Here is a 72,089-nt window from a genome sequence, read left to right as displayed (position 1 = left end):
TCTGCTGAGGACCAAGGGCATGGCTGTGGCTGTTATTTTTCCCCACTATATCTTCAGCTTCACTGAGAGTCCTCTTGAGCATACGGTATTATAAACTGCAAAATGCCTAGTCTCCTCAGGCGATAGGGAAGAATGAGTACTAACACATTAGATAATAGGGAACGGGCTAATTATTTCTAACATAATTATCAGAAATTCTTTTACAGTTTATGCTGGTATCGATTTAGCTCTGAAAAGCAAATATGTAAATAGAATGCAAATCACAATAATCAGTAAGTTAAATTGTGATAAATGTAGATATTTTACATTTCCTCTTGGCTCATCAGAAATGATTGGAGAATGTAACTATCACATTGGAATTAATGCAGGTTCTCCACTGCCATTAGGATTTTCAAGTATTACCCTACTCCTTTACAAACTGAAATCATTAGGCATTAAAATGAAAACACACACACAACAGTGCTCTTTTAAGATGTAATCATCCACTGTAACCCATTAACATTTTCAAACTTCAGATTCATAATTAAAGACCAAGAAAACTATTTAAGGCTTCCACAACCACCTGCCAATCTGGTTTTATTGTTTAAGGATGTGAATAAATAGAGGCTTCATTTTATTTTGAATTCAGTGAAAAAATATCCCACATAATAAAAGCCTAATATGCAAATTGACCAAACGGCAGAATGACTAGCAGAACAACTGGTGGCTATGATGTGCACTGACCACCAGGGAGCAGATGCTCAATGCAGGAGCTGCCACCAGCCCACAGGCCCCAGGCCAGTGAAGGCAGGTGCCAGTGGGGGCCCCCGATTGCCCCACAGATAGGCCCTGATCGCCGGCCAGGCCTAGGGGCCCTACCTGTGCACAAATTTCATGCACTGGGCCTCTAGTTTCAGTATAATTGATTAACTTGCAGCTAGAGTGATGAAGAAAAACAGTGAGAAGACACAGATAACAAGTGTCTGAAATGAAAGTGACATCATCACTATGGATTTACTGACATTTAAGATATTATAGTGGAATATTACAAACTATTTTATACCCATAAATTTGACAGTTTGGATGAATTAGACAAATATTTTGAAATATTCAAACCATTAAATCTTAAAAAGGGATAACCTGAATAACCCTGTACCTATTAATGAAATTCCATTCAGAGTTAGAAATATTCAAGCATAGGAAACTCTAGATCCAAAAGGTTTTACAGGTAAGCTATACCAGAAACTTAAAGAAAAAAACAAACAAACAAATCTACACAAATAGTTCAATGATATAGAAAAATAGTGATTGCTTCCAAAATACCTACTGATGCCATCATACTAATACCAAAAGTAGAAAAAATATAAAAAATACATTGCCCTCATTAATAAAGATGCAGAACTCTTCAAAATCTTAATCAGATGGATCCAACAGTATATTAAACCAATAGCGAGTAGTGTTTATCCAAAAAATAGAAACCTGACTTGATTTTTTTAAAACCTTCAAACCTTCAAACCTTCAATGTAATTAAACACATTGACTAACTATAAAAGAGGGGAAAAACAATATTTGACAATGTTATTATATGCAGAAAAACACATTTAACAAAATTAAACATCCACTCATGCTAAAACCTCTCAGTGAATAGGAATGAATGGGAACTTCCTCAAACTGATTAGGAGCATGTATAGAAAAAACTATAGCTAACATTTGACTTATGATTTTAAAAAAAGAAAAGGAAGAATTCTTTCTCCATAAGATTTTGACCAAAGCAAAGATTTTCACTGTCACGACTCATTAAGTATCTGACTGGAATATCTAGCCACTATAATAATACAAGTAAAAAAATAAAAAAGAAAGAAAAAGAAAAAATAACAGACAAAAATATTGGAAACAAATAAATTTTATTATTAAGAAATATACCTCATTTCTACATAAAACTACCAATTAGAAAGAGTGCTTCAATATTTTAAATTGCTTTTCATTCTATATTATACTGAAATTTTTTCCACTTTCAGTTGATTGGATATAAATGTGATATTTCCTGTAGACTGATATAATAAAGTTAATTTTTACTCAATTATATTTATTTATCATCTATATTTTATTGCTATATTGCTAAATTTAAAATGTGTATTACATTTTATGTGGATTTTCTTTTTTTGTTTCTGTTAACCTATAATCATGATGTATTTTATATCCTTGTACATAGATCTAACATTGCAATTAAAAAAAATAAACCAGATTGAGATCTTCAAGAGGATTTTTTCTTTTTAAAATACATTTCAAAACAATATGAACTTTTTACAATTAAGTACAGAAAATATATTGGTTTGTTGAAATGAATAATTTAATAGAACACTTCATCATAAAGAATGCATACAACCTGGTTGTTATCTTGGAACAAAAAACAATGACATTAGCTAAAAACTAAAGAAAACTAAATAAAGTGTGAACTAGTAAAAAACAAAACAAAACAATAAAACAGAATAAATATCCTCCAAAGATAATGAGCATTCAGCATGGGTAACGTCTTAGAAAAGCTAATTTCCTGTAAGTGAAGGAAATCTTCAACCTGCAATCATCCCTGAGTCCTCTCTTGTCTTTCTTAACCTTGACATACTTCTTTTACACTGAAGCTGGGATATTTCTCGTTATTTACCTCTTTTTGCACAAAATGCCCTTCTGAGTTCAGTGAATTGTCTCATATTTAAATTGTTTTATACGATTTACTTTAAATTAAAAATAAGTGGATTTTCTAAACAAGCAATACTTTATAAAGTATACTATTTATTTATACATACACACTGGAATAGACATGCATGGCATTTAAAACTTTTAATTTAAGACTAATAAATGCAAAAGCGAATTTCAATATGTACCTTAATTCACTGGGAAAAGGTTGGTGTTGGTGAATGTGGTGAGAAGTGGTTGAATTTTGTATATCTGTATGCCATACTAACACACCTTCTGATGAGTGTGACTTATGAGAAAAGTAGAGAATAAAGAATGACTCAGTATATTTATTTAAGTAACTGGTGGATTTGCTCCTATGGAATAGATTAATAACTTTAGGATTTAGGTTTTAGAATTGCCATGTGTACAGACGGAGTACCAAATATTATGTGAGTTCCTTGCAGTTCTGCTGGGGTCATGTGATTAGGTCTGGCCAACAGGATGTTGTCAAAAGTTATGGTGTCACTTCTAGGCTCAACATAGTAAAGAGCACTTGGGTCATGACCCCTTCTGTAGTAATCACAAATTCCAGATGGCATGCCGAAAGATGGGAGGGTCCTCATCAGCTATGTTACCAGAATGACAATGGGCAGCAGAGACCCCTCCAACCATTCATTCACATGTACCATGAATATTACCTTTGTAATATTATTCCAAGGATATTGATATTTGTGGCAGTTGTCAATTGGAATAGTTAGCATTGATTCACCTGAATAAAATAAGTCTTAACAAAGTCTAATTTTAGTTTAGAGTAAAAGATTTTACTGTTTTGCAGTAATCTGATATTCTCATAAGAAATTAAACAAAAACTTTTTTTATTTAGAGAAAAAGTGGAAGGGAGGGGGAGAAATAGAGAGAGAAAGAGAAACATTAATGTGAGAGAGACACATCGATTGGTAGCTTCTCACATGTGCCCCAATCAGGGCTGTGGATCAAGCCTGCAACCTTGGAACATGCCCTTGACCGGAATCAAGCCCGGGACCCATCAGTCCAAGGGCCAACACTCTATCTAGCTAGAAGGCAAAAACTATTTGAAAAAGGATTAAAAACATTAAAACTCCCTAGCATCCTGAATACCTCATTAAACTTAACAGAATACTTACTTACTTTTTGCTAAGACTTTTGGAAGAGGAGAGCAGAACTGTGGTTTGGTGTGTAAATTATCAATATTTGCTGTATGAACAGAGACATATCAAGAACTAAGAGAAATGAAGTAAACTTTAAGAGAGAAAAACACATGCCGTGGTTGAGATGATTAAGGGGCCTGAGATGCATGGTACTGAGGACTGGCTATTTGATAGATGCCATTTTGAAGTCAGGTATAGGCTTTATAGTTGTGCAGTTCTTTGTAATCCTGAAGCCTGTCTATGCCAGAACAACAGAAAGAAGTGACCCCAGCTCCCTTGGTCTCTCTAGTGCAAGGATCCCATCACCAGAGTTGGCTTCAGACTGGTTTTTTCGAAGGTGACATCTCTAGCAGTCATCCTTGACCTGGGCAGGGTAGCCGCTCAGGAGTCTCTCACGTACGCTGGTGCTCCAATTAGTAGTGTATTGTTTGATATCTTGATGGAAAGAGCATCCTCTCAGTGTCTTGGGGGACATAATTAAAGAATATTTAAGCAAATCTTAAATAGTGGATCAAATTCAATATTTCTATTCCTCTGAGAGCTTGGATTCCTCACCCTACATTGTACTCAAGTCGCCTGTTACTTAAACTTCATCTAAGGTAGCATACTATTGAGAAGAGGTTTCAGTCAATCAAGCAAGCACTTTTGAACCCATTTTCAGACACCTGAGCTAAAAGGATAAATCTAGCCTTTTGTTTGGTGCACTTATATCAAAGCATTTGGTTCATTCCTATGTTTTGGCCCTTCTTCCTTAGTCTAGTACTCTTAAAATCCATTCCCACACATCCATTATTATACAACACAAAGTTACATTTTTCTCTGTGAGCCAAAGAAAACTTTAAAAGGAGGTAGTGCTAATGCCAAGTTGACAACAGATAATGCAGCATTAACCTTGCATTTTGTATGTATGAACATCCCACCAGGCTAGATATGTCTACCTGGAAGCAGCTTCAATGTGAGTTTTGCTGAATATCTCAAACCAAGGGGGCGGAGTCCATTTGCGTCTTGAGAAAAATGAGTATTCCCTGCCAAGTTTCAACTGACCTGGGGGATGTCATGGAAGGGTACGCAGGCAAGGTGGCCACCTTCAGAAGGAGACAGATTGTTTCTGCCAGCAATGATAGTTCATCCATATTTAGATTCACTACTCAGATTCACTGGAATATGCCCAAGTTATTCCCTTCCAATCCCCATAGTTCCACTCTTTCCTCAATAATAAATTAATGTTCACACAGACAACTAACAAAGCTGTGAGTGCATTATAATTCAGCCACCCATGGGTAGGACCTTCCTTCATTTTTTTATTTTATAAAGCTTTTATTTTATTTTTTATCACCATTTATCTCCTCTATGCTTTCTTCCACCTCCACCCGCACCCTGTACCCCCGACCATCACCACCACACTGTTGTCCATGTCCCTGCGTTCTCTCTTTTTTTTTTTTGCTCAATCCCTCCATCCCCCTAACACACCCTGCCCCAGGCCTCCCATCAGAGCTGTCTGCCTGCTCTCTATCTATGAGTCGGTCTCTATTTTGATTGGTAGTTCAATTTGTTCACTAAGTTCCACAAATGAGTGAAATCGTAGGGTACCTGTCTTTCTCTGATTGGCTTATTTCACTTAACATAATGTTCTCCAGGTCCATGCATGCTATCTGCCCCAAAGGATAAAAACTGGTTCAAAAGAATATATGTACCTCTATGTTCATTGCAGAGTTATTTACAATAGCCAAGATTTGGAAGCTGCCCAAGTGTTTATCAGCGGATGAGTGGCTAAAAAAGCTCTGGTACATTTGCACAATGAAATATTACTCTGCTGTAAAAAGGAAGAACATTTGACCCTTTATTTAAAAGTTGAGAAAGTCACAGTAAACAAAACTTTTTTTCTATCATAGAAATTCTCTAATTTCCTACTTGGAAGTGGAGAATTTAAAGCCCAGATTGTTTTCTCCCTTCAACTTCTGCTGTGTACCGAGGCTTAGTCAGCGCACCCCGCAGTCTTGTATGCTTTATGTTTGCTATTCTACTGCAGTAGCTACTTAACCTCCCAAATCCTTTCTTTATGCATTTGAGTTCCTGCAAATATAAGAGATCATTTAATTACTGTTTGCTACTGTGTTCTCTCAGCCCCCAGTGTCCTATTTTGTACAGGTTGTAACATCATGATTACCTTAAAATCTAATCATATCAGCAAACTAATTCCAGTTTACATTTTTAAATAACTTTTTCCCCCTAAATATTTGTCTTTTACCAAAGGCTAGGTCAGGAAAATAGAAGCCACTTGATATATTCTAGGTGTTTTATATATGAATCAGGGGCTTAAACAAATAATAGGAAAACAAAGGTCAGTAACAATTCCTTAGTTTGAAGCATCCGTGAAGATGGTCTCAGAGGTTTATCAGGAAGTTGCAGTGAATCTCTATCTCCAGAGAGCTCTCACTAGTTATTTTGATCTGAAGCAGTAAAGCAGGCAGTTTCCACAAATGTCGTAAGTGTTTCCCTCCTGTGTGGTTCAGGGTTCGGGTCTGGAAGAGGAGCCGCACAACAAATGAAAAAGAAAAGACACGAGATAATTTGGGAATATTGGGGGACCAGGCGAGCAAGTCCAACTCAAGAGGAAGGACTTCCACTGTGCTCAGGCCTCACCAAGCTTTTTATAGTGAGAGGTAAACAAGGCAGTGGTTACCATAGTTACACAGTTCTTGTGAGTTTCACTTGTTTTGACCATGGTTACACTTCCTGCACTTCCTCAGCCCATTAGCTTCCCAGATATGATCTAGGGAGGTTATAAGGTCAAGCCTAATTATGCTAAGAGGACTGTGCCCTCTAAGCTAGGACTTGTTTGTGACTTTGCCAGCAGGTCAGTCCGAGGCTTAACCCTATGTCAGTTTCCCACACACAAATATACTAGTTAATCTCTGAATCTCAAGTGTGTCCACACATCTAGCCACACCTGTCTCTAGATTAAAATCTCCTCCTTCTTCCATATATGTGTGGGTATGTTTCAATGGGAAAGTCCAACTTGGAGCCACATAGGAAAGATAATTATGCAAAACAAAGTTACTTTTTTCTCTCTTTAACCCACAGAAAACCTTAAAGGGAGGTGATATTGATGCCAAGTTGACAACAGATAATCCAGCATAATCAATGTTCTTTTAAGTAATTTTCTTAAAATTTAGCTGTATCTATTATATAAAGATATTTAAGGTAGACTTTAGCTTAAAAATACCATCATAAACATATGACAAAATAAAGTAAAATCTGCAAGTATGAGCCAAATGTAAAAGAGCAGTGGTCAATGAACTTTTTCTGTAAAAAAATAAAACATAAACATGTTCAGCTTTTCCAGACATGCAGTCTGTCTCAACCATTCTATTCTGCAATGGTATCACAAAAACAGCCAGTGACAGCACATAAAAGGATATTACTGTGTTTCAATAAAACTTTATTTATAAAAACAGAAGGCTAGATTTGACTTTAGAGCCATAGTTTCATCCCCTATGGTTAAGGAAAAATTCTACTTGGACACTTGGTGGTGGGGGAGTGGAGGGGGTTGAAGTTTCTATTATTACTTCCTAGAAGTCAAGAAAAATGAAAAATATTCCAGAAAATTTGTTAATTGCAAGATGAAAGTAGTTTGAAGGTTAATGCTTAATTCATTAAATTCTTCATGAACTTTTCATGTTGGTCTTTAAAATACACATATTGAATATAATTACTCTTTTCAAAAGTAGATTAGAGAATATATAAAATATTGACATGATTCTTTTTTATACAGGCCTTCAGTAAAATCAAGTTATAGTAATTAACCTTCAAACAGTTAAATTGACACTGAATTTTAAACTGAGTTATTAAATATAACTTTTCTGATAAAAAAGAAGTGTCTTTAAATTTTAGAAAATCTAAAGGAATTAATTTTGTATGCCCCTTAGGATATCCTGAACATTGATTTTTTCCCCCAAAAAAATACTTTTGTAGATAGCTGAATAACCATATTCATATTGAAAGTTAAGAATTACCTGCACAATTTGGTAAGATACCAGAAGATCATACTTTTAGTCTTGTTTCACTATTACCCAGCTTTATGAAAATAGTCATGTCATTTAACACTTCTTGGTGGTAACAATTCTTAGGAAATACTGGGAAAACACTTTTTAAAACGGTTTATATTTTACAAGTGACAGTATGTATTGATTTACTAAATGACACAGAAAGGAGCACTTGTAGAGTTTGAAAGGACCTTGAGGGATTGATCTTCAATCAGCTCTAAAATGTAAAGAGACCATTTATCAAAGTAGTATTGAAATTTAAAGTTGGAACGTCTAATTCTGTGTCTCTGTACCTCTGTTTTCCCAAAGTATTCCAATAAAAATGGAAAAACAATCAATAAGTAGAAATATTCGGAAACATTGGTATTTTCCCCATGTTTTATTTGAATATGCAATAGGCATGTTCTTAGGGAGTGAATTGAAAAGGGTGCAAACTAGAGCACTGGCTCTTCTGGAAGACTTCTGCTTTATCAGTCCTTTGTTTTCTTCATTTTGTTTCACCCACACAATAGATCTGAAATTAAGAGAAATAACATCTAGACCTGGAAACTTAATAAGGTAAAATATTATAAATTTTTTGGTCATTTTAACTATGGTTATTTTCATGACAATTTATGGAAAGTGGTAAAAGAGTAAAATTAACCTGATGCCAAGTCTGTGTAGTGATGTGCATCAACGCAGGTTCATGTTGGTGTTAAGTCAAGGCCTGACCGGACTAATATCTAACTAGCTTTCAGAGCTGAGGTTTGTGCCCACTTCCTACTGCTAAAAGAAAAAAAAAGCTGGCTTTATATACGTTGAGTTTCCATGAGAAATTTGGATTAAAATGTTCACAATGTATGCCATTTTTCTTTGACTGGACTTATCAACTTTATTACATTTTTATCTTCAAAGCACTCAAATATCAAAAGATCCTTCTTACCTGGAAGCTATATACAGGGATGGGCAAAAGTAGATTTACAGTTGCAAGGATACGAAATACAGTTTATTTTTGTATTATTATTTATTATATTATTATTACTAGCCTACTTTTACCCACACCTATATACAAAATAGACAGACGGTATTAGAAGTTGTAAAAATGTCTATTCTTTTTGCTCTAGTACTTCCACAACAAAAATGTTTATTTTAAAGAACTATATAAAATAAATACTTTATCAAAATGTTCATAATACTTATAGAAAAAAATTAAATTTCTAAGATTATTCAATTTAGTAAGTTATGGTTCATACAAACGATATAATAAGCAGACATCAAATACAATTTTGTAAAATTTCCCAAGAAAATTCTCCTGGCAGATTAAGTACAATCGTGTTGGAAAAATAGTATATGAAGTATACATAGTTGCAACATTGATAATCTATTGGTAATACAGATGTTTTGTTTTACTTTGAAAATATTTTTATACTTTGTTTTATAAGGAAACTCTGGGGCATCTCATGGTACTTTTTTCCCCTGGTGATAATGATGAATAGGTTAATTTCATTAACCATGAACTAATAAGAGCAAGGGTTCAGACACCTCAGGGTTGAAGGTCAAAACAACCTCAACTTGAAAAGTTACCTAGACCAGCAGAAATGCTAATGACGGGTAAGAAGTCTAAAATGGGTAGTAAAAGAGAAAGATGGTCAATATAATCAATAGCCTAGGTCAGTTGAAGAAGTATTGATTGTAGCTTGTTACAAATTGGCTTTCATTTTGGCTTTAATAGATATTAAGGCTGACTTCAAGCTTAACGACTCAGTGACAAAACAGACCAAAGTGAACACAAGTAGATCTGAGTAGAAGAGGAGGGATTTGTAGCAAGCATCTTTTGTACCCCATATCACATCCCCTCAACCCATTCTGGTATCAGTATTAGACAGTTTTATTCAAGCTCAGACCCATCTGCCACCTCCTTACTGACCAGCTTTTTGCTTTCTGACATGGGACTTTCACCAAGGCATTAAGTGCCTGTTGGATCCACTTACCAATGCAGTTTTGAAATATGTGGGACTTAAGCCTCAAGCCTCAATTCATCAGAAAGGGGATCTGGCAAACAGACACTCACCTGATCTTCCCACAGACAGATTTATAGAAGGCATTCCACTACACTCTCAAGGGGCCTAGAGCAGAATTTGGTCCCCATTTCCAACATCAGTAGCTTTGAAAGAAACCCGCTTTTTGCCTTCTCTTTCTTCCTTGTCTCTTTCTCCTCATTCTTGAGTAATTTCTCAAAAGGACTAACTAAACCCACTTTCTTATCTCAGGCTCTTCTTTTTGGGGAACCCAAGCTAAGCCACCATGACTTTAATTTTATATGATTTTTATGATCATGATTCTAGTACTAGATAAAAATGGTATAACAAAGTAAGTTTATAGTCTTATTAACTATTCTATATAATAAAAGCCTAATATGCTAAGTGTCTGGTCGCCCGGTCGTCTGTTCAACCAATCAAAGCATAATATGCTAATGATATGCTAAGGCCGCTCAACTGCTCACTATGACATGCACTGACCACCAGGGGCAGATGCTCTGACTGGTAGGTTTAGCTTGCTGCTGGGGTCCAGTTGATCAGGACTGGGTGAGATGGGCCAAACATGCCCTGGAGCCCTCTCAGAGTCCCTCCCCATTGGCCAACCACCCACGTCTCTCCCCAGCCCCGATCGTGCATCGGTAGGGTCCCTTGACCTGGCCTGCACCCTCTTGCAATGCAGGACCTCTTGGGGGATGTCAGAGAGCTGGTTTTGGCCTGATCCTGCAGGCCAGACCAAGGGACCCCACTGGTGCATGAATTCGTGCACTGGGACTCTAGTATCTTATATAATAAAACCCTAATATGCAAATAGACCGAGGGGTGGAACAACTGGTCGCTATGACATGTACTGACCACTAGGGGGCAGATGCTCAATGCAGGAGCTGCCCCCTGGCAGTCAGTGTGCTCCCACAGGGTGAGCACCTCTCAGCCAAAAGCCGGGCTCATGGCTGGCAAGCGCAGCAGTGGTGTTAGGAGCCTTTCCCACCTCTGCAGCAGTGCTAAGGACCCCTCAGGGAATGTCCACCTGCCGATGGAAATCGGGCCTAAGCTGGCAGGCAGACATCCCCCGAGGGGTCCCAGACTGTGAGAAGGCTCAGGCCAAGCTGAGGGACTCCCCCACCCAGTGCACAAATGTCATGCACCAGGCCTCTGGTATAGAAATGAAAATGCTGAAATACTAATTATCAAAGCATAGCAAAATTATATAATAACTAGAGGCCTGATGCATAAAAATTCGTGCAAGAGTAGGCCTTCCTTCCCCTGGCTGCCGCCACCGGCTTCCCTCCAGCACCTAGGATCTGGGCTTCTTCCCTCCTCCAGCTGCCCACAGGCACCCAGGACCCAAGCTGCTTCCCTCCTCTGGCCTCCTTCAGGCACCCAGGACCTGGGCTGGCTTCTCTCCAACCCCGGCTTCGTCAGGAAGTTCATCTGGAATGATGTCCGGAAGATGTCTGGTCTAATTAGCATATTACCCTTTTATTATTATAGATTATTATAGATAATTAAGTAATCCTGGAGTTATCCCTGGAACAGATATAAAACATAAAGACAGCATCATTTTCTTCAGTGACATAGTCACACTCCCACATAGAAAATCCAGTAGATTTAACACAAAAAATTATTTTAAACTAATAAGTCAGTTCAGTTCTAAGACTCAAGCCCAAGGCTGTCCTGGAATTGATACTGTATCATGTGAGGTGCCAGACTGAGGCTTGTCCTTCTGATTTCTTTATTTCATCACCATTGTACATAGGATTTTAATAATTGATCAACCTAGAGAGCTATAACTCTTAGAAGGATTTTCTGTTTCAATAAATGACAACATTATAAGCTCTATGATGGAACTAACATGTCCACTGTTATTTCCCCACATGCTTAACATTGTAAGTGCCAACAATAAGGTGCTTAATACTACTGAGAGGAATTATAAGTGTCTTGCCAAAATAATATACTACCAGAATTACTACTACCACTCCCACCACCAAAACAGCTACCACCACCAACACCACTGCCACTGCATATATATAGACACAGACAGAAGAAGGACTAGATAAAATATTCCCAAATACTATCACTGCAATGATTTTTTCATGTTCTACATTATAGCTCTCAATCTTTTGTAAAGACTTAATGAGTTCAAATTCTGATGTAAAAATATGGAAAAAGTGGTCTCTAAATTCTCTGAGCTCCACAAAACTTTCTATGTTGTCTGTGATAAGCATGACAACTGAGACATTTATTTTGGTGAATTTATGGTATGTGTGAGAGAGCTGGTTCAGCCTCTGCAAAAATACTTTCATTAGGAAGGGTGATGATATGTGGTTATCAAAGTTCTCAGAGTATATAATTTGTTAGCTTGACATTTTATCTCTATTGTTGGCAGTAGTTTATTTATAACATCTATTTAAGCAGATATTGAGCTAGTTGATTAAAAGCAGAGTTAATCTAGATTAATAAGGTATCCAGAAAAGAAAGCTGAAGTTCAAATCCTCCAACCAGACCCTCGTTTATCACTGGGGTGGGCAGGAACCAGAGTACAGATGTCCTGTTTTACTCCTGAGTAGCATTTAGAGACCTGACTTTTCCTCTGTCGGTATCTGATCGAGCTAATTATGGGGAAGTATTTTTAAATTGTGAAAACCTATTCTTATTTACATTTTTCCCATCTGAAAGTCAAGAAATGTTATTTTCTTTACCTTACCTCTCTGCAGTGAAAGGCAGAAATCCACTTGATAAGCAGTATCCAAGCAGCTAAGGTGGTTTGAAATTGGTTCTAATGAGGCCAGGGTCACAGAGCAAAGCAGCACACATGCCAATTAGTTTTATGCGTAGAAATATATTATCCCATGACTGCCCACTGGGTTTCTACCTGGGCCAAAATTCATAAGGTGGAATTAATTAGAGAATTCAATGACTCAGCAGAAACCTTCCACCATTAGCCGAGGGCAGGGGGAGGTTTCAGGTTCATATCTTCTCTCATACTGGCCAATTTTATCTTTTATTTAAGTAAAGAACGCATTTGAAGAGATCAGATGGTTTACTTGTGAGCTGGATAGGTATAAATTGGAAAATACAAGAGCTAAATTACTTTGCAAAATACAGTGCAATTATTTTTTTCTCCCCACCATAGAATCTCAGCTATACTTTGAGAAGTGGGTATGCTTACATAATGCATGCTGATGGCACCGAGCTCCAAAGTTTCAAAGGGTATGCATGAAAATGATTTCACCCCTTCTTTCCTGTCACCCAGACACTCTGTAAATTTAGAAACTATAACAGATTATTGTTTATTGTTCTGGAGAAATATATTGCATGTAATAATATCTTATTATAAGTTGTCTTTTTCCCTCCATTATTCACAACAAATGACTTATAAATAATATTTAAGGAGTTAAAACATTAGCATTTTGGATTGCCAAAAAATGCCACAATATTTTGGAATGTAAGTATCATGCACATGTTTAAGAAGAAATTCACAAACTTAGTAGTTATTATAGCAGTGAATTTATTAACATTAAGTGGTACAGCTTGTGGGTGTGAAAATACATTAGATTTTTGTTTTAATATTTTAAAACAATATCATTCTTCTCTTTTACTTTTTACCTGCATATAAAATATTAAAACCTCTAAGTACAAAAAGAAAGACAGCTTATTAGTAAGTTCTATAAATTATGTGTTTATAGCAGTTGTGAGTAATTTGATATTTGCTTATCTATAATTGTAAGTGTTATGGCTTTTAAATATATTTTAAATATTTGTTCACTGAGTAAAGATACTAAACAAAGGAAGTATTAATAAAATTTTGAAGAAGTTAAAGGTAAAGAATACCTAAAAGGAAATACAAAATATTTGTATAAAATAGAATGGTAACTCAAGAAAAAAATTAGGAGATAACCAAGATGGCCACATAGGAAAACACCTATACTTGCCGCCTTTCACAACCACACCAAAACTACAACTAAAAGACAAAACAAATATCATCCAGAACCACGGGAAAGCTGGCTGAGTGGAAGTTGTACAACTAGAAGGAAAGAAAAAAGCGCATTGAGACTGATAGGAGGTGCGGAGGTGCCGCGAAAAGGGCTGGCAACTGGGTTCATTGTTGCTTTTTTCAATCGGGAGAGAGCTACAAACTCCCGATTGCTCTGATTGCTCTGAACTCCAGTTTCAGGTGAGACTCTGGGGACCCAGACTCATACGGGGAGAAACTGGACTGTCTGGCATCGGGCCAGAATGCAAGGGCGGCTTTCTCTCAGAGGTGCTCTCAGCGATCATTGTTCCTGCACGGGGCCACGGGACACAGAGACCTGGGGACCTCTCTGGTGCAGGGTTGACTGGCAGCCATTGCTGTTTGCTCCGCCTTGGTGATTCCCTGAGACCCCACCCCACCTAATTTACAACCCAACCCAAGCTGTGCACAGCGGCTTTTCATATGAATGGCCTGTCCTTTTGCAGCCTAAAACCTAACAAACTGCAGCTCAGCGGATCAGAGAGCTCCAAAGCTTCCAAAAAAAGGCCAAGGCCCAGCAGCAGCCTGCCTTGCTTCACAGCTGGGCACTTCCAAACCCCAAACAAAGAGGAGGAATCTGCAGACCTCTCTGTAGCTCCTGCTGGGTGGCCTTAGGCAGCGGCTGACTTTGCACCTCCTTGGAGACCCAAGAGCCAGTGTACCCAGTGGTCAGTGTAAGACCATACCAGATTATAACTCTTCACATCCATAAGTGACACACTCAAGAGGCAGACTCAGTGAGCACCAAAGCCCCACTGAAGCAAGTCCTGCCCCATAAGGGTGTCTCCATTGTAGAGTTCTTCCATTGAACAACAGTTCTTCCATTGTAGACACAGCTGGTCCTCACAGCCAATTGGCCTGGAGGTCAATGCCTCCCAGTGATACCAACAGCAATCAAGGCTTAACTACAACAGGACTGTGCACACAGCCCACAAAGGGGTGCACCAAGAGTGTCCACCTCAGGTGACTGGGGAGGCTGAGCCACTGGGCCCTATAGGACACCTAGCACACAAGGACACTCTATCAACACAGGGAAGCAGCCAAAATGTAGAGACAAAGAAACATGTCACAAATGAAAGAAATGGAGGAAAGCAAACTACTGGATATAGAGTTCAAAACCACGGTTATAAGGTTACTCAAAAATCTTCTAGAAACCTCTGAGAAATTTAGTGAGACCCTCAAGGATATGGAAAAGGACCAAGCAGAAATTAAGCACACATTGACTTAAATAAAGAATAATATACAGAGATCCAACAGCAGACTAGAGGATCCCAAGAAACCAGTCAAAGATTTGAAATACGAAGAAGCAAAAAACACCCAACCGGAAAAACAAAAAGAAAAAGAATAAAAAAATATGAAGATAGTGTAAGGAGCCTCTGGGACAACTTCAAGCATACCAACATCTGAATTATGGGGGTGCCAGAAGAAGAGAGAGAGCAAGATATTGAAAACCTATTTGAAGAAATAATGACAGAAAACTTCCCCTACCTGGTGAAAGAAATAGACTTACAAGTCCAGGAAGCACAGAGAACCCCAAACAAGAGGAATCCAAAGGGGACCACACCAAGACACATCATAATTAAAATGCCAAGGGCAAAAGACAAAGAGAGAATCTTAAAAGCAGCAAGAGAAAAATAGTTAATTACCTACGAGGGAGTACCCATACAACTGTCAGCTGATTTCTCAACAGAAGCTATGCAGGCCAGAAGGGAGTGGCAAGAAATATTTAAAGTGATGAGTAGCAAAAACCTACAACCAAAATTACTCTACCCAGCAAAGCTATCATTTAGAATTGAAGGTCAGATAAAGAGCTTCACAGACAAGAAAAAGCTAAAGGAGTTCATCACCACCAAACCAGGATTATATAAAATGCTGAAGGGTATACTTTAAGAAGAGGAAGAAGAAGAAAAAGGTAAAGATAAAAATTATGAACAACAAAGTGACAACAAATACATATCTATTAACAAGTGAATCTAAAAATTAAGTGAAGAAAAAATCTGATAAACAGAATAAACTGGTGAATATAATAGAATCAGGGGCATAGAAAGGGAGTGGACTGACAATTCTCAGGGGGGAGGGGGTGTGGGGGTTCAGAAAGAGATTGCACAAAAATCGTGCACCTATGGATGAGGACAGTGGGGGGGAGGGTAAGGGCATGGGGTGGGGTGGGAACCGGGTAGAGGGGAGCTATGGGGGGGAAAAAGAGGAACAACTGTAATAATCTGAACAATAAAGGTTTATTAAAAAAGAAAAAGAATATTTAAAACTTTTTATAATTTTATTAAAAATTAAGTGAGCATATTTTACAGACCATAGCAAATTTTTACTTTAAAACTAATTTGGAATGCTGAACTATTTTTTTATTTTATTTTTTAAATATATTTTTATTGATTTCAGTGAGTAAGGGAGAGGGAGGGATAGAAACTAGAAATGTCAATGATGAGAATCATTGAATAGCTGCCTCCTGCATGCCCTCTACTGGTGAGGGGATATGGTCTGCAATCTGTGCATGTGCCTTGACCAGGAATCCAACTGAAACCTCCTAGTTCATAGGTTGACACTCAACCATGGAGCCACACCTGCCAGTCTATTTTCTTATTTTACATGACAACACATAAATATGAAATGAAAGGCTCTTGATAGATTTAGTTTCCTTTCTGAAAAAAAAAAAAGCTTATCACACTGATATAAGATTAAAAATATCTAGCTGATTTGGGGGTAATAAAGAATATATGGTTTTTCTAAAAAATAATACTGAATAAAGGTCCTTACCTAGTTTGTACTTGTGTCTTTTGTATTAACTTTGTCTGAAAATAATGCTCAGAATCACATTTTTTTAAAAAGGAAAAAGTTAATATCCATCTCAACAATAAAAGCATCGTAAAAGGCCCATCCTCATGCTGCGATGAGAGACTTTCTGTGCTGTTTGAAAATAGTTTTATACTTGATTTTACATAGTATACTCAAGGAATTTAAGTCAGAAAGTAACCAACAAAACAAACTCTACTGATCCTTTTGATACAATCAACAAGCCTCTACCTAAAAACAGTTATATGTTGTTGGGTTTTTTATTTGTTTGTTTGTTTGGTTGGTTGTTTTTTTTGTTGTTTGTTTGTTTGTTTTTGTCATTTTCCCCTGAAGGCAGCATGATTTAATATACAGAAAGGTATTGCAAATGATTATTTTCTTGAGATATAATTGCTATATTAGTTTTAGATGTACAACGATTCAATATTGTTATACTATATGATAAATGATCACCATAATAACTCTAGTTAACATTCATTACTACTCCTTTCTGTCCTGCAAAGTTTCTGCTGAAAAATCTGGTGATAGATTTAAGGGAATTTCCTTTATGTAACAAGTTGTTTTTGTCTTGCTGCTTTCAAAATTCTCTCCTTGTCTTTAAATTCTGACCATAGTTCCCTAGATGTGTGTTCAATTAGATCTCTGCCCCTCAGGCCAAAGTTTTAAGATAAGCAAAAAAAAAGTGTCTTTTATAGACTGGGCACTTTTTAGTTGGTTGCCTTTTTGCTAAGCCCTTTTGTGGGTGAACCCAAACAAGCCCTTTAAAAATTTTTCTCAGTCCTTGTGGCCCTTATGGACATAAGCTTTATTTTCTTTTTAAAGCTCAATGTTTGGAGTCTTGTTTCTGTGGCATAGGTTATAAAGATTGTATTGCCAGATGTGAGGTTCAAAGTGGTATACAACGTAATGATTCAATGTTTGTACATGTTATAAATGAATAGTTTATATATCAGGATAAGTATAAGGAGGAATGAAGAGAAATGTAATTCCCCTACACTTTGTATGCAGGCAAGTCTCACTATGTCTCAAAATCTCAGGGACTGGAGTTAGAGGCAGGTGTGCCTAGTTGAGACACGAGACAATGCATTATTAACGTCTGCTTGCAGGCAACTGGCTGGTGTCAATGCAGTGGTAGTGAATGCAGAAGTTGTTGGATCAAGGAGACAGGCAAACTCCCTGAAAATTCATTACCTCTGATATTAACTGCTACATACCACTTCAAATAATTTGTATTATCTTAAACTACCCTAGTCACACTTTGAAACTAAGGAAACGAAGCCTGAAAGCATTTCCCCAGGACAACTATAAAGTAATAGAGCTGGGATGTGTATCCAGGTCTCTTTGATTTTAATGTGCATGTTCACCCCCTTGCTCTTTATATAGGAAATGCATGCTCATAATACCTAATATGTGTATGTACTACTGATTTCTACTCTGGATTATAAACTCATATCCTACAGACTGGTTAACATTTCAATAGATATCTATCTACTGTATCAAAACTTTACATTCTTTGAATTTCACTGATGACATTTCTCCCAAAATATCCCTTCTCTAGTATTTCCCATTCCAATATATAACAATCTTCCATACAGTGCCTGAACCAAAAAACAAAGTCCTATATATGGCTCTTCCCTCATCTTCCAAAATCTAATCAATGACACGCTGAAAATGCTAATATTTCAAAGCACTTGCTATATGGCTGATACTGCCCTAAATTCTTTACACCAATCAGCTTTAAGGGTTATAGAAAACTAATAAATTAGGCACTATTTTTATCTCTAGTATTCAAATAATGAATCAAGGCAACTTGCCTATCTCCTCATAGCTAGAAAATGGTAAAGCTCACAGAGAAACAAAAGCAGGAGAATTCTGTCTCTTAGAGGCTAATCACTGTTACTCAAAAAATCATTTAATTCTACTGAATAATTCTTGAATCCATCCTCTTTAATCTATGCCCACTGTCAATAGCTCAGTCAAGTCACTATCTTCTTGAGCTTTTATGAATGCCCCATTACTCAAATCTTGCTCCTTTCCAGTCCATTCTCTACATCACAATTAACATTGTTTAAAATGTAAGTGTGATTATATTTCTTCTTACACAAAATCATTCAAAGGTCTTTCTAATAGCCTTAAAACAAGACTGAACTTACCCTGGCCAGGTGGCTCAGTTGGTTATAAAAACATCCTATACACCAAAAGGTTGAGGGCTTGATTCCTGATCATGGCACACACCTGGGTTGTGGGTTTGATCCGAAGTTGAGGTACATAAGGGAGGGCACTAATTAATGTTTCTCTCTCACATCGATGTCTCTCTCTCTCTCTCTCTCTCTCTCTCTCTCTCTACCGCCTTTCTCTCTCTCTACAAATCAATAAAAACATATCTTTGGGAGAGGATTAAAAAAATAATAATAACAAGACTAAACTCTATTTCTATGGCTCACAATGGATTTAGCATTCTGAATCTGGCTTATGCCTACTTTTTCATATCATCTCTCCAGAGTCATCTTTAATCTATATGATAGCCACATTCAAAGAGTTTGTTTCTCAAAGATCCCAGGCTGTTTCTCATGAAAATATTATTCCTTCTACATGCAACCTTTCAATCCATCTCCAACATTCTCATACATATTTTTCTGGTTTGTTTCACTAATCCTTACATTTTAAATTTCATCAAAATAGACATATCCCAGAAAAATGTATCCTCCTGATTTATGACTTTTAGCTCCATATATCCCATCATTATATTATTATTAGAGGCCCGGTGCATGGATTCATGCACCAGTGGGGTCCCTCGGCCTGGCCTGCAGGGATTGGGCTGAAAATGGCTCTCGGATATCCCCTGAGGAGTCTCAGATTGTGAGACCCCTCCTGCAGGCGCAGCCCCCAGGACCTGGACACCCACTGGATCCCTCCTCCCTCCTTTCTGGGTATGGGGTGCAGGAGAACCAGATTTGGGGTGAACAGTGCCCAGCAGCAACGTAACCCATGGCCAATTCCACAAGTCATTGGGTCCCCTCCTCTACTGGTTGGAGCGTCTGCCCCCTGGTGGTCATTGCATGTCATAGCTACTGGGGGGAATGGTCAAACAGGCAGATGGTCTCTTAGGCTTTTATATATATGTACTAGAGAGCTGGGGCACAAAAATTTGTGCACTCGGGAGGGTCCCACAGCCCAGCCTGTGCCCTCTCGCAGTCTGGGACCCCTCAGAGAATGTCCACTTGCTGGCTTAGGCCCGCTCCCTGGGGGATTGAGCCTAAGCTGGCAGTCAGACATCCCTCTGGCAGCCCAGGAGCCCTTGGGGGATGTCCACTTGCCAGGCGGGGGAGCAGGCCTAAGCTGCAGTCAGACATACTTAGCACTGGTGAGGAGGCAGAAGAGGCTCCCTCCACCACCGCTTTGCTGGCAGCCGTCAGCCTGGCTTGTGGCTGAGCAGAGCTCCCCCTGTGGAGCGCACTGACCACTAGGGGGGATCTCCTGCATTGAGCGTCTGCCCCCTGGTGGTCAGTGTGTGTCATAGTGACCAGTCATTCCCAGTCATTCTGCTGTTAGGGTCAATTTGCATATTACCTTTTTATTATATAGGATAGAGGCCTGGGGCACAAGTGGGGGCCGGCTGGTTTGCCCTAAAGGGTATCCCGGATCAGGGTGGGGGTCCCGCTGGGATGCCTGGCCAGCCTAGGTGAGGGGCTGAGGGCTGTTTGCAGGCTGGCCAAGCCCCCCAGCAGGGACCCTCACCCCATGGGGGTGTGGCCAGCCTTAGTGAGGGGCTGAGGGACGTTTTCAGGCTGCCCACAGCCCCTTCAGGGTGGGGGGGTCCCGCTGGGGTGCCTGGACAACCTGGGTGAGGGGCTGATGGCCGTTTTCAGGCTGGCCAGGCCCCCCGGCGACCCAAGATCCCAGCCTCTCCATTTTTTCTTTTTTTTCTTTTTTTTTCAGCACCTCCTTGAGCAGAGGCCAGGGCAGGCTGGAAGCAGGTATCTGGGATTTATTTATCTTCTATAATTGAAACTTTGTAGCTTTGAGCGAAGCCCAGAGCTGGCCAGTGCAGGCAGGAAGCTTGGCTTCCTCCATCGCCAGGACAACCCAAGCCTCCTGCTCGCTCCAGCCCGTGGCCGCTGCCATCTTAGTTGGGTTAATTTGCATACTCGCTCCTGATTGGCTGGTGGGTGTGGCTTGTGGGTGTAGCAGAGTGGTGGAGTGATGGTTAATTTCCATGTTTCTCTTTTATTAGTGTAGATAGATAACTCTAATTTTATTAGTGTTTAGTATCAGTATTCCCTGTTAGTTTCTAAGTTCTCTGAGGGCTAGAGCTATGTCTACCTTGTTCACCTGTTTACCACTCAGTGCTAGCAAAGCACTGAGTAAAGGTCTCTCTCCCTCTCTTTCTCTCTCTTTTTCTCTCTCACACATACACACACACAGTCACACACATAAACACAAACGCATGCACCTGCAACCACATGAACACACAAACAGGAGTCCTTACACCACCCAATGAATGGATTAATTCATATGGTTCTTTCAGTGTGGTTTGATTGTATTTCAAGTAAAATATCTGTCTCATGGTACTATCTAGCTTGGGACAAATGAATCCCATTGCCCAGAGATCACTGTCTTTTGTTGCTTGATGTCCAGTATTTTGAAAGTCATTGCTTTAGATATTTTTTTCTAATTTCTGGTTGTTCCAGGAAAAAGAGTAAATCTGTTCCCTTTATACCAACTTGGCCAAAGTGGAAGTCTGCGCAAAAAGATTTCATTTCTCAAAATGAAATAGTAGAGTAATATACACTGAATATTAAAATAGTGATTTGGTAAAATATTTTTTTGAACAGCAGACTCTACGAACTTTAGTTATCTTTTAATAAAAAAAGAGAACCTGTCCCATCATGAAAAGATTGGCAATTGCTCACCAATTATGAGACTATCCCCAACCTCAGAACTGAACGAAATGGCACATGCAACAGTACACATGATGGAGAGACATGCAATGCACTCCTGCCGGAGGGAAAGAAAGGGGCTTACGAGTTATAAGAATTTCTCTATGCTAATTTCTCCCATCATGCTGGGAAAAGAAGGGGTCAGAATCCTATGCTACATTTGGAATATTCCTTTATTTTATTAAACAATGGTTTAATAAACAATGGTTTGAAAAAATACTCAACTGGGAGACACATGGGGGCAAACCTTATTTGGATGTCACCAGTTAGTGAGGCGTTTCTTATGCTGACATGAAAAAATCAGCGTAATAAAAGTTGCTCCTAATTTATGAAACTGTTTTCAATGCCTGGTTGCCTCAAGGTTGTTTCTGTATTTATCTTTATTCAGGATCCTTCTGATTGCAAATACAGCATTGGGCTTGTTCTCTTCACCTCCTGTAAAGTCCCCTGTGTTGGTATGTTCCACTAAACTTCTGATGCTATATTTAAAATAACTTAAAACAGCTTTACTTAAATGGGCTTTATTTACTTAATTTTAAACATTAATAACTAAAATATGTATACTAGATTAGACATCCAAGATAGTTCCAACCATCTAAGTTATCATGGAAAAGTACTATTTTCTCTCATAATATATACATGAAAGGAAGTGTTTACTGTAAAAATAAAGTTTAGTTTTCACATATTAAAATGAGAACACTTTGAAGTAAACAAAATTATCTTGATATTGCTGTCACTGAATATTTTAATGGGATACCATTAGTATAAATTATAAACATTGTAATCAAAGTAAAAATCCAGGTGTTTTATCTAAGAGAAAGTCAATATTTAAGAATTCTACTCCAATGCATGTAATTTCAAGAAAGTAACTTCCTCTTAATCAACATATAACAACAAAATAAAAAAATGCATTTCACAAACTTTTAATTTGGCTTGCTCTATAAATTCAATATAGCATGGTGTGGTTTCTTGATAAAAACAAATCTTAAAACAGTAAGTTTTGAATTTTGGCAACTTGAATAATATATATTTTTATATATATCTTAGATAAAAATTAGTGATAGTGACTTTTTTTAAGACATGGTAACCTCCCTAAGTAATTCTTGAAAATAATTCAAAGTTTTTATTCTGAAAATATCTCCAATTGTAAGAGAAAAACAAAAAGTGTTGAATGCAACTATTAAAATATTCTATAAAATTTATTTTCCCTCTCCTATCCCATCTCTTACTATGTCCTATACTTGACAACTTCTTTGTTATGTTTACTGACACAAATATTGTCTTCCTCTAATCCCTTCCAGTCACCTTTGTCCTGTCTAGGACAACCCTGACATATCACTTTGCATATATGAACTAGTTGATGATCTCCATTTGTTTACAGTAGAAAGTTCAAAACTTCTTAATATGGCATCAAAGGTATTCTTTAAACTTGCTTCTTACTAGTCTTCAATATAAGCTGTTAGGAACCTTTGTAGAAGTGGGATAGCCTCACATTGGTAAATCCTGAGTCTCCATTTACCCAGGCTCATGTCCCATCTCTAGGTACCAAGATCTTTCATGACACCATCCAAAGGTAGACCCTATAGTTGACATGGTTCATCTTTGTGTGTCACCCCTTACTAGAAGGAAACCTTTTCACAGAATGCACATCCCCTATCTCCCCAGCAGAATTGATATTAAGTTCCATTGGTCAGAACAGGGTTATATGTTCATTCCTAAACTAATTACTAGTAGACTAACCACTGACATTTTGGTCAGTTTGACTGTGATTCATTCTCTAGAACAGCAATTTTCAACCCATGTGTCTGTATTTATGTCACTATCATACTGTTTTGATTACTATCTATAATAATAAAAGCATAATATGCAAATCGACTGAATGACCAAATAGCAGAATGACCATCCGAAGACCATGCTATGACACGCACTGGCGCCAGGGCAGCCAAGTGGGGTGCAATGTAATTTGTCGGGGGGCCCCGCCATCACCCCACAATCGCCCCTGCAGAGGGAGGCCCCAGCCACCCTCTGCAGGGGTGATCAATAAGGGGGGGGGCTCTGTGATCGATTGCCCCAAAGAGGGAGGCCCAGGCTACCTGGCAAGTGGCACTACAGCAGGTGGGCGGGGCCTTCCTCTGCCAGGCAATCAACCATGGAGCCCTGGCTGGGTGGGCAATTGATAGCTGGACTCCTGGACTGCTAGGGGGCGCAAGCTGGGCTGAGGGACTCCCCCACCCCCCGAGTGCATGAATTTCGTGCAGCAGGCAGGCCTCTAGTATCTTTATAATATAGCTTCAAATGAAGAAATGTGATGCCTCCCACTTTATTGTTCTTCTCAGGACTGCTTCGGCTATTTAGGGTCTTTTGTGGTTCCATACAAATTTTAGGATTGTTTTTAATACTTCTGTAAGAAATGCCATTAGAATTTTCATAGAGATTGCATTGAATCTATAGATGTCTTTGGATATTATGGACATTTTAACAGTATTAAGTCTTTCAGTCCATGAACATGGGATACCTTTTCATTTACTTGTGTCTTCTGCAAGTTCTTTCATCAATTCTTGTAGTTTTCAATGTGGAAATCTTTCACCTACTTGGTTAAATTTATTCCTAAGTAAATTTACTGTTCTTGATGTTATTGTAAGTGAGATGTTTTTCCTTATTTCTTTGTTAAATAAGTTTTTGTTACTGTATAGAAAAATACTGACTTTTGTATGTTAATTATATATCCTGCAACTTTACTGAATTTTTCTGGTTGGATCTAATGTGTTGTTTTTTCCTTTGGTGGCATCTTTAGGATTTCCTATGTAATTTTCTATATATAAAATTATGTTTTCTAAAAATACAGTTAATTATACTTCTTCCTTTCCAATTCTGAAGCCTTTTATTACTTTTTTTCTTTTGGCCTGATTGCTCTGGCTAGGACTTCTAGTACTATGTTGAATAGGAGTGATGAGAGGTGAGAGTGCGCACCTTGTCTTATTCTAAATCTTAGAGGAAAAGCTTTCAACCTTTCACTAATAAACACAATATCAGTGTTTCTCATGTTTCAATGTCTGTATAAATTATTTAAAGGTTTTGAAAGACCCAGGTTAGGGGTGGCACCTCAGATTCCTCATTTTATATCTCCCAAGTGATGGAGCTGTGGCTGGTCATGGACCACACTTGTAGTAGAAAGGCTCTAAGTCACTGCATCAGACTAAATTCAGGCTTTAGGACAGGTCAGTGGGTGAATGGGTGTGTGTTCCATAAAAGTTATTTGTAATAAATTCAATTAAAAATATAAATATTTCAAGAAAACTTTATCCTGGTTGATTTTGCTTAAATTTGAATATCATCAATAAGCAGACTCTTCAGTGATGCCATTGAAGTTGGGCAATATCCCTATCACATATCTTCAGCATTGATGTCAATGTCATAAGGTGTTCATGTGCGCGCGCGCACACACACACACACACACACACACACACATCCTCTCAATGTCAGAAACAACCTGTTAAATTTCTGTGATCTTTGCATAGGAGTTTTTTATATTTCTAAGTATTTTCAAAACTTGACATGTTTGTTTGCTATCAGTAAAAGAAATGCAACTTTAAAACAGAGCATAAAATAATATCTTTTTTATTTTGCCCTCATCTGCTTTCTTCCTTGAGCACATTATTTATATTTTTGTTCATCTGTATACATAACAGATAATCAGTTATTAGGAGAATTTATATTGTGAACATAACAGCAAATTATTTTTTCTGAAATATTTGTATTTTAAAGTTTTTTGTTCCCATCTAACAGTTTCCTGATGTATTTAGGGACATACTTTTCTTGACAGTTACAAATTTTATTGGTGTGTGAAAGAAAACTGTTTCTGCACTAAAAAAAAACAAGAATCAGTCAACTTGCATAACGAGGGAAACATTGTTTTAAAATTATCTAACAGTTAAAATTGGCTAAATAAAATTTTAATTAGCTCTGTCTTCTCTCTCATAATAAAAATAAATAGGAATAAAATCCTCAGTGGCATTGTTTTTCATTTTTATAAACTCAAAAACAAATAGATTATTAAGAAATGAGAACCTGGCTGAAGAACCTACAGACAGAACCTAGGGACAGAACCTAGAGACAGAACCTAGTGAGAGAACATGGCAAAAGATCCTGGACAGAACCTGGCTACAGATCTTGGCTGGAGAACCTAGACAGAACATGGCAGGAGAACCTAGAGAACCTAGAACCTGGCTGGAGAACCTGTACACAGAACTTGGCTGGAGATCCTGGAGGGAGAACCTCGCTATGCTGATGAACTGAAAAAAAAAAAAAAGAAATGAGGTAGCATCATTACAGTGAAGAAATAATAAAATAGAATGCTAATCTGAAATCAAAGCAATGTGGCATTTCTGATTTTATAAAGGACATTTTGCTTTACTTCCTTAAATTATATTATTATTCTATTTAAATAACAAATATAAAATTTTAAACATATTCTTAATTTAATTTTTTTGTACAAGAATTTTGCATGCTATTACTATAACTCATAACACTGCTGACCACCAGGATAAACTTTTTTTTTTTCCTGGAGAATATAGTATGTCTGTATGCCCAAGTTAAGATTGATAGTAAATATTAAAACAGCAAATTCGCATTATGTTAAAAGTCGGATTTATTTATATTTTCTCCATTGAGACATCACAAACTATTTTCATATTATCTAAAAGATCATTTTTTTAACTATTGAAATAAACAAAAGAAGGATTCTGGATTTAAAATATTTAAAATTCAAAGTAAAAGAATCCTATATAATAAAAGCCTAAAATACTAAGTGTCCAGTTGCCCAGTCGTCCATTCAACCAATCAAAGCGTAATATGCCAAGGCCACTCAATCACTCACTATGATGTGCACTGACCACCAGGGGGCAGATGCTCTGACCAGTAGGTTAGCTTGCTGCTGCTGGGGTCCCGCCAGTCAGGACTGAACGAGACAGGCCAGACAAACCCTGGAGTCCTCCTGTAGTTCCTCCTTGGCTGGCCAACCTCCCATGTCCCTCCCCTGCCCTGATCATGCACCGGTGGGGTCCCTCGGCCTGGCCTGCACCGTCTTGCAATCAGGGTCTCCTTTGGGGATATCGGAGAGCTGGTTTGGGCCTGATCCCGCAGGCCAGGCCAAGGGACTCCACTGGTGCAAAAATCTGTGCACTGGGCCTCTAGTAATGAATAATATCCATAAAAAAATGAAGAGATGAAGCAATTTCTTTTATTATAATTAAAGAATTTCTTAAATAAGAGCTTACCATCCCCTTCTTAAGAAAAATCAAAGACAAATATGAAGAATACGTGTCAAACCTGCTAAAATAACAACCTGTAGTGCAGGCAGCAGAGATGGGAGTGGGAGGTCTAAGTCATCAATATTTCTGAGAGGTAAAATGTGCTCAATATCCTGGAATCATGCTCAAGCGTACATTCTTTTTTAATACTTCTGAATAGCAGACCAACGCTAATACATATATATCAATTTTTTGTCTTTTTTCACGCACTGTTCTAAAAATGTTCAACTGTTAAAAATAGAAGGTTCATGCAGGTTAGAATCAGACAGATATGGCTTTTCTCTGCAATTTTATCTAACTTAGTCTTTGTAGTTTTTATTGCTAAAAAAAAGAGAATGGTACCAATCTCAAAAAGCCACTGAGAATTAAGTAAATGCATGTTAATATTAATTTTAAAGCAACCCCTCTGGAAGAACTGGTATTCTAAATAATTAAACAAGTTTGTATTTTTAGAATATATTTTAATTGATTTTAAATAGAGAGAAGAAGGGAGAGAGAGAAGAAAAGAGAGAGAGAAACATCTATGTGAGAACTGTGTGAGAGAGAAACAGGGATCGGCTGCCTCCTGCACTTCCTTATTGGGGATCAAGCCCACAACCTGGGCATGTGCCCTGACCGGGAATAGAACTAGCGACCTTTCGGTGCACGAGATGATGCTCAACCAACTAAGCCACATCAGCCAGGGCAAACAGTTTAAATTTTATTACACTTAATATTTATTGTTATAAAAAATTGGACTAGGCAATGGTCCTAATCTTTGCTCAGGGTGAGCTGATTACAATTCAAGAGGCCACCAGGGGACCACAAAGTAAGCACAGCTGTTAATATACCTTCTCTTTGTGATTTTTAGTCTCTTGCCTTTCTGCCTCAGTTGCTTACTGTTTTGTTTTGTTTTATTTTTAGCTCCTTAATTAGGTAGAGACCTATCCCCTGACTTATGAATGTTGGTGTATGAGTAAAAAAGAAGTGGGTCTTGGGTCAATCTTATTCTGGCTCTCTGACATCCTCAAGATCCCAAGATGCATTATCCAAAAAGGGCTAAACACTCCATTGTTATCCTCAGAGATGCTGTTCTGAATCCCACTATTTTGAATATTGGCAAACAGGACCACAAAACTTAGAAGAAAATTTCAAGAACCCCATGTTTACCTACTTTTATATTTAGTAGATTTAATATGTTAATTATGAATATGTTAATGGATCCTTTTCAACCTAAAATAAATGGCAGTTTCTTCAGAAGACTCTTCTACTACATTGCATCATATGTCTTTTCCTTGGAACCTTTGAAACCCCAAAAAGCTGTAGCTGTTCATAAGCTAAAGCATCTTACCAACAGAAAGCACCACGCATTTTATTTTATTATTTAATTTTATTATTTTTTCTGTCTTAAACAGTTTATATTTTGTTATAGATTTTTTTCTATCACCATTTCTCCCCACTATACACTCTTCCACCTCCATTCACCTCTCCCCTCTCTTTCTGCAATAACCACAATGTTGTCCATATCCATGAATTCTCTCTTTCTCTCTTTTTTTGCTTAATTCCTCCATTACCACCCCAGTTTCCCCTCCATAAGAGATGTCTGCCTGCTCTCTATCTATGATTCTGTCTCTATTTTGCTTGTTAGTTCAGTTTGTTTGTTAAAACAGCTATGGTACATTTACACAAAGGAATACTACTCTGCCATAAAAAGGAAGGAAAATCTTACCTCTGTGTCAGCATGGATGACCTGGAGAGCATTATGCTAAGTGAAATAAACCAGTCAGAGAAAGACAACTGTCATATGATTTTACTCACATGTGGAATTTAATGAACAAAGTACCACACGTTTTATTTTTTTAATTTATTTATAATGTTGAAAGTATTACAGATGCCCCCCCCCTTACCCCCTCCATCCTGTTCCTGGCCCCTCCTGGATACTTCACCAAATTATTGTCTGTGTCCAAAGGTTATGCATATCCTATATAATAAAGAGCTAACATGCAAATGGTTGTCACAGCCTCGCTCCCTTGTGTCCTCGCACCCTCGTGCCAGGGCGGGGGACCTGAGGCTGTGCCAGGGGACCTGAGGCCACAGCCCCCACCCTGGCGCTGGGGCCCGGGGACCTGAGGCCGGGCCGGGGGACCTGAGGCTGAGCCCCCTGCCCAGTGGGGCTTGACAGGGCACCTGAGGCTGCGCCCTCCACCCGGCGGGGCTTGATGGGGGACCTGAGGCCGTACTTCCAGCCCCAGCACCACCAGTACCAGGGCTGGGGAACCTGAGGATGGGCTGGGGGACCTGAGTCCATGCCCCCCGCCCTATGCTGTGCTGGGGGACTTGAGGTGGTCACCCCCACCCTGGCATTGGGCCAGGGGACCTGAGGTTGTGCTGAGGGACCTGAGGCTGCTCCCCCCACCTTGCGGGACTTGACAGGAGTGAAGCTGGCCTGGTCTGGGTCTCGTGCAATTTTGAAGCACATGCCGGTGGGTGGGGACTTGCCTCTGGGTCCTGCAGAGCGCCCCAAACTCTGACAGGAGGAAGATTTTCATATACATTTTACCAATTTTCTTTAATCTCTGACACTTCCATTATAGAGAAAGGGCAAATAGCAATATTAAAAATAATTCCTCTAATTAATTTCCTTTTAATATGCACAAATTTTATGCACTGGGCCACTAGTCTGCATATAAATTCTTTGGCTAATCTCTTCCCAAAATAGAGGATTACAGTTAGCTGGCAAAATCTATAGAACAAAAAGGATCGATCACATTCTCAAAGCCTCTCTCACCAGACCTCTCAAAAGTCTCCTGAAATACTCAAAATCCAGTCTTTTTGTATTAAAGGAATCACAAACAGCAAAGTTCCATCTGCAAACACTGTACAGTTTTGTCAGCAAGAAATACTGGCTAGAGAGGAGCAGAGCAAGTAATGGTACAAAAGATACTGTGTCCCCTCTACTTGGCACCAGTTTCCAAATGAACTGGTTCATGCAATCTCTGGAGAATTCACAGAACTTTGTGTCAATTCTACATATGTTTGTTTGTTAGTTTGTTTGTTTTTCTAGATGTTTGATTCCTTTCTATTTAATAATTTAGAAAGCAAAATTTATTTGTATCATCAAAAATATTTTTTTCAAAAATGGCTTAATTCTCCTCTCTCCTTTCCTCCCTATGTAGATAAAGAAGGTATATGCATATATATATATTAGAGGCCCGATGCACAAAATTCGTGCAAGGGGCTCAGCCCTCACAGTCACGGCTTCGGCCGGAAGGTCGTCTGGAAGGACATCCATTTGGCTGTCTGGCCTAATTAGCATATTAGCATATTACGCTTTTATTATATATATATGTGTGTGTGTGTGTGCACGCGTGCATGTTAGCGTGTGTGTGTGTGTGATAGCAAGAAATCTTTAGATAACTTTTATTTTAAAATTATAGTACTTGATTTTCAAATTATTCTTTCATATTTTGTACATCAATGAGTTAAAGGAGATACCATATTAAGGAGACACGTGATTGCATGCCTTACTTTAGGTAATTATAAGATATCAAGAATTTTCTGTAGAATGTTCCTCTGTAAATAAGGAAGGAATAGTGTCTTCTGTCACAAGATCTGGAGGAGACTGAGAATATCTAGGATATGACTATGTGACCCAAAGTAATGCAGGGTTGCCCCAGTCAGCTGGTAGAGGATAAACTTTAGGGGGAGAACTTAATATTTTAATAGAAAATGGCATTTTTGAAGGATAAATGGCAGTGATTAAAACCAAGCAATTAAGTAGATGGCTATTGCTGGAAAAAAAAGGGATTTTGCATAAATAGAAAAAAATTTAAGACTAAAACTAGAAGAGACAAGTCCATACAAAGGCTGTCTGATACCAGCCCTCTACCATTTGCCATGCAGCCCTTCAAGCTGCTCCTAAGCTGTTTTAACTCCTCTCTTTTTTCTGGGATTCATTGTGATATCTTTTCCGTGCTCCCAAGAAAGGGGAATCAGTAAAAGGCCTCTGTCAGGAGGACTATTCCACAAGGAAAACTGAGCAAGCTCAATTGGGATTGCATCTACTCTAGTGTGCAGAAGGACAAAACCTCATCTTCTTTATCCAATAATCCATTGAAGGATGTTTAGTTATTTTCCATGTCTTGGCCACCATGAATATTGCAGTAATGAACAAAGAGATACATATGTCTTTATTAATAATTTTTTTTCATATTTTTCAGGGAGATATCCAGAAGAGGGATTGCTGGGTCATATAGTAACTCTATTATTAAAATTTTAGGAAACTATACTTGTTTCCATAGTGGCTGTATCAATTTACAGTCCTAGCAGCAGTGTGCAAGAATTCCTTTTTCTCCACATCCTCTTTAACACTTGTTATTTCTTGTTTTATTGGTAATGGAATACCATTCAGCCATAAAAAGATGAAATATTGCCAATGTGACAACATGGATGGGTCTTGAGAATATTATGCTAAGTGAAATAAGTCAGAGGGAAAAGGTCAAGAACCATATGGTTTCACTCATATCTATAATAATAATAGAGGAATATGCAAATTGTCCAGGACACCATCACATAAAAACTAATCAGGACAGGGCGGGGACGGGGCTGCAGCAGAGAGCTCTCAGCATGCCTGCCCTGGGGGTCCAAAGGGCGTGGAGAGGAAGGGAGAGCAGATAGCCAGTTAGGGGGATCAGGCTGGCAGAGGAGAGCAATTAGGGCCATCAGGCTGGCAGGGGAGCAGTTAGGGGCATCAGGCAGGCAGGCAGGTGAGTGGTTAGGAACCAGTGGTTCTGGGTCGCTAGAGGGATCCCAGATTAGAGAGGGTGCAGGCCGGGCTTAGCCCCTCCTCCTCCCCCAGCATGAGTTTTGTGCACCGGGCCTCTAGTGTGGGATATAAAACAACAAAAAAACAGACAAAACAAACAAACTCATAGATACAGACAACATTATGGTGGTTACCAGAGGAATAGGGTTTGTGGGGATGAATAAGAGGGTAAAGAGAGTCAAATATATGGTGACAAACACTAGACTTTAGGTGGTGAGCAATATACAATGCAATATACAGATGAAATACTATAGAGCTGTATACCTGAAACTTATATAATGTTATTAACCAATGTTACCTCAATAAACTTATTTTTTAAAGGACAAAAATATATCCACAGAGTTTATAGAAGGCAGAGAATTATTTAAATGTATCAGGAGAGAGACACTAAAGTTGATCTTCACCTCATTGAGAACCCACTATATGCCAGAGATTGTACCAGCCACCATGAATACTTACTTACCCATACTCACTTCATATGACTTGATAACTCATATGTTACTCTGATACCAATGCCCTGGTCTGTCGATGGAACACACAAATGTATATACATCCGCATGTTCCTCTCTTCCAGAAATGTTCACAAGAGTGACTTCATCCTACTAAATTCTGATCATTATTTTGGCATTAGCTTAATTGATGCTTCTCCAGGGAAATCTCTTTTGCATCTACCCCAAACCTATTATAATCTCTTGGTACACTTTTTTTCTATCTTTCATAATTCATATCAAATTCTGTAGCTATGTGATTTTCCTGTGATTATATCTTATTGTCTGCTTTACCAGTAGACTAGAAGCTAGTTGTTCTCAACCTCGGCTGCACATGAAGTTATCAGGCAACTTTCAAAAAAATTATTAATGCCAAGAGCTCACTCTTAGAGATTCAGATTTAATTATTTTGAGGTTTAGTCTGAGCCTCAGCAATATTTAAGAGCTTCCCAGATGATTCCGATATGTGGTGAGTAAAGCTGAGAATGTGAGGTACAGTCTTTAATACAAGGACCTATGAGGGCAATGACTATATCTCTTTAGTTTACTACCACAGTCCTATGCTTAACACATATCAGAGACCCCTCAGTAGAGAGCCTGCCACAAACCTGAGCCCCGCCCCCCAACAAAGAAAACAAAGGCTCTAATATTGAGTAGCTCAAGAATGACATCCAAAATGGATGTGTTTTTCCATTATGACTAAAAGGCTCCAGGGTATGTTGTAAAGTAAAGGCAGGATAGATATGCAGAGACAAGTGAGGTTTATTTAGGTCTATGGGAGTTCAAGATACAGGAACAGATTGATTAAATATTCAACCACTCACTAGCTATATGACCTTTGGCAAACTTTTTACCTTGTTTGTGCCTCAGTTCCTTCGTATGAAAAATAGCAATAACAATACCTAGTTCATAGAGTTGTAAAGACTTAATGAATGAATACATATATGAGTACATAGTATGTGCTAAGTAATTATCTAGTGTTATGTAGTACACTCAGCAGCTTAGTATCATATTCTGATAACACAACTACATATAAACCTAAAAGGAGTGAATATTATAAGGGAAGTCTTCCCTTAGCACTACAAAAAATGAGAAATGTGTATCAATATGACAAAAATGATGATCGAAACACTGCCCCAGTCTGATGAGATCATGGCTGTATATCAGACACTATTAGAATAAAGCCCAGCCATGTAATTTATGAAAGCACTAAGAATTTCTCTCTCCCAAAGAAAACCATACATTTATTCTTTTCCTTTGCTTTCTGTGTTCTTTATGACACAGAAAAATTTTTCCAAGATGTAAATTATTTGGGTTAATACATACATATGAAAATTATTGACACTAAAAAGAAATAATAGTATGTTGATATAACAAAAAAAAATTTTGGATTAATAGACATTTTAAAAGAAGGTAAGGTTTTAAAAAAATTAAGCATAGAGAATTAAAAAAAGACTCCAAAATTCCATGGGCCAGTATTGAGAATTTGTAAATATCAAAATGCCAAAAGTCAGTTCTTGTAGTATTATTCTGGTTATTAATATTCCTCTCCTTTCAAGGATATGCTGCTGAGGACTGTCAATTTATAAAATAAAATAGATAGATATAAATAATTAATTCAACAAGGGTGTCTTTCCTTTTCCTTTTAGAAAGAGCAAGATAGAATAAGCCATACAGAAGCTTGAAATTTATTAAACATATCCTCTTGTTCTTTAGATGACTTTTGAGCACTCATTGTCCTGATACTAAGGAGAAAATAACCAAGGCCAGAAGTCCTGATGGTGATTTGTTTTCTGAACTTGCCTGAGAGTGGTCCATAGTTACTGCCACCAGGGGAATTGGTGCATTCAAAAGGTTGCCTTTTCCAATCGCATAAGCTCTAACTACAATGAATGCGCACCTTGCCATAGAACTGACTAGTGTAAGTCACAATGATGATTCTGGTCTTCAGAATGTATTAGTTCTAATTTGGAAGTACAATTAGAAGTTCTGCTGTGAAAGGTCATATTTCAGGAACAATGATGCTAAATCTCTTCTGCCGGAAAGGTCTTTGAACCAGACTTCCTTCCAGTAATTCTTAACTGACCAGTAATTCTTCACCATCCTTATGAACACATGCACCCTGCCAGGGACAACAAGAAAAGTTTCAGAGCTGCTGGCACCAAGCATTTCAAGTAATTCCTTTTTAATGTAACACATGAAGGTGATGAATGTCAGCTCTTTAATTTTTAGGGTTTTAACAAAACTAGAAAATGCACGATAAAACCTTAGTGTCAAAAGTTTATTATAAAGTGTCTAATCTGTCCTGGAATCAAATGTAATAGAAAGCCAATCTTTAGACAAATCACTAGAGCTTTTAATGGACAAGTAACATTCAACAGAGACTTGATGTATGAGTTTCATTTTTATGTCTCTTTTTTTTCTCATCTTCTATAATTCTTCACCTCAAAACTGTGTTTTAAATGAAACATAGTCAATATTACTTTCCAAAGCTGTTATTTAAAAGTGGGCTTTTTTGTTGTCTCAAAAAAGTTCTCTGATTGTAAGATTGCTGAAGATTTACTTTACATCCTATCTTCCTTTATATTTTACCAGTAAATACAGGAAATGTTTTCTCTTTGAACATTCAAAACCTATGGATTGGCTTAATTTGGAATCTTTTATACTTTTTCATTTATATATCTCACACTAGCTTAACTGTAGCAACACTTACTGTGTGGGGTTCATCTGTCTGTGTGTCCTGCCTTGTAAATAGGTGGTAGCTGATCAGTTTGATCTAAAATGAGATCTCCTGGCCTGGCCAGTGTGATTCAGCAGATGAGCATCAACCTATGAACCAGGAGGTCACGGTTTGATTCCTGGTCCATGCACATGCCCAGGTTTCAGGCTCAGTCCCTGGTGGGCGGCATGCACTAGGAGGCCAATTGATGATTCTCTCTCATCATTGATGTTTCTATGTCTCTCTCCCTTTCCCTTCCTCTCTGAAATCAATAAAAATATTTTTAAGAATAAGGCACAACAGCGTCTTTTCTATGCACTAGATTATATAAAAAATTTAAAAATAATAAAATGAGAGCTCCTATTTCTGCTAGTTTAGTAACTAGTAACTTAAGTTAGCTATCTAGACATTGATTGTCTCAGAAGGAGAACTTGTCAGCATGACCATTGTCAGAGAACTATCCAAGTATTACCACAGTAGTACTGCAACTTTGAAAGGCAAGTTAAAGGACCTTACACTTTTAGCTATTTGTACTTGCATACTGCATGATATAAAACTTTAAAAAATAATACTTAGCTTTGAAGTATATAATAAATTAAATGGTAACATTTATAATTCCTGTAATAAAATAATAACACTAGTTTTAAAAATATTTATTAACATGATGGACAGTGAAAGAATAGAATGAGCAAATGCAAACAATAAAACAGTCATTATCCTCCAACAGACATACCCTGGTGGCTTTTTAAAAAAATGCCATTTAATATCATCCCATGACTTACTTTAAGTGTATCTCAGGCAAATAAAATCAACTCCAGTTTTAAAAGTGTTGCATTGTGTCATTACTTATTCAGGATACAGAAGCCCCTAATAATTACCTGAAGGAAATCATCATATTAGGTTTAATCTGAGTTAGCTAGCCTGGTGTGTAGTTTTGGAAATGAGAATGTCCCCAAGGGCTTTTCTCTATACCTGAAGGCATGCAAAAATAGTAACATTTTGGCAGTTGCATCTTCGGTAGATTGAAGACTCTGAGATAGTATTGCGTAATGTGTTTTACTAGAAGGACATAACGGTTTAGCTTTAGAATGACCCAGTACCTGACACTTTGTGGAAACCCAATGAGTGGACAGAAAAAATAGGGGTCTTATTTTCCTCTTTTAAAAAATAAGTACCATTTTAAAGTTTGTTGGGTCAATCTATATCACTGATAAACTGTATCCCAGTGAGAGGTCATCAGTTTAGTTATGGGGCTAACCATCTTCTGACCAACCAGTTTGGAAACCACAAAGACACTGATGACACATAAATGTGATAACTTTACTTGGTTAAAGACAAGCTGTCACCAATTACAATTGTTTCTTCTTTGAAACATCACCAAGACTTGCACTATCTCCTCTGGTTCCAAGGTCAACACCTGAGTAGAGACCTTTGAACTTGTCTATGAAAAATGACTTTGGCATTTCCACAATATTCTATAACCTACATAATTAATCTTTATGAAACACCACTTTCATTATATTGCTCTCCAGCTGCTCTCTATGGTACACAGTTCTTCATGCAATCTTTACAGCACCCAATAAATCATCCCATCATTTGTTCAAATATACTTTTCCACAACATACACCTTTTATCTAATGACTGTTTCTGAAACTTCTACATCCATTCCCAGACTCAAACCCACAACAGAGAGATTGTCCTTCTCCCATTGTGTTTGTTCATGTCTGGGTCATCCTTTAAAGCCCAAACCACTCTTTCTTCCCTATAGAGCAGCGGTTCTCAACCTGTGGGTCGCGACCCCTTTGGCGGTCGAACGACCCTTTCACAGGGGTCGCCTAAGACCATCCTGCATATCAGATATTTACATTACAATTCATAACAGTAGCAACATTACAGTTATAAAGTAGCAACGAAAATAATTTTATGGTTGGGTCACAACATGAGGAACTGTATTTAAAGGGCCAGAAGGTTGAGAACCACTGCATAGAGGCTCTGAAGTGAAATTATTTCATCTTCTTACTATTCTCCTTTTTGAGTTGGTTGTTGTTATTGTTGTTTTGCACTATATTTAGAGTGATTATTGCATGGTCGGGCACTTTTGACTTTTATAGTAAATAATTCGTTAGCTTAGTCAAAGTTCAAACTTCGTAAGAAAAAAGTCAGGCCTTGGGCTCCCTTTTATCATCACAGTATTAGCAGTTTTAGGCACTCCAAAGGGGCTCAATACATGCTTGTTTATTGATTTGTTTGATATAGATAAGTAATCATAACTGAACTCTTATAGTCCCTTTTTCCTCATTGATCTATAGTGCTACCCATATCATATCAAATTCTTTATTTTCATGAGTCTGATCTTAGGTTCTCAATAAAGTTATATTGTTCATTTCGATGTATTCATAATTATCACAACTTGGTAATAAGTGTCAAATAATTTTAATTGTGTATTTAATTAGAGATATTTTAGGATGGTAGGTCTTAGTTTAGCTAAAACTCATGGGCCTTGGAAAAACATTTTTTTTAATTTGTCTTCTACTTAGTCTTCTTTAGTAGTTCTTTAACTATTCTCACAGCTTTACACTTATGTATTCATTTTAAGTATTTTCATTGAATACAAAGAATATACAGAAAATAAAAATAAAGCTCATTACTTTTTCATACAAAGAATCTATCTTTAGTAATCAAAATTCTAAAATGGCTTTGAGATTCTTATCCTTGCTTTGCATGTCCTATATAATCTTCAGGACTGTAAACATGATAAGTTGCACTTCTGTGATTAGGATGTATGTCGCAATTCACTTTAAGAAAGTTATACCTCGCCCTGACCGGTTTGGCTCAGTGGATAGAACGTCAGGCCACGGACTGAAAGGTCCTGGGTTCGATTCCAATCGAGGGCATGTACCTTGGTTGCAGGCTTGATCCCCAGTAGAGGGCGTGCAGGAGGCAGCTGATCGATGTTTCTCTCTCATCGATGTTTCTAACTTTATCCCTCTCCCTTTCTCTCTGTAAAAAAATCAATTAAAATATATTTTAAAAAAAGAAAGTAATATCTTGGTTGGGCCTGACCTTAAAAGGGGCTGGGTTCTTTTTGAAGACAAATTCTAAACATGTGAGGGATTTTGGCTAAGCATAAGAAGGATGCAAGGGAGATCTTGATTGCTGTCTTAAAAAATGGACAGAGGCACAGGGCAAGGAATGCAACTTTAGTCCTACTTACTTGAGGAATGGAATTTCTTCACAGCCATGTGAGCTTGGAAGAGGAAAGGTTGTTCTAGAAGAGGATGTAGTCCACACCTTGATTTTAGTTTTGGGAAACCCTGGGGAGAGAACCACACACACACACATCATACCTGGGCTTATGACCTACAGAATTATGAGCCAATAAACAGGTGCTGTTTTAAACTGCTAAGTCTGTGACAATGGAAAACTAATACATCACTCATTATGATCACCAATAACCCCTGCCCCATAAACATACATTTTCAACAACCCATAAGTCCCCTTAATTATCTTAATCCATTAAGATGAGATAATTTTTAAAGTTCTGCCATGCTATGCCTTCCACCTCTTGATTCTACCTCTTGAATTTCCCGTCTTATGCGTCCCAGTTCCATGTAGCTTACTTTAACCTTTAGGAGTACATTTATCATTTTTAGACACAGAGGAATGCCAATAATAAGGGAAGCAAACTGTATCCCCTCGTACACTCAGTTTCCTATCAGTATCTCCTGACAATGAGAAATGCTCTTAAAGAGATAACACCTCCTGAAAGACCATCTTGATAAGAGTTGATACTCGCAGGTGCCTCTGTGAATGATTAAATCTCAGGATGCCATCAGAGTTCAATCTGAGCCCCATGAGTAATTGTATGCTTTCAACTTACTTTGCCCAGAATGGAAAATGCTGTGACAGTAAAAACTCTTTAATCAGAGATGAACTCTACTTCAGCTTCTGTTGTTCACCATTTAAATAGTCTGTTTCTTGTCTTTGTGACACATATATCATCAGAACCATCCAAATCCAACCCCCTTTTTCTGCACTGGTTATACAACCTGCCTCTCAATCCCGTTAAATCATAGAAAAGAATATCTTTCTTAAGTACAGTATATCTACATATGAGTCTCTACTTTTCCCTTGCTTATAATGTTAATACAATGTCTTCACATGGAACAATTCACTCTGGCTAATCTTGTGTTGTATATGTTTTCTAAATTCTTACTGGCAATAGTCACCCATGTATTGAAGCTTTGGGTTAAGTGGTAAAACATGTAAAAGACAGTGGGTTTTATACAATTTAGATGCTATTTTAAACTTTCCTGAACTGTCAAGTGAGCAAATGTTGAGGTACTAAATAAGTTTCAAGGATAATTAAAAGAGAAAAGAAAGCCAATAAACCTGTCAACTTATTTTCCATAGGAAAGTAAAAGGTTCTAATCCTTTTATAATGAATAGCTACACAATTAAATTCTATTCAGCTCAATCTACTTAAAAATAAAATATTAGTTAGAAAAAATGTTTTGTCAAGGCCCATGAGCCTCAGCTAATCTAAACAATACTTCTCCAGCATATTTCTAATTAAATATGCAATTAAAATGTTCACTGCACCCTAAGGCCTCCCATACTATTTAAATAGTTTCTTGTCCTACTTTTAAAGGCAAGTTATAATTTTCTAGGTTTTTCTTTTAAAATCTTTTAGATTTTCTATGTGATTTCTCTGACAAGCTTATTTCTTATTAAAATGCACTACTTTAGACATATGAAAAATTCCTTAAATGTTTAATAAGCATAAATTGGACATCTCTAAGAAGCTAATATAAGTCAAAGAACACAAAAATTATGTGAAAAATGAGTGCTTTAAAGAAAATTATGATTTGATTTAAATAACCACATACACTATGTATATTTTTTACTTAGGTACCAATCGACTTTATAATAAAGTCAAATGTTCCAATCTACTGTATAGAAATTATATATTATCTAATAAAATGAAGCTCTACATATTTCTATGATTTCAAATAATGCTTCTCTGTACCATGCATTTGAATTGTATATGTATATGTATATGTATATGTATATGTATATATGCTTACTTTTAGTAAGAACATCACATCTTAGTGGGCTAAAATTACCAAATTACAGGTAATATCTATGGAAACTATTTATTTGAGATTATTTTTTCACAAATTACTTATGATGTAAAACAGGTTCAACATATAGCATAGGATAACTGAATGATTAAGTCTATAAGCTTTCCATTTTATTATATTCAACTGAGGAAGTGAAAAACAAAATGACCAAGGCTTTTTTTACTAGAGCTTTATAGCAAATTTTATTATTTGGACCTATCGCTTAAATGCTTGTTTCTTTCACCATGTATTAAAAAATACACGAATGGTGGTTCCTAGGAAAATCCAAACTATTGGTGGATTTTTGTCTCTCTCTACAAGGCAACTCTGGTGATTACATCTGGCAAGTCTAAGTTTGTGGATTTCAGATAAAAAATCAGGGAGAAATACTTGGGGGAAAGCAAAGATGCTTTTCTTTTACTATGTTCTCCCCCCTGCCCCCACCCAACACACACATTTCCTTGGCAGATCATTAACCAATGGGTCACATTTGTGGGATTTTTTTTTTAAGGACTATTAATGTGATTCTTGAAGGAGCCTGGGAGTTAATGTCAAACAATGCTGAAATATGTCTACAGAGGAAAGCAGATAACAACAGAAGATAAAGTCAACCATGATAACCCTTTTTTTTCACATACCACCCTACACCAGAAAAATTCGTAGGTATGATAAGAAAAGTAGGAATCACTGGTTTGATAAAAACACCTTGACATATTTATAAGGTGTGTGGAAATATGTAATACTCAGTAATATTTAATACCCTGAATATACATAAAGAATTACTGTACATCTAAAAGAAGAGAACAGAAAATCCAAAATAAAAATGAAAGAAGTTATTAATAGACCATATGCACATGAGCCAATCCAAAAAGCTAAAAATCAGAAAAATGCAGTCAGACAACAAAAGCTGCCACATAACACTTGTCAACTGACAAAATTCAAAATTGGATAACACCAAATGATGGCAAAAATATGGAGAATTATTAGATGTGTGCCTTCAGTGGAGGTTTACATTGTAACACCTTTTCTGCAGAGCCATCTGTCACCATTTAGTCAAATTATGAATGTACAGACCATTTGACACAGCTAACCCTGTCAGGTGCAACTGCTGAGATGATCTCTCATAAGGAGTGAAGGATCACAAATAAGGATCTTCATTGTAGCAGTAGTTGTGGTTGAAGAAGTCTGGGGCCACTTAAATTTCTAGAAATTGGGTAGGGTTGATGCATATTTCCGTATATTATGAAGTAATTAGAAGGAACATACCAGATGTGCATAAAGAAATAGGGCTACATCTTAAAACATATTATTGAATGAAAATAGAAAAGAGATATATGGTGAAGGAAGATGATTTGACTTTGGGTAGTGGGCACGCAATGCAACGTAGAGATCCTTTATCATAGAAATGTACACTTGAAACCTACATAATCTTATTAAACAATGCCACCCCGATAAATTTAATTAAAAAGAGAGAAGAAAAAGAAAACAAGAGATTTATATTCTAAATGGATCTATGTAAATCAAACCTAAGACGAACTATATGTACATGTGAATTTTATTTAAAAACTGAGGAGTAGATGTCTGAGGTGTAATGGAGTAGGATTTGGGTACAAGAGAAGTCATTAAAGGATTAGTGATCATAATAGATAATTTGACATGAACTGAAGGTTATAATTAACTAAATTCTCTCCACCAAAAATTCAAAATAAAATCTAATAATGTGACTTACAAATAATACTAACACACCAATTTAAGAGAAAAACACAGAATTAAGCACTTTATGATATATTCACATATAAACAATGATATGCTCATTATAAATTTTTATTTTCTTAAGTTAGTCTTTCCTTCCAGATATTTTTCAACCTTTTTGTTAGTTTAGCTTAAGTTACTGTGGAGAAACCAAAAGCATTCACACTTATTTTTTTATAATTAAATATTTTCACTAATCAAATGTGACCTCTTCAATGTTATGCTTTTATTTTTCAAAGTTTGCCTTTATTTGGCTCTAGCAGGATATAAAACTGGTTAGGATGTGAGGTTTTTCTAGAAACTCAAAGCTATATCTGTTCAGAAAAATAAATAGCAGCAATTCATTAGTGATATGAATAACTAGAAAGACATACCACAAACAAAATGACTATTGTTATGTAGAGACAATAGCCTAGTAAATATTGAAATGTGACCAATTTAATATCATTAAAATCTTTATTAAAAATCTTGTTTTAGTAAAAATAATTTAATGATTTTCCTCTTATTAAAAAATAGCATTTCTGGTCTCAACTACTGTACCATATATGATATAGTAACACAATAGAACAAATAGTATTCCTGGTCTCAGCTACTGTACTGTATATGACATAATAAATTCAAATACAACAAAATATTGTTTTTTCCTATTAAGAATTCAAAATTGTCTGAGTTTCCATAATATATACTATTAACTATTAATATTAATTATTAATAATGATAGTCTTAGACATAGAATCAACAAAAAAAGGAGCAAAATTGTGTCATTAAATATATTTTATTTCCTAAGTATTTCCAGCTTAAAAAGAGCAGTAGAGAGCTAATCTAACTTAATTCTAAGGCCAGAACACCTGAAAACAATGGTTTGCTCATAAACCCATACTATATCCTTAGTTTTACTTTTGACTTCAACACCATAAATCTCTACTAGATTTGTTATGATTATGAAGACTTACACTGAATGAAGACATGCTCAATAAAATGTACAGGTTGTATGAGAAAATGGAAGCCCACTAGGAACTATATCACCTCTTTTTATCTGTCACTGTGTAAACATAACCAATATTATTTATACAATCACCAAATACTTACCAAGTTCCTACAAAAATTAAAGTATTAGGAATACCGTTTAAGACATACTAGCATTATACTATTGATACATTATGATATGCAAGAAAACAAACACCAAGTTCTTAGATAATAAGATGCTGGAAGTGACTGGCAAGATAAGGTAAGGAAAATAAGGCAGCAGTTGGGAGATCCTGGGTAGATTCAGAGACTATACTTAGGGCTCCTTGATGGAGGGGCCATTTGCTTCATGCAAAGGGTAAAAAAAACTTTTCTCACCTCTCATAGATCTTATATTTTGAAAGTAGAAACCTTCTCTTCTTATCCCCAAGAGAGGAAAAGTTAAAGTCCTGAGCTTCTGAAGGTAAGAGGGGTGGATGTTTTTCTTTATATTTAGGTGTTGAAGTTAGTAATGTGGGGGTTGGGGTTAGTTTCCTAAGGCTTCCATAAAAAAGTACTAATAACTGGATAGCTTGAAAAAGAGAAGCTTAATGTCTTGTTGTTCCGGAGGCTAGAAGTCTGATATCAAGGTGTTCATATGGCTATGCTTCTTTTGAAGCGTAATTCCAAACTCAGTCTTTGCACACACCTGTCTTCCCTCTGTCTATGGCTTTGCATGGTGTTCTCTCTCTGTCCTTCCTTTATAAAATGATACCAGTCATTTTAGATGTAGGGCCTACCTTATTTTAGTATAATTTCATTTAAACTAACTATATCTGTAAGAAAGGTGCTGGGTGGGAGCTGTTTGGAGGAATACCCTTCAAGCCATAAAGGGGTCCTGCCTTTGTGGTATGCACCAACTGTATGGAAGAATCCATCTGCTCTCAAGTGGTCCTATGGGGGTTCTAAGACTGGGGAATCAATGCTGCACTGTTACTCTGGTGACTGCAATATTGTGATAAATAACGGTCTGGTATTTGATTCAGTAGCATGGTATTTCTCCTAAGACCTATCTGGCTTATCAGCCTGGCTATCTAACTGTTTAAGTAGAGTAACACCAGAGATCCGTTATAGTTCCTGACTTAACATCAACTTATTAGAGGAGGGAGAACTCCATTTCACCTAGACATAATTGTACTGAGCCAGTATCTGGATGAGATTGAAGAGCTGATACTTAGTTGCTGAAAAATGTGTGATATGAATGTTTAAATACTAATAGGACTCTATTAATTTGGTAGTTTTAAAATCAAGAAAATAAATTTTTCTTTAGGAATATGATTTATATTGTATTTTTAAATGTATCTTTATTGTTTAAAGTATTACAGATGTCCCCCCTTTCCCCCCAGTGATACCACTTCTGGGAATATATCCTAAGAAACCCGAAACACCAATTAGAAAGAATATATGTACTCCTATGTTCATAGCAGCGCTATTTACAATAGCTAAGATCTGGAAACAGCCCAAGTGCCCACCAGTATATGAGTGGATAAAAAAAACATGGTACATATACACCATGGAATACTATGCAGCTGTAAGGAAGAAAGATATCTTACTCTTTGAAACAACATGAAGGGATCTGGAGAGTGTTATGAGTGTCATGCTAAGTGAAATAAGCCAGTCAGAGAAAGACAAGCATCACATGATCTCACTCATATGTGGAATCTAATGAACAAAATAAACTGATTAACAAAATAGATCCAGAGACATAGAAGCATGGAACAGATTGATGGATTTCAGAAGGAAGGTGGGGAATCATGAGGGAGAGATTAACCAAAGAATTTATATGCATATATGCATAACCCATGGACATAGACAATAGTGTGGAGAAAGCCAGCAAAGGCGCCCAGGGGGCCGGGGGGTAAAGGAAAGGGGCAGAGAGTACATAGGAGAAAAAAAGAGCATATCTAATCTATTTTTGACAAAGCTTTCTCTAAGTTTGATAATACAATAGTAATGTGCATTTGATACTAGTCAGGCCTGCCATTCTCCGTCCTTTCTAGGCCCTGAAGGCAAGTGCTGCTGCTAGAACTCCCCTATAATTTTTGCAGTGTGAGAACCAATGCAGTATGCCTTATTATGATATAATTATTAGACAATCATCCATTGGTGATAGGTAAGAAACTGAATCCAGAATTCAGTGTTAGGTCTAGTTGATGTGCCTTCATAAGTCATATTTCAGAAATGCATAAAAAAGTCTTTGTTTGTGTCCTGTCTGGTGTGGCTCAGTTGTTTTTGCATTGTCCATGGATTGAAAGGTTAGTGGTTCAATTCCAGGTAAGGGCATATGCATAGGTTGTGGAATCAGCCCCTAGTGGGGAATACACAGGAGGCAGCTGATCAAAGTTCTGCTCCCGCATTTCTCATCTCTCTCTCTCTCTCTCTCTCTCTCTTCCTCTCCCTCCCTCCCTACCTTCCTAAAATTATTTTTTAATTTTAAAAAAGTTCTTTTTTGGTGCTCACTCACATTATTCAAATTGACAGGAGTTCATCTGGGAGAGGCAAAATTCCATGGTGAAAAAACTAAGCATATGTCTAGCAAGGAACCAGGGAGAGTCAAGAAGCTGCACACAGTAAACTTCCCTTGCCAGCCATTCTCCAGTACCTATCTTTACAGTCAATTCCTTTGACTAATCACAGTGAAGTGTAACTTGCAGTGGATTTTTGTGCTAAAATGTTTATTTTTACCACGGTTCTCTGAGGCTATTTCTACTTCCTCAGAGGAATTACATATGGTTTGAGGTAAGCTTTGAAAAATGGATTGAAAAAAAAATTGGCAGGAAAGGATGAAAGTAAAGGCGATCCAAGTCCAGGGAACAGCTTTAGCAAAATCACAAAAGTTTTGGAGTGTGGCAGGTGTTCAGAGACACAGGGAATTTATTCAGGAGAGTACTGAATAGACTTGGGGTTACTTCATGAATAATTTGAATTTAAACTGAAGTGTTTGGATCTGAATATTTATATTAGCATTCCCAAGATTACTATCATTTCCCGTTGTGCATACTCCTATATATGTATATTAACTTATGCATTACAGGGGCACTTATGTATGAATATGTATTTATGTTTATAATAAAACAAATCTCAAGTTTTAAAGAATGATATAAAAAATACATGGAAATAGAAATTCTGAGATTAAAAACCTAAATGGATTGTTCCATACTCTCCTAGTGTACACATATTCCAATTCTGAGATCAAGGTTAGAATAAGGATTATAAAGATTATTGAACATGGAATTAATATTGTAACCCCCCAAAAACATATAGTATTGTCCGATTTATGCAAGAATTGTCTTCTGATAGAAAAATTTTACAACATTTTGATGTAACAATTATATTAGTTCAAGAAAGAAAGAAATATAAGGTGAATATAAGGACTAGATCATACAAAAAACTCCTCTAGGTAGACTTTAATAGCTCTGTATTTGTTTTGTCTCAAAAACTCTTATAATGACAATTACATTTGCACCAATTCTCTGAAACTGGTGTAGAAGGGTGATATTCAAGCCATCCTCAGATGCTCTGATTGGTGGAAAGAAGGGTTGAGGAAGACTGATATGGCAGGTCTTTGGGACACTATTTTTACCATAGCATCTCTGATCAACCAGTTTATACACTGAGACTTCAGGATGATTTCATTTGATTAAAGCATTACCCTGCTTTCAAAATTAAAAAAAATAAAGTAAAACTAAGCAGATTATAGTGCCAAGAGGAAGCAACATTTCTTTACAATTAGATTTAATTTCAAACTTAGCTTTGATACACATTCAGATAATTTTCTGTCAACTACCATGGTTGTAGCATTAATTCTTTTTTTAAAAATATATTTTATTGATTTTTTTACAGAGAGGAAGGGAGAGGGATAGACAGTTAGAAACATCTATGAGAGAGAAACATCGATCAGCTGCCTCTTGCACACTCCCTACTGGGGATGTGCCTGCAACCAAGGTACATGCTCTTGACCGGAATCGAACCCGGGACCCTTCAGTCCGCAGGCCAATGCTCTATCCACTGAGCCAAACCAGTCAGGGCTGTAGCATTAATTCTTAATAGAAATTTACATTTTTCAATTATGTTACTTTAACAAATAGTATTAAAATAGCACTCACTCATCTAAGTGTGGTCCAGTGAGAGATATACAAATTGACTATTACAGTGTAGTGCAAAGTTCTTACTTTTTCCCTGTTGTTACACTAAGCAAAAATAAAAAAATAAAGGGAATAAAATATCCTATTCTGATTTAGAGGTAATTGCAAAGTAATCTTCCTTTGAAGAAAGCATATTAATTCAGTTAAGAGAAATTATTTAATGGAGTTTCATACTGGCACCAGGAAATTCCACTTACATCCTTTGGCAAAATATCACATTTGGATCTTGATTCCTTTTAGACAAAAGACATAATTAACAGCCAAAGGAACACTTTTTGATTGTCTCATAAATATTAACTAACTAGAGGCCTGTTGCAAGAAGAGATTCGTGTAATAGGCCTTCCCTTCCCTTGGCTGCTGGCACCAGTTTTCCTCTGGCACCCGGGACCCAGGCCTTTGCTCTGGCTGGGCTCCTGCCAGAGTCCCCCCCACCCCCCCTGCCGTCATGCCTCGCGGCTCCACTGATCCCGGGGCTGTGAGGCCTCTCGGCTCAGCTTGGTGCTGGGGTGGTGAGGCCTTGCGGCTCCGCTGATCCCCGGGCCGTGAGGCCTCGCTGCTTGGCCGGCTTCGGGGGCCGTTTGGCTTCGCTCCACCACTTGGAGCCTACGTATTCAAATTAATTGCCATCTTTGTTGGCGGTTAATTTGCATATCACCCTGATTAGTCAATGGGAAGCGTAGCGAAGGTACGGTCAATTACTCTTTTTGTCTTTTATTAGATAGGATAAGATGCATTCTTCCTTCTGAAATAATAAAGTTTACAATACTATGAAACTGGCTATATAATTGTGAAGATGTAAATATTATAGTTAATATAATATAATTTATGTGATGACATAATAGTTCTTGATTGGATTTTGAGAAAATTTGAATAATTAAGAGCAAACAAATATCAAAAATTCTTGGAGATAAAGCTATTCATTTGTTACCTTACATATGACTGGGCTGCATCTTATTACTGCTATAGTAATTATTTTTGCATTATTTCTTTTTACAAAAGGCCTAGGCTATTTTTTTTCAAGTTTAAGATATATATTTTTGTACCCCCTTCACCCATTTCTCCCATCCCTCACCCAACCCCAGCCTCTGGCAATCACCATTCAGTTCTTTGCATCTACAAGCTTTTTATTTATTTATTGCTAGAGGTCTAGTGCATGAAATCCATGCACGGAGAGTGGGTCCCTCAGCCCGACCTGCACCGTCTCCAATTTGGGAGCCCTCAGGGGAGCCCTCTCCAATATGGGAGCCCTGGCAGCGTAGGCCCACTTCCCATGGTTCTCTGCTCTCTGCGGGGTCTGGCTGTTCTGTGCCCACTGCCCAAAGGCTCTCCGTGGCCCAGAGGCTCTCTGCAGCTGGGGAGGGATGCTTGCCTCGTTGTGGGCTTGATCCCCAGTTGGGGGCATGCAGGAGGCAGCCGACCCATGATTCTCTCTCACTGATGATGTTTATGTCTCTCTCTCCTGCTCCCTTCCTCTAAGAAATCAATGAAAATCTATTAAATTAAAAAAAAAAGAAGAATGAATAAAACAAAGTGAAAAACAGCCATTCTCCAGATCATTGTCCCAACCCCTTGAGATTCTCCTTCCCGGCAAGTGTGGACAGTTTGACTCAAGTAAACTCAAAAGATCTCTACAGGTTTAAATGTTTTTACATGAACACAATGTATACACCTGCTGTTTTCTGGGGGTGAGGAAACAGAATCAGTCCATGAGGTCTGCTGTGAAACTGTAGAGGAGTCTGTTTTTGCTGTCAAAAGCCAGGTCACCCTTAGAAAGAGTGTAGAAAGCCAGAAAAGGGATTTACAAAGAGAAAACAGACAGAATCAAACAGAAGGATGCTCCCACACTCTTTTCCACCCAGACAGGCTGGTTTCTCAAGCATCCTCCCTCCCTGAAGTTGGTGAGCTGTGGCCTAAGGGTGGGGGAGTCAGAGAAGCCCAAGGCGAGGTCTGAGCCTCTGATGTCACTGGAGAGTTTTCTGCATTTAAATGAATTCTTGGAGTGAGATCCATTGGAATGAATCGCCCTGACCTCCTCTCCTCCCGCTTGCTCCCTACCCCACCCGCTACTCCCTGAGCCCAGGATCTGTCTGCTCCCAGCTGCCTCCACTGAACATGCCGGGTGCAGGTGGGTCCCAGAGAGTGGACACTGGTCCCCACAGCAGCGTCCAGCTCCGGAGGGTGCCAGCGCCCAGCAGCCTGTGGTGCTGCCATCCCAGGGACAGCAACACCCAGCAATGGCGGGTCCTCAGCCTCCCTCCAGACACAGGAGGAAAGACAACCTAAGCAGCAAGCCTAAGGGACTGGACAACTCAGATTGGGCGGATGCTCATGCTGCCCGCTCTCAGCGGCCACCCCCCCCCCCCGGGACTGGAGGACTTCGGTGGAGCTGAGAGGACTGAGAGCTGCCATCTTGTGGCTATGGGCGCTGCCAGCTTTGTAACGGAGTGATGGTTAATTTGCATATTACCCTTTTATTAGATAGGATTGTTTGGGAGGTTTGTTTTTTGATTTTTGTTTTTAACATTCCACAAACAGGGGTCAGAAAAAATAGGTTTACAGTTGTGAATACACTAAACAGAATTTATTCTTGGGTTATAATTTCTTAACTATTGTATTATTTTCCATACTAACAACTGTAAACCTACTTTTGTCCACCTCTGTATAAGAGGGATCATATGGTATTTGTCTTTCTCTGACTTATTTCACTTAGCATGGGCTTTTGATCTAACCTTGTTATCAATAATGGCAAGATTTTCTCTTTTTTATCGCTGAATAATATTCCATTGTGTATTCTTATACCACAATTTATTTTTCCATTCATCCATTGATGGGCACTTAGATTGTTTCCATATCTTGGGTATTATAAATAACTAGAGGCCTGGTACACGAATTCGTGCACGGCTGGAGTCCGTCGGCCTGGCTGGCAATCGGGGCCAATTAGGCTGGCGGCCGGCAGGGAGGGACCCCGGGAGGTTGGCTGTGGGATGGTACTGACCACCAGGGGGCAGTTGCTTCATTGAGCGTCTGCCTCCTGGTGGTCAGTGCACATCACAGCTACTGTCCGGTTGTCTGGTCCTCTGGTCATCGGGTCGTAATGGTCGCTTAGGCTGCAGTGAATACTGGAGTGCCAATACCTTTAAGAGTTACTGTTTTCATTTCCTTCAAGAATCATATGGTAATTATATTTTTACTATTTTGAACAGAGACCATACTGTTTTCATAGAGACAGCTCTAATTTATGTTCCCCCCCAGAGTGCATAAGGGTTCCTTGTTCTCTACATCCTTGGCAATACTTGCTATTTGTTGCCCTTTTTATAATAATCATTCCAACAGGTGTGAGATGATATTTCACTGTAGTTTGGATTTACATTTCCCTAATGATTTAGTTATGTTGAATGTCATTTCATGTAGCTTTCTGTCTTCTTTGAAAAAATGTTTATTCAGATATTTTGCTCATTTTTAAATCAGATTATTATTAATTTTTTGCTATCGAGTTATGTGAGTTATTTATATATTTTAGATATTAGCCCTTAATTAGATATATTTTGCAAATATTTTCTCCCATTTAATAAGTTGCCTATTCATTTGGTTGATGGTTTCTTTTGCTGTGTGAAAGCTTTTAAGTTTGATGTAGCCCCAATTTGTATTTTTGCTTTTATTGATTTTGCTTTTGGTGTCAGATTCAAAAAATTATTTTAAAGATCTATGACAAGGTCAGTTATTATTTTTTATTTGATATTAGTGACTCAAACCTTAGAGTCTTGAATTTCATAGTATCTAAACTTACAAAAATATTCAAAATAACTCATAGAAAAGTAGTTTTATAAACATATCTTCTCATTTCTCTCCTGAGGTTTAACATCTTCTATTAAGCAATGATCAGCTAATTTTATAAGTTATTTGTGTAAAAAATTGAACAAATATTTTTCCCTCTCTTTATCAGGGTCATTGGCAAATTAAATTCAATAATATTTTTAATTCTTATCCAAAGATATGTTTTTATTGATTTTACTGAGAGAGGGAGGGAGACAGAGAGAGAGAAAACCATCAATGTTAGAGAGAAACATCTATCGCAGTGGTTCTCAACCTTCCTAATGCTGCGACCCTTTAATACAGTTCCTCATGTTGTGGTGACCCCCAACCATAAAATTATTTTCGTTGCTACTTCATAACTGTAATTTTGCTGCTGTTATGAATCGTAATGTAAATATCTGATATGCAGGATGTATTTAGGCGACCCCTGTGAAAGGGTCGGTCGACCCCCAAAGGGGTCGCGACCCACAGGTTGAGAACCGCTGATCGATCGGCTGCCTCTGGCACATGCCCTGACTGGAGATAGAACCCACGACCTTTTGATGTATGGTATAACACTCCAACCAACTGAGCCACCCAGTCAGGGCTATATTAATAATATAAACATTTCTTAAGCTTTATCAATTTAGGATGTCTACTTTGTAAACCACTGGGCTTTTACTCTATGATATTATGTGAAGATATGTTTAATTAAAATAGTAAGTTTTTATAAATAACAGCTTTGCAAAACAATCCCTTGGGCCACAAAGAGAAATATGCAATGCCTTTTATTTTGATAACTAGAGGCCCGACATTCGTGCACTGGGGCAGGGGGGAGATCCCTCAGCCCGACCTGCGTCCTCACAGGGAGTGGGCCTATGCCAGCAGGCGGACATCCCCTGAGGGGTCCTTAGCGCTGCTGCAGAGGCGGGAGAGGCTCCTGCCATTGCTGCTGCGCTCGCCAGCCATGAGCCCGACTTCTGGCTGAGCTGTGCTTCCCCTGTGGGAACACACTGACCACTAGGGGGCAGCTCCTGCATTGAGCATCTGTCCCCTGGTGGTCAGTGTGTGTCATAGCGACCATTCGTTCCACTGTTTGGTCAATTTGCATATTAAGGTTTTATTATATAGGATATTTGCAAGGGTGGGGGTATGGTGGAGACGCTTTTCCCAGAATTTACTAGGAAAAGGACTACATCATTCCCTTATACCAACCAAGTTCCCAAGTGAAATATGTTTGATAATCTTTACAGATATCTTGTTAAAGTGATTTATTCTTATGCTATATTTTCTATGTGAATTCTGGTATGAATATTAAGAAAAAATTGGATCTGTACATTATGTTTTCTAATAAAGTATTTTTCATGTCACAACAAAATTACACTTTAAATATTTTCATCTTATATAAAATTTGATAAAAAATATTTATTTATAATTCTCAATTAAATTTTATTTGGTATCCAATCACACTAATGCAAGGCTTCTCAGGCTCAGCTCTATTGATGTTTGGGACCACATAGCTCTTTGTTGAAGGGATCTGATCTGTGCATTCCAAGATGTTTAGCAGCATCACTGGCCTTATAGAGTAGATGTCAGTTGCACACAGGCATGCATTCACACACTCCCATACACACACACACGCACACACACAAACACACAGTGATGCAATTTTTAAAAATTTGTCTAAATCTTGCCAAATGTCCCCTGGTGAGCAAAATTGTGCCTAGTTGAGAAACACTGCTCTCATATCATATATACTTTATAATAAATTGTGCTTTTGGCACCAACTAGTAAGTTCTATTTATTTGGATTTTATGAACTTTCAAGATTCTATATTGTAGCAAATATTTATTGTCGGCAATAATAGAAAACTAATGATATATATATATATATATATATGTATTGGAGATGTATTAGCCATATATATATGACATTTGGTTAAAAAATAGGGTAATTGTTTTACTAATGGAAATTTATTACTTAAACTTAATATAAAATAGATTAGAATAGTAATAGGTCTTCATGAATATATACTGTGAAGCTATATATAACTGCAATAAACCAAATTAATACATATGAAAATTTCTCTAATATACATACCGGGAAAATCAGTCATATCCACTTGCCAGGCAAACAAGATTTTGAAATACTAACTATGACTTCTTAATAATAGTTGCTATGTTCTCTGTTACACTATTTTGGGAAAAGGAGGGAAGTGGTTTTAGAAATAAAGCTAAACATATAAACAAAAATTTAAGAGGAGGCAAAAGACCATAGATCAAGGAATGCATTTTGTTGTTGTTTTTCCAGAGAGGTTGGTCATCTTCACAGTTCTTTTTTTAAGGATGTTTTTTTTTTTGCTTCAGACTGTAGGTCAACATGGATAGTAGCTTCCAGAAAAAAGTCCTAGTTAGAGTAACTCTATACAAAAAAAGAAAAAAAAAGATTATTTCCTTCTTTCTTTTAACAGGTTAAAAAGTTATTGCTTTCTTAGAAAACTCAAACAGGTTCCCCTTAGTTGGGAAAGCAGTATCATGGACAAATGTGATGATAGGAAGTGACAAGATTAGTTGTAACAGCCATGGGAGAACTATCCCCATAGCAACAATAGGAACCACAGTGATGCAGTCCTTAGGATGATCCTTGTGAAATGGGACTCAAGAACAAGTGTAGAGATTTTAGTAAACTGCTACCGATAGAACTATTTAAGCGACATCAGCCTGCAAAAAAAATGTCTGACCAGTAGCTTAGTGTAGGATTCAAATAGAAATGAACTAAAAGAGGTCTTAGAGTAAGTGACTGGCACTGCTTATTTTAAGCACTTAGCGTTAGAAGATAATATTTATTCTTCAATAATGAATGAGTGAATGACTAATATAACACTGTTACGGTGGTAAACAAGTAATATTCTAAGAAACCTCTTTATTACAAGTGTTCTTATACACTTTTCTACATGAATAGCAGAATTTATATAACTTCCATTCACTGATATAACATTGTTCTCAATGTACCAAGCAAGTAATATTCTTTCTTTCTTTTTTTGGTAACTAATATACCATAATGTATATAAATGTAGAGAATTGTATAAGAACATTTGTAATAAAGGTATTATTAAGAATGCTAAATAAATAAATAAATAATGAAAAATATGCTTAGTTACATATAAAAGAAGATTTAATAAATGTTTTATAGGGGTTACAATAATTTGTGTAATATATACATTTACATGTAGTTACACTTTCCTAGTACCACTTGACTATTACCTTGCCAAACCTAACTGCCAAATGACTTATAGAGTAAAACTATGCCAGAGTTTTGGTTATTTTTCAATTTATTCTTTGACTTATAAAATAATGCAATAAAGCATTACTCATAGTGTGAAAAACAGGGAAACATTTATTCAGCAGCCAGAAAGCTTATCTGACCAAAGTTGACCTTCCTAAGCACAAATGGACCTTTCTCTGATATCATTTACTCCCCTGCCAGATAAAAGTGATTTCTTTTGAGTAAGCTCCCTGTGCTTAACCAACCATCCTGTCCATGTAGTTATATATTAATTCATTTGACAAATATTTACTTAATGTTGGCTATATATCAGGCATTGTTCTAGGTATTGGAGATGTATCAGCAAACAAAACCAAATTTCTACTCTCTTGCGGGATGTTTTTCCTAGAGGGGAGGGGTACAGTAGGTGAATTACAGATAATAAATAGTAAATCAAATAAATAATTACAACTGCCCTGGCCAGTGTGGCTCTGTTGGCTGGGTGTTGTCCTGTGCAGGTCAGGCATTGCCAGGTTGCAGGCTTGATCCCCGGAGGCATGCAGGAGGCAGCAGATTGATGCTTCTTTCTCATATTGACATCTCTTTCTCTCTCTCTCTCTCTCCCTCTCTCTCTCAAACAAATCAATAAAGGTATTTCTAGAGTAAATAAATAATCACAATTTATCCTATGTAATATGCATTGCGGTGGGGATAAATACAATGAATACACTTTGCACATTTAGAGTAGTAATATGTGTGCTCCATTGTAATGCACTTGTTTACATTTCAACCACTGTGTTCCTTCGAAATCGCATTGAGTGCAACTAACAAAGACCTGCTATGGTGTCTTAAACAAATTAAGGGTTTATTTATTCACATAAAAAAAGTCCATAGGTAGTCAGTCCAGTGCGTATGCAATGTATACACAAGCCATTGTTTCTTTCCGTTCAGTTGTTCTTAGAATATGCCTTTCATCCTTCAGGTAACACGATGGATGCTGTAATATATTTTCCAGTCCTACAGTCCATGTAAGAGGAAGGGAAAGAGCAGGAGCAGAAAGATGGCTTCCCTGTCAAGTCTGCTCCTGAAAGACATTTCCTGTATTTCAGGCCCTATGACTTTTTCTTACAGCAAATTGGTCATTTCTAGCTACAGACAAGGATGAGAAATATAGCATTTTACCTTAAAACACTGTTGTCCTGAATAAAATCAGGGCTCTTTTACTAAGCAGGCAGGGATAATGAACATTTGGGAAGTCCCCAGCAGTCCCCGTGCAGCCTCCTAGACTTCAGACTCCTTTAACACAGCAGGAATTCTCTGTTACTCGTGTTGGCAGCCAGTGCAGTGTATGGCATATTAAATATGCTCAGTAACTGGTAGAAGGAACCTTGAGTAAATCAATGGGGTCTCCTACTACACTGGCAGTCATTACTTCCCTGTTGTCTGGAAAAGGGAATGGTCCAAAATTAAGTAGTCCAGAACCTGTAACCCTTGTCAAACCCACAAAGGCCAATTAAGCAATGTCTTTTACAAGAACATTAAAATCTATTATAATCACTAGAGTAATATATACTCAATGCAGCCTAGAATATCTTGGAGAGAGAGAGAGAGAGAGAGAGAGAGAGAGAGAGAGAGAGAGAGAGAGAATATCAATGTCAGGTATAAGCAAATTATGACAGCACTTAAGAAAAAGAGAGGACCTACAAAGGCCAGGTAATTAAATTAAAACTTTTTCTTACTTATCTGACACTTAAGTGTTAACATTGTATTGTGTATTATTTCAATTTTAAAGTACAAAATACTACTATCTGCACAAGTTGTACCTAATTCAAAAGAAATGCAAATGATACCCTTAGAGAATCTGAGTTCATAAGACCAAAATTATTTTCATATTCAAGGCAAACATTCCAAATGTATTCTGTAAGAGAGCTGTGTTTTATATTTTCCTTAGGTGTTAATATCTAACAAAAGGTCTACAGAGAAGCAGTACTTATGCTATAACTCTAAAATCTATGTGTGTCTTGGGGCTTTTTATTTTTTTTGGTTATGTCTTCCGGAAAAGGATAAATCAAACCACCTTAGGATATTCTTCTTTAGTAACCCCAGGAGGTTTTTTTTCTCTCATCACAATGTGAAAGTTCTAAATGACTAGTGCCTGTTTTTAAGTAAATAAACTTTATCTAAAACATATATAAATACATATACATATTTATATATATGAAACAAAGAGAGATAGACTATCATAAATGAGCATATGTAATTTTTTCCTGACACTATTTCTATGGAGTGATCATATTCAAGTTTTATCTCAAGATGATAGCTAAACATCAGAAATTTCTTTTAAAAAATTATCATATGGTAGAAAATAATAGCTTCGCCAAAAGTGAAAAAGAGTTAGCATTTTAGACTTCCAAAAAGAAGTATGCTAAGACAAACTCAGTTCCAATTCGAAGTACATGAAATGAATTATCCAATAAGGGATATTAATTCTTCACCACAATGTACTTTTTTATTAAATTTATTGGGATGACATTGATTAATAAAGTATATAGATTTCAAGTGTACAATTCTATGACATATCATCTGTATATTGCATTGTGTTTATCACCCAAAGTCAGATCTCCTTCCGTCACCACATATTTGATCCACTTTACCCCTTACTACCTCACCGTCCTTCTCTCTGGTAACCACCATACTTTTGTCTGTGCTTATGAGTTTTTGTTTGTATCTGAAAATTTTGAAAACATTTATTCACAAAAATATATGAACCTCTATGTTCATTGCAGCATTATTCTCGGTGGGCAAGACATGGAAACAACCAAAGTGTCCCTTGATAGATGATTGAACAAAGAAGATATGGTACATATACAATGGAATACTACTCAGCAATAGGAAAAGATAAAATACTGCCATTTGCAAAAAACATAGGTGGATCTTGAGAATATCATGCTAAGTGAAAACAGACAAATAGAAAATGTCAAGAACCATATGATTTTACTCATATGTGGGATATGAAATTGAAAGCAACAAATGAACAAACAAGACAAACAAACACAATATAATTTTTGAGAAGCTGTGACTAACTCAGCATCTTCCCTAGGAAGATTACCTGGGTCTCCTGTGCTAAAAATTTAGGTGCGCGGGCTTTATTCGGTCCTAGAGTCATCACCCAAGATTGGAATTTGTCTTCTCCCACACAATGAGATCTGATTTATACTTTATGCTTGAAAAGTACATTATGCAGGTTTGAAAAATAAGTATAAAACATTTATGCATAATTATGCATGTGCATTTGAGTATGCACATGTCCTTATGTACTTGCAGACATTATAGATAGATATAAACAACTTCAACCAGATCTGATTTATAGTGCCTTGAAAATCAGACTTTTAAGTAGCCACATCAGCAGTGGCTAAAGTGAAAACACACACACACACACACACACACACACACACACACACAGAACACAGCCAATTTAATCAATGTTTGCCTGTGTAGCTGTGTTGAATATGCAGAAAACCACATAATGCTGTGAAAATTTTCAATGAAATGTCCCATTCCTACTTATAATGTAATGCTTATAGTTTCACCATCGGGCTAAAAACGTGGTTTTCGAATAGTTTGCTGCGCCTCTGCATTGAAAAAAATCCCAGTTTGTAGTGACACATCAGAACCCCATTGGCCTAATGTGATGTGAGCAGTACCGAGAGAAAGGCTGGATGGAATCAGTTATTGCACATTTTAATCATAGTTTGTAATAATGTTAAGAATCTTAAATTTCACTTAACACAGTGCCTGATCACAATATATATTTAGAAAAGGGTTTTTGGAATGAATGATTGAATATTATGCACCACATCTAAAATGTGTACTAGTAGAAGGCCTCTTAAATCTTATGAGACCTAAGAGAAATATTTTCCTAGGAACCACATGTCTGTGCTATCTGTGATATCCCCAGGTTGATTATAATAGGACGTTTCATAAGGCTGTGTCCTAACTTCTTCCAATAGAAGCAGGTGATGCCTTGTCAAATTGTCGGTATTCAGCACAGCAGAAGTATGCAGAGGCTAAAGAGAGCAATCCCAGTGCACAGTTTTCTCATCATCTAATGTGATCTAAGGACAGAATTTGGGTTACCCAAGGCAGAAATTTCCAAAATTTAGCATGCATAAGAATTACATGAAGTGATTATGAAAGGTGATATTTCCAAGGTTTTTATCCAAGAGTGTCTGATTCAGTGTGTAACAGCAGGGCCTCTAAATCTCTCTTTGTAAAATGAAATTGTCCTTGTTAACACATGATAAACACTGATATGTAGGAACAGAGCGAATGTGTATCCTTATTTCTCAGATGTCAGCTTTTGACAGTAAATGGACACTAGGGACCTTGAAATCATATTCAGCTGCAATAAACAAGTGCAGAGATGCCGTTTTGCTGATTGAGTAAATGTGCATGTTTTAAAATTAAAGAAAGCAGAGGTTTGAGTTGACAATGAAAAATAAATATTTAGGAACTAACAAGGACATTTGGCTGAATAGGAACGCTGCACAGTTTCAAATCTTTCATTAAAAAACATATTTCATGTTTATCAATGTACAAATGCATGGGTCATAAAGGTACCATGACTTTGAGCCATGAAATCTGGGCCTTTAGAAGTTTAAAAACAGGTGACACTAATTGTCAAATATGGTCATAAAATGAAAAACAGAGATTCAATAAAGACTCCACAAAACAAGGGAGTTTTGTCTGGTTGTGCTTGTATACATGTGTACATTCATTAGATTGGTTGACTTGACATACTACAATTTCTATTAAAGGCCAATTAACTTTTGGAGGATTATATAAAAATGTAATATAAAAAGATCTTATGAGCTACTTGTTCCTAAAAATATTTAAAGGGTGGAATCAATAGTTAGTTGAAACAAGTTTAAGTTACAAAAATGAATAGAAAAAAACATTATATATATATATATATATACATATTTATACATCTAGATTATCTAGAATTATGAAATAATGAAGGTCCAAGTTTAAAAATAAATTTTTGACCTCTCAAATTTATGTGCACTGCCATGAGATTGTTGCTATTGACCTTGAATCCCATGGGTGTATTAAGGTCTTTTTGGCATCATTTTCTACCTGGCCTCTAGTGACACCAAACAACTTAGCTATTAGTGGTCTCTCAAGGTCAAAATCTAGGAAAAGATCAATAAAGCTGCAAACAATCTCATCTTGTTTTGACAGAATTTACTAGGTGACAGAAAATAGAAGGTGCATCTCAACTGTTGACTTCTGTGTCTGGACTCATGCTCAAAAAAAACAACATAATTTTAATACTTAAAGTGAGAAAGCCATAAGAGAATCATTATTAAACTCATGATTAGGACAGTTATGAAATTCTGGTGTAATCTCATCTCAACCATCTCTTTTTAATTTTTTTTTTACTTTTTATTTTATCTAGCTCTATTGAGGCATAAATGATTATATCTATCTATCTATCTATCTATGTGTGTATATATATATAATATATATATTAAATGTGTTCAATGTGCTTTAACATAAATATACCCATGTAATAATTATCATAATCAAGCTAATTAACATATCTATCACCTCACATAATTACTATTTGTGGTGTGTGTGGTGAGAACACAAGTTGGAGAGGATGTGAAGAAAAGGGAAACCTTGAACACTCTCAGTGGAAATGCAAATTGATATAATCATTATGAGTAATCCTATAGAGGTTCCCCCCCAATTAAAACAGTACTACATATGATGTCCTTTAAGCAAAAAAAAAATGTTTACATATGCAAAGAGATATTATAAAAATAAATGAAATATTGTAGGGAGAAAGTTGTATTAAAACTGAAAATGCAATAGAAGGAAAAGTAACAGGAGTGGTAAGAATAATTTGAATCAATTGCTGAGAAAATAAGACATTGACAATACTCAAAAAATTAAAGAATTAATAAAAAAATAAAAACTGGCCCTGGGAGGCAACCAATCAACGTGTCTCTCTCACATCAATGTCTCTCTCTCTCTCTCTCTCTCTCTCTCTCTCTCTCTCTCTCTCTTTTTCTCTCCCCTTCCCTCCCTTTCACCCTCTCTAAAAAGTTAATGGAAAAATTTCCTTGGGTGAAGATTAACAAAAAAATAAATAAATACATAAAATAAAAACTAGAGGAAAGAAATAACAAAAGTGGAGGCCAATAAAGGTTTATATCATGCTAATAAAAATTAGAGAAAACAAATTAAACTACAGGAGAAGAAATTAAGAAATAAATGTTATTAAAGAAATCTTTCTTAGAACTGAAGGATACTATTTTTCACATTGAAAGTGCTTGCTAGCTAGGCCCCAGTAAAACAAATGAAGAAAGACCACACCAAAGCACATTATTGTGAAACTTTAGAGAAGAAAAGCAATAAAACAAGGTCATAAATTTTTAAAACAAAAAAAAACAGGAAAGTAGAAGTTGCTGTACAAAAAAAAAAGAATGAGAAAAGCATCAAATGACAATGAAAGCTGAAAGACTCTGAAAGGATGTTTTCAAGAGAAAAAATGATAATAATTATTTCACTGACCAAATTACTAATGGAATGTTAGGACAGATAACTGACACTTTGGGACACACAAATGGACAAGCATACCTCCCAATTACTCTTTCTCAGGTTACTATTTGAGGTGAGCTGCACCAAAATGGTGGGGTGCTCAAGCGGGAATTGGGGAGATCTGAACCAGGAGTGAGGGAAAGGGACTCTGCAGGATGAGAGCTGGCAGGAGGCCTCCAGAGCAGCCAGCCCAGATTAGAACAGGACGTGAGGAATATCAAGGAAATAGACGTGTGTGACAGTATGGAGAATGTTGTTCAAAGTGCTTTCAGAAATTGAGGGAATTAGTGGTAAATTAGGTTGAAAATGAAGCTGATAATCCAAGACAACAATGCCTGTTACCTAAACTACATCATAGCTGTTACAATTTAAATGGTAATCAAATATTATGACATAACTATTGCAAAATAAGAGGAACAGAAGTGTGTGTGTGTGTGTGTATTTATACTTTGAATAATTAAAATACATTTCATTTGAGTTATCAGCTGTTAAAGTATGTATACATTTTTTGGGGCACCCTGTATGTATGTGCTCAGAGGTGAGCATGGAAAGCTAAACAATAAATCTTAATTTACTATGGTTATTTTAATCAAGAAATAATAGTATAAATGGTATTGCCAGCAGCGCTGGGGATCAGCAAGACCAGGTTCTTGTCTCCCAGAGGAAAATTTCAACAGGAGAGATGGGAATTGCAGCAAGTGCCAAAGCTTTATTCAAGTGAAAGTATACTGGTATCCCAGGGGCAACTCTAGTGAGAATTAAGTGTCCTGAATGGGTCTAGATCAGTGATGGCGAACCTATGACACGCGTGTCAGAGGTGACAAGCGAACTCATTTTTTTGGTTGATTTTTCTTTGTTAAATGGCATTTAAATATATAAAATAAATATCGGAAATATAAGTCTTTGTTTTACTATGGCTGCAAATGTCAAAAAATTTCTATATGTGACACGGCACCAGAGTTAAGTTAGGGTTTTTCAAAATGTTGACACGCCAAGCTCAAAAGGTTCGCCATCACTGGTCTAGGTCCTGGCTTTTGTCATATTCTTGCCCCTCCCACACTTTGTCCTAATCTCCCTACACTGGAAGTACTTCAGTATGCAGGAATATAATATGCATGGTGGTAACTTGCACGATGTGAAGGAAAACAAGTAAGCAAGGGCCAGATATCAAAAGCCTTTGGCTCACCAAGTAACAGGGACTTCACGCTGGAGGCAATGAGAGGTCATTTAAGCATGAACCAGGGTAATCACATTGCACATCAGAAACTTTAACCTTCTCTGTGGAAAATGAATAGGAAGGGAGATTTGTTAAGGACATCTATTAAAACAGGTGTGTATAACCTAAAGGGAAAAATAAACATGAAAAGGTAAAACTATGGAGGCAGTAAAACGATCAGTGGTTGCCAGAGGTTAAGGGGTGGAAAAAATGAGTAGGCAGAGCACATAGATTTTTAGGGCAGTGAAACTACTCTGTCTAATACTACAAAGGTAGATACATGTCATCATACATACATCAAAAGTCATTTACATATATTAAGAACCTGGGCCATCACATCTGAAACAACTGAACAGACTAATGAACAGATTGAGTGGGTCCATCAGGCCAGTAGGGTGGGGTGGGGCCACAACATTAGTAACAAAGAAACAGAATTTCCGGAGGATGAGGCCCAGAAAACAGGATTTTTAAAAGATTCCCAGGTGATTCTAATGTGCAGCCAAGGTTGAGAACCACTGCTCTAGAGCCATCCAAATATTTGGCTATGTGAAACCAATCTCAGAGAGAGCATTCTGTTGTCAAGGTACTCAGTCAGTCACAGAAAATATGGCTCATTGGGTTTTTAATAGCTCAGGTATTTTACAGTTCCAAGACCACATCTCAGTCAGACTTTCCATTGCAAGGTCTGTAATGTAGTCATGGTCTCAGTGTCTTCAAATGAAATTGAAGACTTTCTGAAATCTATTTTTGTAAATCTGTTTTCGCCCAGCCTACATGAACTAATAAGCCTTGAAACATAAGCTAGTAGAAATCCCTTAGAGTCAGCAATTTTGGCCATGATAATCTTAGCACAAAATAAATTCCCTGCTCTCATATTTTCTAGGGCATGGTAGGTGAGGAGGAAAAGTTGAAAACCCCTTATCAAAAAAACATGGGTCTGTTGCTCTTAATACAACTCTACCCCCCTCACAGATACAAAGAGGCCAGCATGTGGTCAGTTACATAGTCACAGTCTTCATATACAGTGAACCTCTGCTTCTGGTTTGTAGGGCTTCTCAAAGTAACCTTTGGGTAAGCTTTGAGGTGAAATAGTTAACCCTCATCTGAAGTGAAGTTTACAGTTTGGTGACTGATAGCAGCAGGTTTCTGTGCTTCCCCTATCTAATTTCCATTCATGGGACCAGTTCCATTCCTAGACCCACTTAGCAGCTGTTTCCATCATTCATGACCTGCCACTCAAGTTGGATCCAGATATTTGATTTGGTAGAACAATACTTTGGGAAGTAGGTAGACAGATCCCAAAAGACTTAGAAATAGACTTGAAAAGGGATTAAACAGCTTGACCCCAAATCTTGCTTATGCATAAATAGCCTGCTAGACGTCCCTTTGTCAACATTCCATCAGTTTGCTGTGAATGTTATAAATGTTTAGTGTCCTAAGATACATAGGTAAATTCTGACAACCCTGCTGTTCCTAACTAATGTAACCGATACAAGAGCAGTGGTCAGATATACAGAAATGGGTATAGAGACATGATTTGAGGCTCAACAAGTCCAGAATAATAAATAGTAAGGTATGTTTCTCGGCCTGGTTTTCTTGGGGCCAAGTATAATAAAGTAACCATATAGAGCTGGATGTTTATAAGGCATCAAGATTCTGATCATAAAACACACACACCAGTTACTATAGGGTTAAAGTTTCTTAGACACAAAATTCTTACAGAAACCATATCCAGTTTTATTAATATCACCTATAAGCCCTGTATAACTCATTGAATTTACAACACCATATGGCTAAGAACAAGGCCTGGAAATATAGTGCATTGTCAAATGTAGATAACTCATTTACCAAAACTTAATTCTACTGAGACGAGAAAACATATTTAATAGGTAATATCTATTTTCCCAAATAACTTCTGAATGACAGTTAAATTTGATTGGGAAGACATAAAGCAGTACACAAAAGAAAAAAATTAGAGACCTACAATGGGTTTGGTGTTACTGTAGAATACCAGGGGGGCAAAATGAACACATAATCAGTTTGAAGTAATTGCAGTTAAGAGGAATGACTCATTTTGAGTAAGGATAGTCTTTGAAAGAAAAAGAGTCATAAGCAGAGTTGGCAATGACTATTAACTTCCATTTGTATGCTGCACAATGCCTTCTAAAACACTTCCACATGTTTTATCTCAGTCGAATTGGAAAACAATCCCAAAAGTTAGAAAAGGCAGGTATTGTTCTGTCTATTTTGTATGCAAGAAAAGGAATACAGAGAGGTTAATTGAGCTGGCTGAGGTCACATTGCTAGTTAGAGAACCAGCAAGGAATAGAACCTAGGTTTCCAGAATCTCGGTGTGATGTATTTTTAACCGCCCTGGCTGCACACAGCAGTTTTGCTGAACAAAGAAATTCTTTACTCCTTTACAGCTTAGAGAACATTGGTATTTTAGCCAGTCTTAGCCTATTAATAACCATGATGTCAGTTCATCCTTCTCCAGCCATGAAATCACAGGATCTAGAGGTCACCTGGTTCATCTACCATCAATTGTGCCACAACATTCACCAGTCCAAGATCACATTAACCTTTTCAGCAGCCCCATGAAAACTTTTTCCCCCTATTGATTTTAAGGCTAAACATATACATCAGGAAATGTATGATACATAGACTAACTTAGAAAAAATAGCATCTTTCCTAAAGAACATATTCTAACTGCTTTGCCTCAGGGATGGTTGAGAAGACTATGAGGAATTTATAATGTAGATTATGATCTTAGACTATGGGTGTTTAAAAAAATCACCATAAAAATACAAAAGAATAGGTCATGTTTATTTTCCAACCTAACATATAATTTTCTATATTCCAAGTATCTAAATCAAATTCCACTGCAATCTGTGCTATAAAAGGGAGGAGAACAGCAGCAGCTGAGGGTGTCTCATCACAACTTGTCAATACCTGCTGCGGATCAGCAGTGGGCTCCACTTTTAATTGTCAAATAATTGATTTTCCCAGGCAATGTGGGCGAAGTGGAGGAGAAAAATCTCTTGTGTTTGCATCCAGGACAAGTCCTCCTGCTTGGAATAACTGAACCCTACATCAAAATAACTTCACTCCACATCCTAATTATACCAGTTCTCAATGTCTCCAGCATCGAAAATATCTCCCAGTTGAGGATCTCAAGCACAAGAAAATATAATCTAAAGTGGGAGTGAAAAGAAGCATGATCAAAAGAGCTGTTTTGCATAAGGCAAGGCTGCATTTTAGCTTGCATTTGAATGTATTTCAGCTTTTGAAGTTCTACAATTTTCTTCCTACAATGGTATTATCATTGATTGTGGAACTTGTATGAATAAATGAGGCTTAAAAGATAACTACATGACTTAAAGTCCTTTCACCAGTGAGAATACTTGTAATTTGTCCTCGGGTTGGAGACTCGAAATACAGCTAGCAAAACCTAAATTTGTTTAATGTTCTGCCTTTTTCCTCATTGGCTGCCTAATGTTTTTCATCTAGTCAATTCAGTCTATTTTTGATTGATAGGCACCATCAAAATCTAGCTGCCCGTGCTGCTTGCCTACAATCAATAGCAATGGGACATTGCCTCACATTATATACATCAAAATATTTCTGTTGCCATACTTTAGTGAGACACATTTCTTTTGTCTTTACTAAGCAGAATCAATTCCAAACATTTAGCCAAAGTAAATGTCAAGAAACTAATCTAAATACTGCAGAATATAAAAGGAATTCCAGATATGGTCACTGATCTCAAAAAAGGAGATTAACAGATCTTGAAACCTTACAATCTGCACTATACTAAGCCTTTTAAATGTAAAGACAAATGTCCTACTGATTCTTATAAATAAGGGGAAACTGACTGACACTGAGAGAAATTGAATCACATGTAAATGTGACTCAGCGAGTACATCAATGGCTCCAGTTCCAAAGCCAGTGTTTTGCAGCACATTAGTCTCCCAAAACATACTCTATTGTCTGCTTGAGAAATAAGACACAGAAGTGATACAAGTTACACAACAAAGATGCAAATGAGATAATAAAGGCATGTTTTACTGATCGTAAAGATACTGGTTACTATAGTAACTACACTTTAGAAGCATAGTGTAGTTGGAACTTATTTCAGGTTAAGGTGTTTAAGAAAAACTTTGGGGGAGTTAAAATAATTAAACTAGCCCTGGCTCAGTTGGCTTGAGTTTCCTTGAATACACCAAAAGGTTGAAGGTTCAATTTCAGGTCAGGGCCCATACCCAGATTACAAATTTGATCGCTACTTGGGGCACATAAGGGAGGCAACTTATTGATATCTGGCCCCCTCTGTCTCTCCCCCCACCCCCACTTTCTCTAATCAATGAAAATATATCCTTGAGTGAGGATTTGAAAAAAAGATAATTAAACTACTTGAAGAATAGAATGTAATTTGAGTGGGTGAGAATGATGGGTTGGATATTCTGCAAGAGGGGAACGTTATGAGCAAAATACTCAGTAGATGTGGTAGATAGTTAAAGCAATGTACCCAGGTGTATAAACAGAATGCAGGGCTTGCTTTACATGTCCTCTTCCAACTTGAAGAGTGAACTGGCTGAAGCATGATGGCCCTAGAAATAGCCAGAGCAAACATCTACTTCATGGGTATAGTGGAAGTCAGGCTCGACAGCCTGTCTACTTAAAAATATCTGTATCAAATGATTGTCTGATTATTTGGAATTCTCATGACTATCATCTTTCTTTCAATTTAAGCTTTTAGGTCTGCCTAGTTACTTCGACCTCTCAACTAAGTGTCAATATTTTCTTGAAGTGCTGTGTTACTTTTCCCCCTTAACCTCTCTTTCCACATTTGCTATTCATCTATCTAATATAATAAGTTGTACATTTCTCTTTAGCAGTAATACATCTTGAACATTTTTACATGCCCATGCACAGAATAGCTTTTAATACAAAATAGGCACTGACATTTTTAGGAAGTATTGAGTACCTACTGAAACACAGTTATTTATTCAATAACTACTGGATAAATAAAATGTGTAATGAAGAAATAATAAGAACATATGTGTGTATAATTTGTATGATCTATTCTACATGGTTTAGATATGTTTACATGTACTCATTTAGCATTTATAACAACCTATGATGTAGGTAAATGATTATCCCCTTACTCTAGATGAAACAAACTAAGTGCCATATTGTTAGCAAGTCACAGAGTCAATATTCAATTCCAGACACTTTGTAACAATTTATTTCTATTACCTACTGTGCTATAAATGAGTTAAGCTCAATAAATGATAATTGAAGCTACATATCCTTAAAGCATTTACCAGTCATTTTTCTATGAAATATTTATTTCCAATCAATTTTACTATTATGTGTTGTATTGTGATTCTTTAAATGAAATTTTAATAAAATGAATATTAATAGTCAATATTAAAATCTTTCATTGAGCCCTTCATCAATCTATAAAAACATAGTATATGGGATTTTCTTAATTTTATGAATCCTAACTTATAAGGTACTATCTGGACAATGCAAATTGAATTCTGCTTGCCAATATTAAAACTAGCAGCACCACAGGGAGAGAAAAAGCAACAATGGGAGATTGCATCATTATGGACTCAATTTCTTCAACATCTGAATGAGCATGATGCTGTTATATGAAATGGAAACAACTGGAAATGTCTCAGAAATGCACTTTACAACATTAGGTAAAAATACTAGTGATTGATCAGCATCACACTGTTTTTGACCCCAAGGACTACCTCTGCAGTACCTAAGACAAATGATATGTGAACATTTCAAGTAAAATCAGTGTTTAAAAACAGCAAAACAACTATTATTTCAAAGAGAAAATGTCAATGTTTCTTTGAAGCAATATGCCAATAAACTGTCTCCTGTCGTATGAAAGAAAGCAACTATTTTGGTAAATTATGTTGTTTTATCCTTTGGATATGCCAGGCATTCATTTGGGAAACTGTGTACTAGTATATTGTTTTGTGCTTAACACTGTAAAACGTATCTGGCTTCTTCTAAATGATAACTTATTTAATGCATATTTATTGAGCTTTTTTTTTTTTGGCTTGACTTCACTGGTAAAACAAAAGGGAGGAACAGAGGTCATTAATGCTTTGTAGAATGCCATTGGAGACAGGAGGAAGCAGCATACAGTGAGTAGAAGTTTACCCTGAGTGGGTCCCAAGTGGTCTACATCAGTTACCCTTTTACACATCAACACATGATGAGTTTGACTGGTTATTTTTAGTAAAAATGGCCATCACAGCAGCCAGAAGCAGAGAATCAAATTATAACAATTTGGCTGAAACAAGAATTGGCAAACTCGTGTCCTAGCTTTTGACTTTGCTTCATTCTTCCCTGCCTCCTGCATTGGGGATGAGTGAGAGTGGATGCTGCTTGAGCCAAAACAGCATTAAGAATACTAAAGGATAGAAAAAGTTTCCTAAAGCATGAAGATGGTTAAGTAGCTAATTCAGAAAGGGAACTAAAGGAGTTTATGCTGTTATGGTCAGCTAAGCACATGACCTCCTTATTAACTAAGAGTGAAGATTTTTCATTTCAAAGAAGAAAACACAGACAAAAAAGAATTTGAAGTATTATTAAATGTTTCAAATTAAAATGAAGGTAAATAATTTAAATTTTTATTATTTTTAAACATGTAAAATAATAGTATCCAACAATTTACGTTCAATATCAGTAGGTCCCCCTCGCTCCATAACTTTGTCAAGTTCCAGAGACAACTATTTAAGCATATTTATTATTGGTTATACTGATGGTAATGACTGTAATTTTAAGAGATATACATGTAGAACTCTTTCAGAATATATTCATTTTTTCCATTACCTTTGACACCTACTATGAAAGGTAAGGGTGAAACCTATTTTATTTTATTTGCACTTCCCTCTCTCCTTCGGCCCACTCAATCAAAAATTTAAATCAGCTTTAGTTTTTTAATTGATTATTTTATAAATGTAAGTAATTTATATTTTCTATGTATTGTTTACTCTCCTTTAGATATTCTCTCTCTTAATTACTGAGTGTAAATAGTTGTTTTTCTATATTTACTACACATCTCTTCCCTACTCCATTTTTTTCAACATTTGTAAGTCCCTATATTTTTATATTATCAGAGTAAATACATTTTTCTTTAAAAATAATTACATTGGAAGCCGCCTAAGTGTCTATTGACAGATGGATAGATAAAGAATATGCGGTAATGGAATATTACTAAGCTGTAAAAAAGAATGAAATCTTTATTAACAAGAATATGGATGATCATAGAAGGTATTATGCTAAGTGACATAAGTCAGACAGAGAAAGACAAATACCATATGATTCCACTTACATGTGGATTTAAAAAACAAACAAAAAACAGAAACAGACTCTTTGATACAGTAAGCACACCAGTTGTTACCAGAGAGGGAAGGGGTTAAGAGGTGGGAAAAATAGGTGAAAAGAAATAAGAGGTAAAAACTTTCAGTTATAAAATAAAGGTCCAGCATAGGGAATATAGTCGGTAATATTGTAATAACTTTCTATAGTGACATACAGCAGTTAGACTTATCATGGGGATCATTTCATAATCTATATAAATATCAAATCAGTATTATGTACACCTGAAACTAATGGATTATTATATCAATTAAATTTTAAACTATGTATTTAGTTCTTTGTCCACAGATAATTTCTCAAGGTTAAAAACAAGTATGCATTTACATTAATCTGACTACATAAGTATGTTTCATTGTAAAATATACAACAGAATTAAAAAGCATTTCCTTCTTTAACTAGCTTCTCTAAGGTCCAATGTCAAGACAAGATGAACACAGAGGAATGTTCCTAACATCAAGGACAAGTTCTATTTTTCATATTCCATTAATTGTTCCAAATAATGATAGAAACATTTTATATCTCTTCATATGTACATCTTGACTTTCTACTACTTGAATTTGTTGTTTTGTTTTTCCTGAATTTTCTAACTTTTAATTATTTTATTTCATGGTAAAAAAATAGGTAATTCATTCTATATGTAATTACCACCTTCCAACCTTTTTTTTTTTTTTTTTGCATTCAGTAATTTGAATGTTCACTAGCCAATGTCTTTTCAGTTAACAATTCTGGAGCCACTAAAGTTCAGGCCTAATATAACTACTTTCAAGGATTATAGAGTGAATATTTGTGTCACTTTAAAATATATGTATATATTGATTTCAGAGAGGCAGGGAGCAGGAGAGAGAGAAAAAAACATCAATAATGAGAGAAAATCATTGATAGGCTGCCTCCTGCACGTCCTCCTGCTGGGGATTGAGCCCGCAATCCGGGCATGTGCCTTTAACCAGAATCAAACCTGGGACCCTTCAGTCTGCAGACCAACGCTCTATCCACTGAGCCAAACAAGCTAGGCTTTGCGTCCCCTTCACAACTCATATGCTGAAACCTATTTCCTCAATGTGATAGTAGTTGGAAGTGAGGCCTTGGGAGTTAATTGGATCTACCCTCCTGAAAGGAATTGGTGCCATTATACAAGCACTCCCTTCCCCCTTCTGCCATGTGAGATTACCAAGAGAGATGGTCATCAATGAACCAGAAAGTATGCTAAGGCCAGACTCCAAATCTGCTAGTGTCTTGATCTTGGTCTTCCCAGATTCCCAGAACTGTGAGAAATAAATGTTTATTGTTTATAAGTCATCCAGTCTATGTTATTCTGCTGTGACCACCAGTCTAAGACACAAGGCCTGCTGCAGAACCTTCATCCCAGGACTTGATTTCCTTGAGCTCTTCAGTCATGGCCACGGTTTCTGCAATTTCATAGCCTCTGTTTCTGTTTATAGTTACCTCTGCACTGAGTAACTGCCCCTGAAATGGTGCACAAAGAGAGTTGATTATGATGTTATGATTTATGAAAATGTATTTGCTTTGCATTTATACTTGACAGTTTGTCTCAGTGTAGAATTCAAGGTTGAATACTGCCTTCCCTTTAAAATGTGAGGTTATTCTACCTCTATCTTTTGTAATCCAAAATTGATTTTCTTTAAAAAGGCAGGTCTTATCCTTGTTTTGGAACTGACCTTCTTTTCCTCTTCAGTCTTGACATTTGGGAGAGCTTCTCCTTACTTATATTGCACTGAAAATTCAGAAAGTAATCCTATATGTGGGTCTTTTAAATTTTCTTTTGCTGGTCAGTTTGTGAATACCTTTGATTTAAATCATTCAGTCTGTGGTGCAGCCACTATGGAAGACAGTATGGAGTTTCCTCAAAAAGCTGGAAATGGAACTCCCATTTGACCCTGTGATCCCACTTCTAGGAATATATCCCAAGAAACCAGAAACACCAATCAGAAAGGATATATGCACCCAGATGTTCATAGCAGCACAATTCACCATAGCTAAGATCTGGAAACAGCCTAAGTGCCCATCAGTAGATGAATGGATTAGAAAACTGTGGTACATCTACACGATGGAATACTATGCTGCTGTAAAAAAGAAGGAACTCTTACCATTTGCAACAGCATGGATGGAACTGGAGAGCATTATGCTAAGTGAAATAAGCCAGTCAATGAAGGAAAAATACCACATGATCTCACTCATTCATGGATAATAAAGACCATTACAAACTTTTGAACAATAATAGATACAGAGGCAGAGCTGCCTCAAACTGATTGTCAAACTGCAGTGGGAAGGCCAGAGAGGGTTGGGGGGCAGAAGGGAAGGGAGTAAGAGATCAACCGAAGGACTTGTATGCATACATATAAGCATAACTAATGGACATAAGACACTGGGGGGTAAGGGAGGGCAGGGATTGTCAAGGGCGGGGGGTGGGGGAAGGACATATATGTAATACCCTTTGTAATACTTATAATATTTTTTTTAAATAAGAATAAAAAAAATAAATAAATCATTCAGTCTGGCAAATTTTCTTTTCCTCCTTTAGTTCCTTTATTTATTTATTTATTTATTTATTTTTGCTTGCTCTTCCTTGTTTGTTTGTTTGTTTGTTTTTCCCTAGTTAATTGAAGTACAACAGATAAATGGAGAAGTATATATATCAAAAACTAGACTATACATCCTAGCTGGTTTGGCTCAATGGATAGAGTGTCGGGGACGAAAGGGTGGTGGGTTTGATTTTGGCCAAGAGCATGTACCTCGGTTGCAGGCTCAATTCCCGGCCCTGGTTGGGGCATG

Source organism: Myotis lucifugus, unplaced genomic scaffold (assembly GCF_000147115.1).
Source record: "Myotis lucifugus unplaced genomic scaffold, Myoluc2.0 scaffold_64, whole genome shotgun sequence".
In the NCBI taxonomy this organism is placed as follows: Eukaryota; Metazoa; Chordata; class Mammalia; order Chiroptera; family Vespertilionidae; genus Myotis; species Myotis lucifugus.
Note: the sequence above shows the minus strand (reverse complement) of the source record.